This window comes from Miniopterus natalensis, chromosome 8 (assembly GCF_054644295.1).
Source record: "Miniopterus natalensis isolate mMinNat1 chromosome 8, mMinNat1.hap1, whole genome shotgun sequence".
Classification (NCBI taxonomy): Eukaryota; Metazoa; Chordata; class Mammalia; order Chiroptera; family Miniopteridae; genus Miniopterus; species Miniopterus natalensis.
Window position 1 is genome coordinate 3,925,686 of NC_142088.1, and position 56,149 is coordinate 3,981,834.

At 53.4% G+C, this 56,149-nt stretch overlaps 4 protein-coding genes across 8 annotated transcripts; all 4 read right to left on the reverse strand.

The window, feature by feature from the left end:
• Nucleotides 1–208: 208 nt before the first annotated feature.
• EIF4E2 (eukaryotic translation initiation factor 4E family member 2) lies at nt 209–26,447 on the reverse strand. Of its 5 annotated transcripts, none has more exons than XM_087819513.1 (8): nt 26,388–26,447; nt 21,317–21,431; nt 19,928–20,062; nt 14,836–14,940; nt 13,309–13,461; nt 13,076–13,212; nt 6,505–6,582; nt 209–711 (listed from the first exon to the last, which is right to left on the reverse strand). In XM_087819513.1, the coding sequence occupies exons 1-7, from the start codon at nt 26,405–26,407 to the stop codon at nt 6,537–6,539; spliced, it is 711 nt and encodes a 236-aa protein (XP_087675639.1). In that variant the 5' UTR covers nt 26,408–26,447; the 3' UTR covers nt 209–711; nt 6,505–6,536. The 5 variants fall into 5 exon arrangements, with proteins under 5 accessions (XP_087675639.1, XP_016060145.1, XP_016060146.1 ...); XM_016204659.2 differs by lacking the exon at nt 26,388–26,447 and adding an exon at nt 25,676–26,063; XM_016204660.2 differs by lacking the exons at nt 6,505–6,582; nt 26,388–26,447 and adding an exon at nt 25,676–26,063.
• Nucleotides 26,448–28,201: 1,754 nt separating this feature from the next.
• CHRNG (cholinergic receptor nicotinic gamma subunit) lies at nt 28,202–34,336 on the reverse strand. The gene is made up of 12 exons (XM_016204661.2): nt 34,174–34,336; nt 33,843–33,982; nt 33,561–33,605; nt 33,262–33,371; nt 32,553–32,708; nt 31,305–31,402; nt 30,808–31,008; nt 30,527–30,641; nt 30,228–30,342; nt 29,131–29,347; nt 28,809–28,942; nt 28,202–28,513 (listed from the first exon to the last, which is right to left on the reverse strand). Exons 1-12 carry the CDS (start codon nt 34,226–34,228, stop codon nt 28,340–28,342), a joined length of 1,560 nt encoding a protein of 519 aa, XP_016060147.1. The 5' UTR covers nt 34,229–34,336; the 3' UTR covers nt 28,202–28,339.
• A 3,185-nt stretch (nt 34,337–37,521) lies between these two features.
• Nucleotides 37,522–43,973, reverse strand: CHRND (cholinergic receptor nicotinic delta subunit). The gene is made up of 12 exons (XM_016204634.2): nt 43,922–43,973; nt 43,521–43,666; nt 43,084–43,128; nt 42,504–42,613; nt 42,163–42,318; nt 41,856–41,965; nt 40,872–41,072; nt 39,713–39,824; nt 39,474–39,588; nt 38,775–38,979; nt 38,570–38,688; nt 37,522–37,913 (listed from the first exon to the last, which is right to left on the reverse strand). Exons 1-12 carry the CDS (start codon nt 43,971–43,973, stop codon nt 37,731–37,733), a joined length of 1,554 nt encoding a protein of 517 aa, XP_016060120.2. The 3' UTR covers nt 37,522–37,730.
• A 691-nt stretch (nt 43,974–44,664) lies between these two features.
• Nucleotides 44,665–49,580, reverse strand: PRSS56 (serine protease 56). Its single transcript, XM_087819358.1, has 13 exons — nt 49,484–49,580; nt 48,715–48,852; nt 48,269–48,322; nt 47,965–48,154; nt 47,546–47,645; nt 47,298–47,457; nt 46,952–47,094; nt 46,562–46,724; nt 46,213–46,377; nt 45,961–46,125; nt 45,819–45,881; nt 45,366–45,472; nt 44,665–44,993 (listed from the first exon to the last, which is right to left on the reverse strand). Exons 1-13 carry the CDS (start codon nt 49,578–49,580, stop codon nt 44,703–44,705), a joined length of 1,836 nt encoding a protein of 611 aa, XP_087675484.1. The 3' UTR covers nt 44,665–44,702.
• Nucleotides 49,581–56,149: the final 6,569 nt, after the last annotated feature.

Sequence of the window (56,149 nt, forward strand, 5' to 3'; positions counted from 1 at the left end):
TGCCATGCCAGTTTAATTTAGAGTCACACGTTCTGAGCCGCCTCGGGGAAGCAGTGGCCGTCTGGATTACAGTTCTAAGTGCAGCAGTGCCTAAGAAGGGAAGAGCCCCACACAAGGGACGACTGGAGGGCATAGGCAGGAGACAATGCAAAATCAGTAACACATTTTCAGGTGGTGGGCTTGGGGGAAGAGGGGAGTGAAATAAACAAAATGTCCCAATAATTTAATGGCAAAGAACCCTTCAAACATTTACAGCTGTCCCGGGACCTCCAACAAAAAGTGTTTCCTGGATGCACAGACATTCGTAATACTGACAAGTCTCAGTGAACAGCTCTGGCTGGTACATGTGGTCGCGACGCCCTTCGTACAGCAGAGAGGAGCACAACAGAGGCCCAAGAGGCATCTGGACAGCACACAGCAGAACGAAAGGCTAGACTTCCCCCCACAGAAACCCATTTAAAAAAAGTGTGTCTATTACAAAGTCACGTTTGCCATCTTTCCACCTTATAAAGTCAGCGATGCTGGAGGGTGTCTAGCGGGATCCATCCTCCAGGAATGAGTGCAAAAGGGACGTCCCTTCAGTGAGCAGATGGAAGGACCAGCTGAAGACCTCCCATAATTTCGGACACACACACACATACAGAAAGGGATTATTGCCAGCTTGTGTACTTTCACAATGTGATTTTTGTATTTCGAAAGCTTGAATTGTCCCTGAAAGAAAAAATGGAGAAAATACAGCATTCAATACACAGGTCATCTATAGGCAACACACACACACAGGGGAGACTGAGCTAAGCACTCGGGGGCCCTCGTGACCGTGACACAGCCCAGGACCCTCCTTCCTTACTAATCTAATGCCAGCACAGCAACCAGCCTCCCAAGTCCCTTCAAACATCCAGCTTGACTGTTAGCAATAGCAAAGGATTAGAACCCACCAAATGCACATCCACCTGGCAATGACCAGTTCTTGACCTAGTTAATATTAATGTCATAGCACATTCATACAATGGACACTGTGTAGCTTAAAAACACAAGGAAGCTCAATACTAATATGGAAAGATCTCCAAGAGAAACGGCTAAGTCAGTGCAGAACAGTGTGTGCACACAGTATGCTATCTTTTGTGCAAGCAGGGCTGGGGGAACAAAGGCCATACATAATTCATGTTCATGTGTATACATGGAAAGAAACTGTAAGGCTCCACAAGGAACCAACAACAGTGGTGACCTGGGGCGGGGGAAGGGACACAGTGGAAACTGGGCAGACGGAGTCAGAGTGGGAGGGAAACCTCTCTTTCTTATACACACACATACTTAAAAAAACAAAAAAACAAAACAAAACTGAACCATGTGATTGTATTATGTATTTAAAAAAAAAAAATCAACCAACCCACCAACAAAACCCGCACAAGGCTCAAAACTTATAGCAGCTTAAAAGGGATATTCTAAGAGGTGAAATCTGGGTACCCTTCACTTTAGAAACTTAGCTATAATTCTTGAAAGAGAAGCCTGCGCGCGCGTGCGTGTGTGTGTGTGTGTGTGTGTTACTGACTGTAAGATGTGTCCTGTTAGTTGCCTTCTATTGGCTGCCAACCGGTTTAGCCACCCACTAGTACCATCCGTGTTCCCACTAGAAATCCAATGACGTCTCAGCAGTTCATGTCACCATTTGAATCCCAAAACCTAAGGGTTGGAAGGGGCCTTAAAGGTCACCTTACCTTACCTACTGCTGTGGCCAGTGCTTAAGATTTCAATTTGTCTGAAATCATGAAACATTAACCTGATTTTGAAGTCATCATTTCCCTTAAATTTTAATGGAACCTTCTAGAAACTTTGGCTTTAACGGGCCTATCTTTTTTTAAAATATATTTTTATTGATTTCAGAGAGAGGAACAGAGAGGAAGAGAGAGAGATAGAAGCATCAATGATGAGAGAATCATTGATCAGCTGCCTCCTGTATGCCCCCTGCTGGGGATCGAGCCTGCAACCGAGGCATGCACCCTGACCAGGAAATCGAACTGTGATCTCCCGGATCCTATGTTGATGCTCAACTGCTGAGCCACGTCCACCCGGGCTAATGGCCTATCTTAAAATGATTACAACTGATTGGGCATAGGGCAATGAGTGCAGATGAAAGAATATGCTCGGCCCAGCCAGAGAGCAGTTTCCTCCTGCTCTCCGCAAACAGGCTCCCCACAACGCATACCCACCCCCGTGCTGGAGGCAGGCAGGCTGACGGTGACCAACAGCCCTCACTACACAGAGAGCATGGCTGCAGACAAGTACACGGATGGACAGGAAACTGGAGCTGGGGTGGGCAAACTCTGCCTAGGAAGAAACTGGTATTATCTCAAAAGCCTGCTGGTGTTTTTGTAACTGACATGCGTGACCACGTGGCTCATTTATCAATGGCTACTGAGCATTTCAATGATTTCCGTCTAAAGGGTTGAAGGCTTAACACACAGAGAACTTAGTGGGGTGAGCATCTTTTTTAAAAGGCCTTTCAAAAGGACAGACCCCACTGAGGTGCCACAAGTAGGTAGCAAAGGGCAAGGAATGACCTGATCCTAAGACAGAAAAGCAAGCATAACTGACACGTGTGTGGCTACTTCTGAGCCCCCTTAGGGACGATGTACTGTGACACTGAGTCTACCAGACAGAGGACACCCATAACAAAGGAGTGGTCAGGAAGGGATGGTTTGTTCTGTTCCATCTCTTCCTTTTGATGCCACCTCTATTCCCACTGAGCAACTGGATGACAAAAGTCAATCAGCAGGGAGAAAGAAGATGAGTGACTAGAAAGGCGGAGGTGTGAGAGCAGAATCAGAGAATCTCCCAACTATGGGGGAACGATCTACCTTGGTGTAAGAGAGATGGCAGACGAAGGTCTGGACAAGCCCTTTCAGCTGGTTAGTGATGTAAAGAGCATTTTCAGGATGCCACCACCATAAGTAGGTTCTCATCTTTTGGAAGAATTCCTGTACTGTGCTGGGGTTGGGCCAGGAACAAATTCTTCTTTCTGTGGCAGGTGAACTGAAGGGCTCTATAACAATTTCCCACTTAGGTATTTAATATTTGTTCTAATTATTTCTATTGTCATACATCTCTTCAGAGTCAGGAGACCTAAGAAGTCACAATCATTCCAAGGTTTGTTTGTAAAATGGAAAAGGGGAGGAGGAGAGTAAAGGAGCCAAGAGAATCAGCTGTTTTTACAGAGTTTGATACAAAGAAACAGAAAGAGCAACAGGGTGGGTAACAGGCTCCTGACAATGACAGGCTGGTGGCAGATGGTGGCTTGGGTCCAGCCTTTCTAAAACAAGTAGGTGGAGAACAGCTTGGTGCCAAATTTAGTCTGAGGAATGTGTCCATCTTGAACTAGCTGGGAACTGATCTGTTCTGCCCCTCAACCCGGCTGCAGTGCAGAGATTAGGAGACAGGGAAGGGGAGAATGGAGACAGAAGTAGCAGAGGCCACAGGTGACTTTTGTTTTTTTATAAAAGGATGGGCTTCTGTTCTTTTAAAAGACAACTAAAATTTAGAAAATCTGGAGTGAGCTCCTGAAAGCCCCTTCATCCACCTAGCAATGCTGGGATGGTGCATAGGCCATCGTGAAGGTTTTATTGTTTTTCATACAAAAGATCTTTTAGAAAGAATTAAGAAAAATTTACAGTCTCATCTGTGAATTAATGTAAAAGTACTGATTTAAAGGAGCTTTCAGACACTGACTTCCACTCTATCTTAACTCATTCCCGAAGATTTTTACATACCAGGGCACAGGACACGGGAGCCAAAAGACCTACAATGCCAGACGGACTCTTTCTCTACTGGATGCCTCTCTATCCTGATGACAGGGCCTCAGAAATAGCAGAACTCCATCAAATTGGCTTCTAACTTCACATTCCCAGGCAACTTGGGGGAAACTGCGCCCAAACACTCCAAAACAGCTTTCCAACCTACTCCGCCTCAAAATGATCACTTTACTGTGCTTCTAGAAAAATGGACAAGTACAATTTCTGGAAAGAAGAGCTAAGGTAGTCTACTCCTGAGGGTGGGCCACGGGGGAGCAGGGTGGTCAGTTCCTCAGAAGAATGGCCCCTGCTCTTATAGAAGCCTGTCCTTGTGCTGGGGACCAGCAGGGGCATCAGAGTGATTCTGGTCCTCCAGGGAAAGCTGGGGGCCACAGAGGAGGAGCCCCACCTAAGTATCTGCTCCGACGGGGGCTCTGAGAATAGTTATAAACAGGCCCACAGGCTTAAGTATCCATGCTCTTCAGGGGAACATTCCCTGGCTATCAGCTGTCCATCCCAGGCCAGTTCTGGCCCTCTCCTCTCACCTTCCTGCATATTAAATAAAACTGCAAACCTCCTAGGTGCAGTGGGGCCAATTTCAATGTCTAATCTCCCACTGAGTAGCCACACCAACTTCATTCCCCCAAAATACAGATCACTGCTCTGTGCCTCTGACTCAGACACAGAAGTAACCAGAGCCCTCTCCTAGCAGCTACCTGGAACTTCTAGTGAAACCATGGTTGAGAGGGCAATACTTATCTCTAATGGGGGTCAAAAACAGTCCTGAAATATTAGCAGCCATATATAATGGCAAAAATATCAGATAAACAGGAGAAGTACTGCAGCTCAATAAGAGTTATTTAAATAACAGTTCCTATTCCTTCACAGAGCATGATCTACTCAGGGGGACGCACAGAGAAAACGCAAGGCTGAATGTCAGGGCATCTGAAATGTCAGCTCCGACAACATGAGCTGGGTGTGTGCATCTTCTGGGAGTACCTCCTTCAAGGTTAAATCAATAGAGATGAAATATGAAGATGACCTTTTTCAAGTCTGTTAAGACAATGGAGAGAGCTGGGTTTTTTGTTTAGACCAATACTCCTCTCAGATGCCCAAGTCTGTGCTTGGAGGAGCAGAAGTGCGCCCTTCATCTGCCCATAAAAAATGCCAGGGGTGGGGGGAAAAGGAGAACACAGAGTCTACAAAATAGCAATCATGCACAGACAGGACTTTTCGAAGCAATTCTGGTTTTTTTCTGGGGGATTTAGTGTTAGCTAAGGGGAGAGGAAACAATTTTAAGTTTTCTTTCATTCTGACTATTCTGATTTCATATTAAAGCTTTTTTTCATGGAACCCAAGATGCTACTGACTTTTAAAGGTATCATCATTTTATGTACTTTAAGAAGTAAACATTGCCAATTAAACTTTGACAAAAATCTTTCTTGTCACGTTCACTGTAAGTATTCTAATTTTAGGGATATTAAAAGCAAAAAAAAGGAAATCTCAGAAATAATTAAATATGATAGTATTATTAAAACAATTCCATTATAGCACCAGGCCTCTGGAAATTAAACTTAATTTACTTTAACCATCCGTTGTACAGCCTGCAAATCGATGCATGTAATCGTACAGCTGACATGTTTCCATCCCGCCTGTGTATCAGCAGCCACTTCAGAATTCTATGTTGACTACATTTTACAGAGCAGCCTTTTAAACTTCAATTTTAATAATCTAGCGTATCATCTAAAATTGAATTTATAATATGGGAATTAACGATTAAAAAAGAGCTATGAGTGGCATCATGCATGTGCTCAGGGAGTTGTGGGGCTCTTCCTCTACCCCCAGAGTCCTCAGACCCCTGGCCCCTGCTTCCGCCCCTCAGTGTCTCCTCTTCTAGCCCATCTGCAGGATGCAGTCTCCTCTTCTTGAAAAAGCCTCACTTCCCTCCTGGGAAGGTGGAGTTCTAAAGCAGCTACTACAAGTGGCGTGTTCTGTTCCACTCCTAGAAATCCTCTATTTCCTAGGAATAGTGGGGGGGTTGCGTTGGGGGGTCCTGGGAAACTGCTCAGGGTCCTGTCCTATCCAGTCCTCTCATCCTGAATGAAAGCACCCAACTTCCTCTGCTACAGCAGCAGATGTGAACCTGGCCCTCTCCTAACTGAAATACAGATGCTCTCCCAGTGGATGCTCAAGCTGGCCCAGCCTTTGACAGCCCAGGGCCTCCCCCTGCGGGGACATATGCAATGGTCCAGTTATGGAGCCCAGCATCTGCCCAGCCCTTTCACTGCAGAAACCTCAAGTTCTACCACTGGTTCCTCACAGCTGACAACCACCACCAGCAAGCAAGACATACCTCTTACCTACCCCATGGCAGCACAGGACACTGCCAGATGGCTTAAAATGGCCATGTCTGGGCAAAAGAAACAGGATAGTGGCACATTTATAATCATGACACACTGGCATCAGAAGAGATCTGAGACACCTCAGTCTGTGGAACCTCACTTTCCAAATGAGAAAACGGAGGTACAATGAGGTTAAGCAGCCCTCAGGGTCCACATGTCTGGACCCGGTGTTTTCTGAGACTGACAGAGAGGCTGGAGCTGACTCCATGCTGGCAGAACAAGGTTGGGCAGGTGGGGAGGGCACAGCCCCTGGGGAAGAGGGTCCTATGGCTGAGAGGTACATCACAAGGTTACAGAGAAGATAGACAAGGCCCTACCCTGAGTGTGAGAGACAGAGGGGAGCGTCCGATCAGCGGCCGCTGCTGTTCACCAGGCCATGAAACTCCTCCCAGGCCCTGGCAAACCAGAGACAAAAAACACAATAGCACATTCAGATCAAAAGCTTTTTAACAAAGAGAGAGCAGACACATAACCCCACATCCCATTTCAAATACCCTCAAGATCGAGGGCAGCCCATGGATACCTGAGAGCACAGCAGTGAGGTTTCCCACCTGGACTTGCCCTCAGATCCGCAGTGATGGCCAGCGCATTTAGGGACAGCTGGCACTTGTCCCGCCTGCTCCATGGCGAAGGCTGGCCCTCACTACTCCTGCGAGGCTTTGTATCCACTCCTTCAACAAGTCTACAAGAGGCCAATGAGGTCAGAGCCAAGCTCAACTATCACGGGAGACACCTTGTCCCCGGAGCACAGGGCACCAGTGGGAGGTGAGGACAGGTGGCAGAAACTATCTTTCTCATTGGGCCTCACCTTGAGGGTAACAGCAGGTACCCAACAGCATTATGATGTCTAAAGATACAATGGGGAAACTATATACCACTTTCCATTTTTGCATTTCCAACCTTCTGACCCATCTAACCTCAAACCCCAAATTTGTACCAGATTGTTTCTGCATATACCCACGTAACTATCTTAAAATTTAAGCTGTGTAGGTCACAGGTCAAAGTTTCCAGGACAACTCCCACGCTGATTAACTGAATTCGGAAATGGGGCTTATGAGGTAAGAATGTGGCTGAGGGCTAGGGCTCTCAGGGTGGTGCTCAGCAAAGAAGAGGCCCTTGGTGACTGCTGGCCCGAAACAGGAGGAACTCAGAGTCCCTACGCACCCAGAAGCCCTCCCACCTCAAGCTTTCTCAGAGGAACGGATGCCCTACCTTTTGCCTGGGCCACTTTTCAGCCCTACTAGGGACAAATGTTTGGTTCCCCTAGGAATGATATGAAACGGGTCATTTGGGGCTTCTAAATCCAAAATTCCTTTTGGTCAATTATTCCATTCTTGGTTTACAGGGGTGATAATACCCAGGGTGACAACATACTGTGTCGCTCACTACCGGTAATATGTCCAGTAAAATATACTTTTTACCAGGCCTTCTACAGGTAGCTTTTCTTCTGCTGCTGCTTTTTTAAATAGGGGGGGATGAAACACAGACCTGGCACAACAAATTCATTCTTCCAGGCACTATTTATACATGTTTCATCAGTATTCTCCCCTTTTGAAAAGGGGCATTAAGTTCATGATCTACTTCTTAGAATAAGAGGCTGATGTGCACTTACTTAATGGTTCTTCAGAAAATATTACCAAAGCTACAGACAAGTGCTAACTGAACTGAAGAAAAATGTGAGATGGCCAAACAAGTGTGCCAGGCTCTGTCGGTTCAAACAATTTCCACAGCGACACCTGCTCCACAGCCCATCCTGGTGACGGAAATGTGATGATGAACGTTGAGTCCATGAGTGACGTCAGAAGGCCATTTCACTCTTCACCCCAAATTAAGACAAGGGCAAAGCAAAACCTGGTGCCTGGGCAACAACCCAGGAAACCCCTCTCATTTTAACAGTGAGATTTAAATTTTATTTTAGGCAACTTAAATGCCCTCAAGAAATTACATGGTTGTACTGAAGCTTCATCTCATTTATCCTTTTGTTTCCAGAAAGGCCTACACTAGTCCAAACAGAGCGATTCCGTATCAAGAACCTAAGATGTATAGATTACACAGATCCCCTCTAACCCATTCCCATATTAAACTGCCCTCCCATTTTCTCCAGAAGTATCTTCCTCACATGTTAAACCTCAACATGAAGAATCTGGGCAAAGAAATTTCCTCACATGGACTCAGTGGAAATAACATAGTTGGTCGTGGTCACTGGTACAATGTAGGCCAGTGCTTGGCTAAGAGCAGATCACCTGCCTAAAGCCAGGTGCGAACATTCTAGCTCTTTTCCATCTGGCATCCCAGGCATATTAGGTAATATTAGAACTTGCTTCTTTTAAAGGTAAAAAAAGAACAAGTTAAATGTTTAAAGTGCCATATGAATGAAGCTTCTAAAAAAATTACGGAGATTAATATACCCTATAGGGAATTCTGAACAAATTCAAATGATAGTCAACAGAGTCCTTTAAAGACCACTCTTGTTTCAGCTCACTTACCAGAAAGCAAACTGAGAGCAGAAGTCCACTTCTGTGTAATTTGGAACTTGCCTCACCCCCACCTGAAGCCTGTTCACAGCCTTGCACTCAGCTGGCCCTCAATCCTCACGGACAAGCTCAGCCTCCTGCTAGCCTGGGCATTCTCTACTTTGAAGGTCAGTAGGGAGTACCTTTCATAAACCAGGCCAGCAGTTACGCTGGTGTGACCCAGTGCCACTGGGCTATGATTTAGTCACAACAGAAGGGAGGGTTGGTCCTTGCCTACAAAGTTCAATGGTTAAATAAAATGAAATCTAGACAAGGTTAAGGAAATTCCCCACAATTTAACCCATTTCTCCTTTAGAATAAAGAAATAAAGAGAAGTCACCTACCCTCAACTTTCTCTGCAGAGGGGTGTGGTCACTTCTCTGAACAACGTGGCCCAAAGTGAAGCTGGCCCTGTCTTCCCCTCTCCCATTGGGCCAGATGCACAAAGGGATTCAATGGGACTATTCCAAAGAGTTATTTCCTCACAAAAGACAGTGCTGCTTTATATGGCTGTGCCCAGTTTTATCCTGGGGGTCCCATGATTCTGGGTTTTAAATCTGTGTTAGATTTCTTCTCAAAACGGAAGGTACAGTGAGTCACCTGATGCCTACAAGGACCCAAAGCTATAAAACCTCAACTGGAATTGGCCTCATTAAAAGGAGCCATGAACCTGAACGAACACTCCATCTAATAAGCTTCTCATTTCTTAATGGGGCCTGCTGTTGGCAACACAAGGGTAGGAGGCAGCAGGCAGGCGTCCCCTCTGCAGCAAAGCAGCCCTGGCATTGTGTGCAGCAGTGTGTGCCTCTCAGCTCATCTAGGAGTGCAGCAGGAAAAGGCCATGAGCAGTGTGATTAGGGGAAGGCTGGAAAAACAAACAGCTGAAAAGGGGCATTGGAAACACAGCAAGGTGGAAGTACACTTGACTAAAAATCTAGGCCACTCCTAAAAAAGTCCCCAGAACACTTGGGAGCATTCTCCAGAATACTCTTTTCCTTCATTTCCTTGAATTCTCAAGTCCCAGCAGCTGCTGTTCCTTGGCTCAAAATGAGCCATCCCTGTGCAAGAGCCACAGGAAGGGAGCAAAGCAGACCAGTTCTGACTTCTGTTCACATGTGACAAGGATCAGGGGGCTCAAGGTCAGTTTGGTGCTTTCTGATCAACTCTTACTCAGAAAGGGGATGTCAAGCTCATCCCCTGGACCAGTTATATCAGCGGAAATTCAGGTCAATACAGGAACATAACAGTGGAAGGCAAGAGGGAAAAGACCATAAAAGGTAATTCTTTGACAAATGCTGAAAACAGAGAATAGGCATTTCCACATACCGACACATCTCTCATTTTCCAGGGACTTCAACCAATTTTGTATATGCAATAAACAAAGAAGCAATGATACAAACACCTCCAGAAGGCTGGGCCCAGGTGCTGTCCCAGTGTGTGTTCTGTGGGATCCCGGGCTACGTGGAGATGAGGGTCAGGATGGTACAAGGACAGGTGTGGCTGCCAGGATGGAAGAGCCACTTTGGAGGCCTCCACATTATGCCCACAGCCACCTTCACAGATGCCATCAGGCAACCTGACCCAGTGTCTGCAAAAATGTTTATTTTTGGTTTTGGTGGTAGCTCCCAAGAAAGCCTGAAGTAACATGAGGCTTGCTGCAATTGTACATGCAGGTTAGGGCCTGCAGGTCAAGCTGCAGGTCACACAAGCCAAGCCACAAAGCAGGTGAGGGGCTGGCACGTGCTGCGGTCAGATACCCTAAGGAGCAGACTCACGGGGGATGAAGATGCTTCCCCACCCCCAATCCTGAGGCACAGTGACCCTGGGAGAAAGGGAAGGGCTAGAACCCTGAGACCTTGCAAGCAGAGCGAGCTCAAAGAGGAGGACGACCTGGCTCTGAAGGGAAAGCGCAAGGGAGAGACTGGCAAAGAGTTTGTGGCTCGGGCAGCTCTAGCAGTGAGAAAACCCCATTAACATCAAGCAAGGAAGCTATATACGTACAGCCACACACAGACGGAAGCAGGACTTTACCTCCAAGCAAGAGATTTCTTTGAAGTAAAGGCAAATGAAGTCAGCGAAGCAAAGGCAAGGATCCCCCTTTCCAACCTTAAGGACTCTCAAGCTGAGTTCTACATGAGAAATCACTCTGTTCCTGTTACTCAGCGTGACTAGATGGAGACTAAAATTCAAGCACCAGAAATGGGGTCTCCTGTTGAAAGGTAGATGTCACCTCATTATGTCAGACTCAGCAGAAGTGGAACAAATACCACGTGACACTGTACAATGGCTTATGGAAATGAGGCTGCATTCATTCCCCCGATGGCCCTCCATGGAGAAGTCTGTGCCATTCCTTAACATGGTGACAGTCAGTCTGAAAGGCCACTTCTTTGATGCGCCATAAAGAGCAAGAGCATGAGACAAGCTAGTTTAGCACCATTTATTAAGTGATCTCAGCTGTTGTCGTAGCTGCTGCGTGTCAGCCTGTTCTTAGAACATAAAATGCTCTTCCAATTCCTCTTGTCCAGGACAGAAGGATCTTCCAGGTAGCACGCCAACAGAACAAGAGGCTCCGATGATGCCAGCTTCGATGATGGTGCCATCCAGAGAGGGAGAGGGTCATGGCACATTCAACCGCGGCTTCCAGAGGTTTTGAAAAAGGAGCCTTTGGGGGCCCAGCCTGCCTGGCATTCTAGTGGAAGTGCAAAAGGTTGGCACATTGGGAGAGGAAAGAGAGGGAGGCGCAGGGAAAGTAGCATCTGGGTGTCAAGGAGGGTTTTCTGGTCCCTGTGGTTCCAGGGCTGGAGTACTAGGCAGACCTCTGGATAAAGTAGCGAGCAGTAGACTAAGGCAGAAAGCCCGCAGGCTCTCCTAGACTAAGGACTGAACACATTTCTACAAAAGTCAGGAAGAACTGCCTCAGGGTATTAGAGGGAGAACAGTGGAGAGGGAGAGTTGAAAAATACCTCTTTCCCTTTCCTATCCAGGTGAAAAGCTTGCTTTTGGGGGTCTGGGGGGTGTTTTGGGAACCTTGAATGTAAGAGCCCAGAAAAAGCATATGTGGATCTCTCCAGCCTAGACTGAGTCTGGCTGGAGGGCAGAAACTACTCTACCCCAGAACAAAGAACAGAAAAAATGTACTTAGAGAAAACAATGCTAACATAGGGCTGCTAAGTCAAGCAACCAGGGCCAAGGCCATAGAACAACTCTTAGTGGCTGTGATGAGCCACACCCAGCCATTTGAATATGGACCAACTCCTACGGCAGTGTTCCCAGTTAAAAACTGGCCCTCAGCTGGTTTTAGCTAACTCCACCCACATTGTCTGTGGATGCATGGGAAAAAGACTCCCAGTCTGTCTCCTGGACACCATCATTGGGCTCATTACTGGTCTTTAATAAGAATAACATTATGATGATATCATTTCAAACGATGATGATGATTGCAATAATAGTACTTGGCCCTGTAAGAGCAGTCTCCATCTGAGGACCTCCCATTACAAAGATTCAATCAGCCTCCTGACAATCCCTTAGGTGCAGTATTGTCATCCCCATCTTACAGATGGGAAACTTGAAGCAGAGTGGCAGAGACTTGCCAAAGGCACACACGGATGCTGGAGTCAAAGGAGAGAACTGACCCTAAAAGTCCCTGCTCCTAGCTGGCTAGCTCTCCGTCCAGCTCTGAGAAAATCTAACAGCCACTCCCCACAACTTCTCCACAGTAACCTGAACTTATTTCTGACATTCAATCACTGAAGGAGCAGCCCTAACCAGTGATTCTGTGTGGATGTCCGGCTCCACTGCCCTAAGTCCTAGGGAGAGCGCAAAGAAAGCCTATTTCCTGTTGGCATTTGTGCTTCTCTTAGATTCTATTCTCATCAAAACTCTATGCTGCTGCTTCTAGGATTTCAGCTCTATACACAAGGAAATGGAGTCACATTCCTGATAAGAAGTTAATTTCCCAGGACAAAGAAACAGACTGAAGCTAATAGGTTAAAAAGACATGCAAAAGTGGGGAAGGAGCAGACAGGGAGGACCCTCTTGTTCAGTGAAATTAATTTTAAAAACGGCAAGAAGAGCACGTTGTCTTTCACTCTGAGACAGTGATTAGCCAATGAAAGACAAGATAGCCTGTGGAAATGAAGCAAGCCCCGGCACCGCCACCGGGATTCTGCAGAGGGCTCTCTTTTATTCAGCGAGGTGTGCAGGAGCCTCGCCAGCAAAGAGCTGCTGCAAGTGGCCAGAAGCACTAGAGGGGAGGACTGGTCTGTCCCTTCTCCACAAGTCAGCCTCCTGTATGACCATATCCCTCTGGACCCAACTAAGACCCTAGTTCCTCTAAGGTTAGGGAGATGCACCCCCCAGCCCCCCCAGCACGTACTTGATGCTGTCGGTGTGGGTTTTGTACTCCATAATGGTGTTGGGAGGTAGGTTAAGCACTCGCCGAAGCGTGTCCCGGATTCGGGCTGTGGTTGCCTGGTCGCTGGCAGTCTTATTCCATATTGAAATAATGTCCTCCTACAGGAGGAACAGAGCGACTCATCAAAGCAAACCGGAGGCAGTGAGGAGAGCAGAGACCACACACGAAACCAGACCTGCCCACGGGAGGCTTACCTGAAAACGGACAGAGACCACAGCCCCACAGATCTCCTCCCCAACCATGAACTGTTCCCCCAACATGGCCAGGATGAGATTCTCCCAGCAACGGGATGCCAAGCCCTTCCGCAGCCGAATAATCCACTTGCCACCATTTTTATTGGCATCATCCTATAAAAAGACAGAAAGCATTAAAGTTACAATATGGTTTCACAGCTCTTTTTTTCTTTTGCACAAACACTAAGAGGTCTTGCCACTTTCTAATTATTCAACTTTATAGGAAAAATGGTGGGAGAGAAGAGACAGAAAAGAAAGAAAAGCAAGGTACAGATCCTTATACAGGACATTACAAAAAGTGGCTAAATAGACCCTTTAAAAAGAATCCTGCCCTGGCTGGGTGGCTCACTTGGTTGGAGCGTCATCCCATACACCAAAAGGTTGTGGGTTCGATCCTCAGTTGGGGCATGTACGGGAGGTGACTGATGTTTCTCCCTCACACAGATGTTTCTCTCCCTCCCCCCTATTTCCTCTCTCTCTAAAATCAATAAAACCATATCCTCAGGTGAGAATTAAAAAAAAATCCTCTTTTTTGAAACTGCTTTAGGAATCAAAATGAAATGATGTCAGATTTTAAACACAGGTCATTCCTCACTTTGTTTGCTAAGAGGTTACCAGGTGTCACCATATCCCAAATACACAGACAGGAAGCCACAGTCTCTCCTAGGCCCAATCTAGTTGAGGAGACAGACACGAACATTAATTACAGCAGTATAATCTGTCAAGCACTGCTATATCAGAGATATGTATAGTAAGTTAAAGAATGAGACCTCCAGAAACACTCAAATAGAGGAAACATTTAAGCTGGGTCTTGAGGGACCCAGGAGTTAGCCAGGTAGGGCAGGTGAAAGGGCTGCAGGCACTGGGAAGAGCATGTCTGTGCACAGACTCTGAGTGTGAGACGGGAGAGGCAAAGAAAGATCCAGCAGCACCGAAGGGAAGGTTTAGAGATGAGGGGAGACAGGCCTGAGAGATCCTGTGCGTAATGGAAAGCTGCATAACATTTTTAATTTGGGGGGGGAAGGGGGTATGGTCACATTTGTCTTCCAGAAAAATACTGTTGCATCAGAACAAAAGATGGATTTCAGCAAAGCAAGATCATAAATAAAGCTCAGCTCTGGGTATCAGAGCATGTAAGCTTGTTTTTTACCCACTTTAATCATAAGTATACTATGGTAATATTCTACATACACAGCCAGTTCCATGGCAGTAGGGTAATTAAAAAACACACACAAAAAACACCCATCCTTTAATGTTGTTACAATACCATTTTAGTGCTGAAACAATCTTTCAAAACCACCCAGCACCACCCCACCTAGGCAAGCAATGTACCAGTGTCTTTTCCTGGAGGTCCCAGCTCTAAAGATGTACCAAACAGTGATGCAGTTTTAAGAGAAGGCTTTAAAGTACTTTTAACCTTGGCACGACTACTCCCCCACCCCAATACCAACTTGCTCAGAATAGCAGTCTGAGGCCCTCAGTCCTCACCTCCCACATGGGTTTAATTCCTTCTTTGAAGAGATGGAAGTCACTGTGGCCTGTCAGGTCCCCAGGACGTACCATGTGGCTGTAAAACCTCCAGAACTGCTCCACCTGTGAAGAGAGGGCCCCAGAGTAGAGAAGGTTTGACTTTTCTTTTTCTTTGATTGAATGCAAGGCTTATCTAAGAGAAAAGCATAAACATGGAAGACACACTGTTACAGGCTATACTTTGGAAGGATACATTTTCATCTGGAGGACTGTGTGGGAGGAAAGGCATATTAGATGAAAGCATATGGTATAGCTGAATAAAAGAAAAATGTAATATTGTTGATACAAGAACCAACTCTTTAGTGAGAAATGCCAGCCGCAGCCAGGGAGCCTGAGCTGGGAAATCAGGCGAATCAACATTCACCCTCCCACAGAGGCCCCAAGGTAACCATGACATGCTGTGAGGACCTCATTTCACACAATGGAAACCCTTCAGTCCTGACTTATAGTAAGTGCCCCATAACCGAAGTCTGAATGTATTTTTTTAGAATCAAATCACCTCTTGATCAAAGACTGTTTACTCAAATATAGCATTAGCTATAATGAAATACATTTTAGGTCTGTTTCATTACTGAGCACAGTGATAGAACCCCACACCATGGCGCCTTTCTAAGCCAGGACAGTCCAAAACCAAGCAGGATTAGCCTCTCCTACTTACGGTTTAAATCCCTCTTCTTCATATATGTGTGTGTGTGTGTGTGTGTGTGTATTTTTTATTGCATTTTACATTTGATATTATTTTGTATTAGTTTCAGGTGTACAGCATAGTGGTTAGGCAATCATGTACTTTACAAAGTGATCCCCCAGATATTTTCAGTACCCACCTGGCACCTTAGTTATTACAGTTTTACTGACTATATTCCCTATGCTGTACTTCACACCCCACAACTATTTTGTAACAACCAATTAGTACTTCATCCCTTCACCCTTTTCACCCAGCTCCCAACCCCCTCCCCTCTGACAGCCATCAGGCTGTTCTGTTAAGTCCCTCTTCTTAGCTGCAGCATTTGTTTCTGCTGGCCCCGTCACAGTGCCATCAGGAAAGCAGACACGCTTCTCTACCCACAGATGCTCGCTTACACTCAACGTGCTGGTCCTTGTCCACGCCCTGGCGCCCTGGCACTTACTTCCCTACTCCTCTGTGACTCACAGAGGACACCTGCAAAGCACTGGCCAGGGAAGAGGCACACTTCAGGAGGAAAGAGAAGATGTGGAATCGTCTGGAGAGAAACAGCTGGTATTTGCCAACACACTGCCCAGGAGGCTCTAAACAAACATACAGCAAGACACCAGCATTGTGTAGTTGAAAATGGGTATTGAGTACACAGAGATTCGGGTCAGATTTCTAGATCTGGAGAGCAACTGGGGAGAAAGAGACCTTACACTGTGTGAAACGGCTGTCCCATCAGTTCCTCTACAGAAAAGGAACAGAGGCAGTGTCTTATGTTACAAAGAAGTTAGGAATGAGTGTCATTTGTAGGACTTTAATGCAGTGTCTCATCTCAGTAACTGCTATGCTTAACTGTATAAGGGATAGTAAGTGCTCAATATGTATACAATGAACAATAATCTTTCTCCACCAGAACATGGCGGAAAGAAAGCACACTCAGTAGAAACTGTGGCTCACTGTGTATTAGGAATTAGAGAAGGGCTGTGGGGAAGAAAGGTACAAAAACCATCCTCAATTCCTCAATTAAGCATTGCTTTTTTTTTTTAATCCTTACCAGAGGATATTTTTCCCATTGCTTTTCAGAGAGAGTAGAAGGGAGAGAGAGAAACAGATGTGAAAGAGACACATCGATTGGTTGCCTCCCACACACACCCCAACCAGGGCTGGGGATCAAGCATGCTACCCAGGTACAAATCGAACCTGGACCCTTTAGTCCATGGGTCAATGCTCTAACCACTGAGCCAAACCAACTAGGGCAGCATTGCTTTTTTTAGAGTTGGTGAGTCTTTTTATTTTTATTAATTTTTTAGAGAGAGAGGGAGAGGGGGAGGGGGGAGAGGGAGAGAGGGAGAGAAAGAGAACATTGATGTAAGAGCAGAACATCGATTGGCTGCCTCCTGCACACTCCCTACCAGGGACTAAGCCCACAACTTGGGCATGTGCCCTGACCGGGAATCAAACCAGCAACCTTTCAGCACACAGGATGCCGCCCAACCAACTGAGCCACACCGGCCAGGGTGAGCATTGCTTTATTAATGGTTTGGTCTCCTCCAGTCTTATAGCCAGACTATACAATCTTACAGTCACAATCTTATATCTAACCCATGAGAGATGAAGCAAGCAGCTCAAGAAACAATATTAAACTTTGAAAGAGCTTTTCCTTCTCCTTAGGCAATTTTGGTTTCTGAAACTTTTGTTGTTGTTTTGTTCTTTCCATTGCTTTCCAGAGAGAGTGGAAGGGAGGGAGAGAGGGAGAAGGGGAAGAGAAAGAGACAAACATCAATGTGAGAGAGACACATCAACTGGTTGTCTCCCACAGGAGCCGGGATGGAGCCTGCAGCTGAGGTATGTGCCCTTGACCAGAAATCAAACCTGGGACCCTTTGGTCCATGAGCCGATGCTCTCACCACTGAGTCAAACTGGCCAGGGTGGTTTCTGAAATTTTAATTGAAACAAAAAAATAAAGAAGTGTTCCGATTCAGAATATGAGGTGCAGAAAAGACCTCAGAACTACTTTACTCCTTGTAGAGTTGAGAAAATGGCTTCAGAACTTGCCCTAGCCCAGAGTCAAGCACCAGACTGATGAGCCTTGTAACCCCCACATCCAATGCTCTTCCCATTTTAAAGCACTGTCTTCTTAATCACCGTGACTTCAAGAACCTTTACTTGTTGTTAAATACTAGGACTAAGGACAAATGGAAAGTACTACTTTGGGTTTAATAAAAGGTTTCACAATGTAATGATTTCTCTGTGAGGATTTAATATTGTGAGGCTTTTCTTAATGCCTTGAATTACATGACAGCAGACTTCAAACACTTTCACACATCCAGAGAATACTGAAGAAGCATGAACCCTAGATGACAAATGCTATTCCACTTAACGCATATGCTGAACGAGAAGAAAACAAAACCCTCCTTTCACAAGCTGGGTCACTCCACATATGCTTTCCTTAGAAGGGAAAGAAAAATGCTAGAAATATTCATAATTACCACAAAATAACTGAATAGAATCCTCTAAGTACTCAACCAGTTTTTCATAACATAAAGGCTGCCATTTTGCCTGTGAGGCCTGGCATTCCCACACAGCAGGTAATTAACAGAACTTTTGTGATACATTAAGAAATGCCAGGACTACAGTTGACCCTTGAACACAGGTTTGAACTGCCCAGGTCATCTAAAAAAATAGTGCGTATAACTGGACCCTCAGTTCTGCCCAATAGCACTTCTGTCTCCCTAGACTAGAAATTCCTAGCCATGACCTGTTTCCCTAAAGGCAAGGTCTTAATTCACTTTAGAACCCTACTAGTGCCTTAAATTCATTCAACAAACATTTCTTAAACCAAATATGCACCAGTGCACAAGCTATTTTTAGTATTTCAAAAGAGCCTAAATTTACCAATAAGGTAGCATACATCAACTCAGTAATCGGATGACCTATTATAAGTGTAGTATATCTGATTAATGAGAATCAGATAAATAAATATAGCTTGTCTAGTTAGCAAACACTTTAAAACTTGGAGCCTCATGTCATGCATTCTGGGGTACTGGAAGAGTGAAAGAACATGGGCTTTGGAATGGGGCTTTACAGCCTGCCCAACCAGAGTTTCAACACTGGTTCCTCCAGTTAGTAAAGTAAATTACAACTGACTTGAGACTTTAGATCAGATACTTAACCCAAGTCTCACTTTTCTCATTTGTGAAATATGGATAATATCGCTGACCTCATAGGGCTATCATGACGACTGATGGAAGTACACAAAGTGGCTACTACTGTGTCCTTCCTCCTCACTACTTTACTGTAACATTTACTGCCTATTAGAATTTCCTTTTCTGGTGTCTCCATTTTAAACAGGGAAGATACTACAATAATTTCAAGAAAATAACAAATCCTGCATTTGATTCTGCCCAGAGATGGACTGTATAGCACATAGGAAGTGCATAATAATCTTTGTTGAATAAGACTGGTTTTAGTTGCAGACAGCTTCTCAGGGAGATAAGCCTGGGCTCCCTATACTCACAGAAACAATTACTAGAGATTTCATTTTCTTTCTGAAGACAGGAAAAAGATGCTACTTTACATATAATCACTAACAGATCCAAAACCCCAAAGAAAAGATCTTAAATGCAAAAGAACTTTTGAACTTTATTATTATTTTTTAAAATATATGTTTTTTATTGACTTCAGAGAGAGGAAGGGAGAGGGAGAGACAGACAGAAACATCAGTGATGAGAGAGTCGTCATTGATCGGCTGCCTCCTGCACATCCCCTACTGGGGATTGAGCCCGCAACCCAAGTATGTGCCCTGACCGGGAATCAAACTGCAATCTCCTGTATCCTAGGTTGATGTTCAACTGCTGAGCCACGCTGGCCGGGCTTGAACTTTACTCTTGACTTAACCATCAAGCATCATAAGAACAGATACCATCTACTATAAAATTTTAGCCCTGGTAGGTGTGGCTCAGTCAGCTGGAGCATCCTCCCAGGTACCGAAGGGTTACAGGTTCAATCCTCAGCTGGGGCATGTATAGGAGGCAGCCGATCAATGTTCCTCTCTCACATCAATGTTTTTTTCCTCTCTAAAATCAATTAAAAGCAAAATTTATACCCCCCCCCTCTCCGAGACACTTTGCACATAGTAGGGACTCACTAAATATCTACTTAAATAATTTTTGTATTGTCCCCTTCTGGTCAATTCCACAACTCACATACTAGTTACCTACAGATGACTAAAGAGAAACCTAACAATGAACAAATCTGACCTCAGGGACTCAGGTCAGTTGAGTCAGGAAACCAGAATCCTAGAGGTTACCAGGGGGATAAAGAAACATACTGATATAAATACAGGCATGAATTTACTACTAAGGCTCACTAAGTACTCACGGAAGCAAAGGTGCCAATCTGTTTGATATTCTGCTCATAGCTCTGTGAGCTGGTGGGTCGGCCGGGGGTTCTCCTGGAGTACCAGAAAGTGTAGTTGTACTGCAGGGGATGCTCTGCCGGTCCAGGGACAACAGCCTGTGCATTGAAGAAGGTGTGTTAGTCCTGGCCATTTTTCACATGCTCTGAGACTAAGAAAACATTTTACAGCATCACCCTTTACTACCTCCCCAATTTCAAAAGGATACATGATCAATTGCCTGCAATGTGCCCAAGACTCTGCTTACACAGTAAGTTTCTGTAGTAGTTAATTGATTCTAAGTTCCTGTAACATTTTACCTCTGTTCTTGTGGTGTTTGTAACTTTCTACTTCATAACATAGGTATTTATGTTTGTATCTTATCTCAACATATTCCCAGGTCAGGAATCACCTCCTTTATGACACTCTATCACTTACCGGCTAGTAACCTAGGGCAAGTTGTTTAACCTGTTTGTGCTTCAGCTACTTATCTGGAAAATGGGATAAATAATGCTAATCATCTCACAGAGGCACTGAGCAGATGAAATAAATTAATGGATGTAAAATGCTTAGCACAGTGCCTGACACACAGGAAGTGCTCAATAAAGGTCAGCTCTATCGCTATCACCAGTATTAAATGTTAGCTCCTTGATCCACAGTTTCATTCACCTTTATATCCCCTTAGCATCTAAAATGTTGTATTTAGAGAGTACTCAATATTGCAGAATAAAGCAATTAATGATGACTCTGACTTTTTTAAGAAAGAAGTTGAGCCTGCCCGGGTGTGGCTTAGCGGTTGAGCATCAACCTAGGATCCAGGAGACTGCAGTTCGATTCCCGCTCAGGGGGCGTGCAGGAGGCAGCCGATCAATGACTCTCATCATTGATGTTTCTCTCTCTCTCTCCCTCTCCCTTCCTCTCTCTGAAATCAATAAAGATATATTTCTAAAAAAACATACAAAACAACAAAAAAGAAAAGTTGACCCACCTATTTCTCATTCTCTAATTTTTTCCTTTCCAAGTCACTTTTAGTTTAGACCACAGACTGTTACTGACTAAAGATGTGCAGGATTTGAAATACTGAGCAGCAGCCTGCGAAGCAAATGGTGCCTTGCTAACTCCGGGTATTCCCCCTACCTCAGGCTAGTGGGATGCTGGAAAGCAGGCAGCATATCAAGATCCTGTGGTAAGGGGAAGGTTCTGAGTCCCAAAATGAACTCCAGTGATTCAACAATCTTTTCTTGAGAACAAAATCAGGTATTTTAAAACAGTGTACCATCAAGTTAATATGGTATCTTCCAGATAAACAGATTCCACGAGATAACCAAGTCTCGAGTCCCAAGGCAACAACCCCTGTGCAGCACAAAACTCACCTTCCTCTTGTTGCTGCTCTGGCCTTTGTCTCGTTCCATTTTTTCCTTCTCACCATCTTTCTGTGTGCTGTTTTCTTCATTCTGATCATGGTCCCCACTGTCATCATCTTTTAATCTAAACAGAAAGGCAAAACAATGTTATCCCACGATTGAACTAATTCTTGCTTACCTAATAAAGCCAACAGGTCAAATAAACTACCATGTAACCAGCCTGAAGTCACTCAAAATACCAGCAATGAGACAAGAGAAGGGCAAGGGAATGTAGAAAGTCAATTAGGAGGATTAAACAAAACTGAAATGCTCATCAGCTAAGGTTTGAATTCCAGAACACACCGTCTTCCAGTTTCTAACAAGCTGCACAAAGAGGCAAGCGGTAAACAGTTCAAGGGATTGTTTTCTTGACCAAAAAATAGTCAATAATCAGAAGAGGTTCTGGAAAAAGTAACTGCTTTGGCATTTCAAATGAAGTTTAAAAACTTACCTATCCTTCTTGCCACTCTTCTGACCAGGCCCTCTTCCTGTCATCTCAATTACTACAATAAATTCCTACATGGTTGCCCAACACAAATCATCTCCACTCTATCCATCTTCCACATAGCCACCAGCCCATTTAACTTCCATGCTTAAAACTCTCAACTGTCCCTTGCCCTTTGATGACCACCCTGCAAGATAAAGTATAATGAAATATAAGATACTCTAGAATCTGACTCCTGCCTGCTAGCATCCACCCCCAACCCCCAAAGCAATCTATATACCCACATCTGTGCTATGTGCAAACACTACCCTCAGCCTAAGGTGCCATTCCCTCCACATCTGTTTTTCCTACTAGATGGAGAAATCCCTTAGGACAGTATCTTATTAATCTTTGTATCTCTAGCACCTAGAGCAGGAAGATGTGGAATCAATGATAAATGAAAAAATTCAGACAAAAAATAAACAGAAGGTGAATTCACAAAGATAATCAGAATGCTGTTTAGTTGAGAGCTGGACCACTAACTTACCAGGGACCTTCTCTGAAATCACCTTTCTGGTCCTAATGACTATCTAGTCAAATGGAATTAGGCAACTCTCAAGAAAGGTTCTAGAAATGCTCAAATTATACTACCCTACACAAATACATAAACCTTTTGTAAGGCATTTTACTTTTTTATTTTTCCCCCCAAGAATCTTCACTGCCTAGTGCATAAAAAGCATTCAATAAATATTAAAATTAAGCTAGCCATGTGTTGGGGTTCCTGCTCTGCCCATTTCACAGCCCTAGCTGTAGATATATTCAGGTGGTCATGCACTGTGCCATAAATTTCCCCATCCCGATCCTGAACAAGACATGACTATGAAGGGCACCTGACCAAAGGGCAGTCCAGCCAGGCCAATAACGTATGCCTCAGAGCCTTGCTCAAAATTATGAGCAGATTCCTTCCTCAGCTTTTCATCCAAAAGGTGAACGATCAGAGTCAGCTGGGGCAGGCGTATGGGTCCCACACAAAAAAGCCACAGGGAATAAAGGCAATGAGCAGAAGCAGAGAAAGGCAGTCGGGGAAAGGGAATGGAGCAGAGCAGCAGAGAGTAAAGGCTGGCTTGGTTTGTGACACTGTCATTTCACTGGCTTCGTTTGGCCTCCTTGGACTTTGGGGAGGCCATTATTTGTGCTATGATACCCCTTCCCCTTAAGAAATTTGAGTTGGTTTAGTTTCCTTTCCAAAAGGAGTGTGTCTGGCACATAAGTCCCACAATGTTTACTGAGTACCTACTATTGGTATCAGACACTACAGAGTGCCTGTCCCCACAGACCTGATGGAGGAGACACACACACGCTCAGGCCTTAGCATGACACAAAGTGCTCCTGCTCTACTTACGTGTGCCAATATCATCTCCTGACCGGTCCCAACAAACTCCCTTCACTGTAGTGATCAACCTATTTGCAGTTCCCTGACCTCACCCGTTATGCTCATTATGTGGTCTCTTCTCGGACAGCCCTCCTCTCCTACTTAAATTGTCCCTCAGGACTGAGAGTGAGGGCCACTTTCTCTTGGAAATATTTCCTGACCTCTCCCTAGGCTGAGCCTAGGCTCCCCTCTTCTGGCCCTCCCCTAATAAAGGTTGGTATTTGTCCCAGCTATACTGTAATGGCCAGTTTTTTGTCTCCTGATTAAAAACATTTCATGGGCTTTTTTCTATTGCTTAGGCCCAAGAAGAGCTCCTAACTCTCTTCCTTAGGGCGGGCCTACTCCAGACTCAAACCATTTCCCTCTCTTCTCAGCTCCCAAACCCTCATTATACCCTCTGGGTTCCCTTCCCTTAAGTCTTGGTTGAAGAGAGACATAGTCACCCAGCATCTCTCATTTTGCCTTCCAAGCAAAGCATGTAAGTTCCTTTCTTTTTAGTGGTTTTGCTGCTTATCACTAGTAGACAACAGAAAAATAACAAAAATAATTATGTTGAGAAGAAACAACACTACTGTGATCCCTGACCCACACTTTCTGACTCCCTTCTAAGATAGTCATTAGAAACCCTAATGGACCTTCATCTCGTGTAGTTATTTTGTGAGGGTGGAGTTAACCAACCAGCTACTCTCTGAGCCTACACTTAAGGCAAGTCATTTGCATTCCTATGTTCCAGTGTGAAGCTGGATCTGTGCCAAAATATAATCCAGACTGAAAAATCAGTGCTCCCTAGACTCTGGTGGGCAATTAGCATCTCTGAAGCTGTCCAGACAGAGTGGCACCTAATTAGCTCTCCAAGCTTCTGCTCAGGTATGTCCTCATATTTTCTGACTAGACAGAGTCCTTGTGGGTAAGAACTTGGTCTAATTCATCTTTATATGTCTAGCATCAGACAGTGGCAGAAAACAAACCTGTTCAGTGAATGGATTTCTAAAATCAAAGCAATACAAGGCAGAATAGGACGAGTGCCAAATAAGTGGTTCAGACAACAGTTAAGAATGGGCCAAACGCTAACAAAGACAGAGGAGGGGCAAAATCAACCTTGGCACCTAGATCTGAAAACCAAGCTTATCACAGTCGGCACTACAGAACAGTGAAAGCATCTTGGGGTTTTGCATATGAACAGGATCAATGGCAAAGGTAGCTAATGACTTGATAGATGTAGGGAGCTGGGAGAAATTACGGTCTTAGATTACATTCCCAGAAGTGGAGCCCACACTGTAAAGGAGGCTACAGTTCTTCATTAAGCCCACACTGTAAAGGAGGCATACAGTTCTTCATGAATCCATCAGATTAGACTACAGTACTCAACTCCAGGCACTGGACTTTTAGGGTTCTGGCAAACTGAACCAAGTCCTTAGGAACCACTCGTGAAAAGTACAAAAGCCAAGAATGAGACAAGGTGTACAAAAAGCAAAACTAGGGTCAGGAGTGTTGTTTTCAATTGCTAATTTCAAATGAAAGAGAGCTTTGGTTTTTTTCCTGCATAGCTAGAAGATGGACGTTAAAAAATCCTGGCTCAGTATAAGGAACAGTTAATAATCAGAACGAATTAATAATGAGCCAGGTTAAATTTTATCAAGAGGTGCTTGAACCAAGGTCAAACAACAAATCTGGGCTAGAATCCCACCGCGGGGCCTTTCCTGTTGTGGGCAAGTTCCTTAGCCTCAGAGCGCCTCACTTTCCTTACCTGTAAAAGGAGGTAACAAGATCCCCTCTGCAGGGTTGTCAGGAGTAGAAATAATATATGAAAAGTATCTAGCACGCTGCCCTTGGAAACCATTATTACTGTTCTTACATTAGATTACAGACCTCCAAATGATTTGGGTAGGGCTGGGCCAGATAACTCTTAAAACGTGCCTTAGGATACCGTTCCTATTTGTTCCGTTCGGTGCAGTAAGGGGTACAGGATTGGCAGGCAGCTCCCCGGAAGCGGGCCTTAGCTCTGCGCCAGGGGCTCCAGGGTTTGATGGGGAGGGGGCCAGGACAGGGATGGGCTCAGCTAAGCAGCAGGCTGCAGAAAGCGCTCTGCCCATAGGAAGGGCCCTCTCCGCAACCAAGAAACGTTTCTGAGCAGCTGCCCGGAGTGCTGGAGCCCAGGACCTCTGACTACGCGACCACCACCCGCTGGACTGGAAAGACCCACTGCCCCGTCATCGCCACCGAAACTAACAGCAGTCCCGCTTCACCTTTATACATCGCCAAGTGGCAATTTACAAAACACCACTGGGCCAAGCTGAACGTGACGTGACCCTTCCAACACCCCCGTGCGGCACGCACACGGCGCTAACCGCCAACGTGGCTCGGGTAACCCTGGCTCACAGGCCGGCTCACTTTTCTCCTGTCAAGTATCTAGGAACTGGTGGGTCGGGGACAGGAAATCCAGGTCTTCGGAAGAGCTAAGAACATAATCTACCTCAAGATACAATCGGCGGAGGGAAATGTGCAAAACTGCTTTGCGTTTCCTCTCTGCATCTCCACACTGCTGCCGGAACTAGGGGTCGGACGGGGAACCGGGGCCGGGACACCGAGCGGCTCCGGGAGGGTGTGGGAAGGGGAAGGAGGGGAGGAGAGAGGAAGCAGGAAGGAGTCTCAGGAAGACGCCGCGGCGCCGCTCCACTGAGCAGCCGCGGCGCCGGCCGCAGCGGCCACGTTCCCTCACCGCACCTTCACGGCCACACACGGGCTCGACCACCGTCCCCCTGCGCGGGTGGGGAAACTGAGGCCCAGAGAGGACAGGCGACCTGCCCACGCCAGAGTGGGTGTGAGGAAAGCGGGCTTCAGAAATTCAGAAGCGGCCGGGCTGAGGGAACACCCAACCGTCCACGCCGCCGGCAACCCGCAGCGCCGGGGCGGGGCGTCCGAAAACCTCCTTCCCGGCCGCCCAGCCACCCTCTCCGGCCCCCGCGCTTCGCCCCAGGTCGGCCCCGCCCCGGGGTCCCCGGGACCCTTGCACCCGCGTCCCCAGCTCCCGCCTCCCAGCCGGCCGCCGGGGTCGGTCCCGCCCGCAGCCCGAGCCCGGGAGCGAGGCCCGCGCCGTGGAGGTGGCGCCGCCGCCCGGCGAGGCGGGGACTGGCGCGGGGGACGGTTGGGGGCAGGGGCCCCGGAGGCGGCCAAACGCCACTCACGCGTCGAACTTGTTGTTCATCCTCTCGCCGTCGCCACTGCCTCACGGAGTGACTTCCGCTCCGCCGGGTCCCTCCGCCTACGGCCCGGCCACTTCCGGTTGCGCGGGGAGCGGCGGAACGGAGGCGCGCGGGCCGGCGGGGGGCCGATATCCCGGTGCGCGCCGCGGGCGGCTGCGCGGAGGAACCGGGCTCGGCTCGGGGGCGGCGGCGGCGGCTGCTGCGGGCTCGGGTCCGCCCAAGCGGCTCCCAGGAGTCGCTCCCGCCCACGGCCTAGCGTGCCGACCCCTCCCGCGGCGGCTCGGAGACAGAGGCAGCGCCGACGGCGCGGGCCCCGGACTCGGTAGCGCACAGGTGCCGGCTCCAGCCCCAGTGCGGGCTGAAGCCCGACTCTCAGCGTCCGCGGGCGGTTTCTTCCTCTTCGGTACTGGCGGTTCTGTACTATGGTACCTGCCTCTTCAGGTTGCCGTGTGGGTTGAACGACATAATCCGTACCCAGCAGCCCTAAGTAAGTGGTAGCTATTGTTAGTCATTGCTCGCTGGGCCCCGAGCTGCAGAGCTAGTCCCCGCCCTCTGAGCACTCAGGAGGGTGAGAGACTATTCCCAGGTGAGGGAGCTGGGGAGAGGCTTACAGGGACCAGGGCAGGTTCCTCCATCACCAGACTGCCTGCTGGGTTAAGCCTGCCCCAGACCCGCAGCTGGTGCATGAACCTGCTGGGGCCTGGGCCCCTCAGCGGCAACCCTGTCCTTGGGAGACGGGGTGATTTCCGGGATCCTCTTCCCTGCCCCCCACAATGCTCCATTGTCGGGTCTCAGTTTGGCACTTTCACATTTTTCAATCACCGTTACTCACACCTTTGGACCTGTGATGAGGGTAGACAGCAACTGATATCTGTGCCCATAGTTACAGATAAAGAAACAGAGGCTCAGGGAGCACAAGTGACTTGCTCAAGTTTACCCTCTTTGGTCACCAACGGACCTCAGGCCCCAGCTGTACTCTCAAAGCAGGGCCTTGCATCTTGGGAGACTTCAGCTGGTCATCTTGTTTGCTAAGCGGCGTGGAGGGAGGCTGGTCAGGGGCTCTGCAGTTCCCTGTTACCTCCCAGCCTCCCTACCTAGCTCTTAACCGTTTTTGTGAGACCAGTGCAAATTCCTTGGCCTTTGAGAAGAGAAGGAAGAGAGATCTGTTTTTCTGGGCTGTGGAATCTTTCTTAGAGTGTCTAAGATTGGGTCAGTTAGGAATTCTGGACTCCAAACCATAAGGCCACTAGTGTTCTGGGAAACCCCTCTTACTATGGGCCCCTATTTGCCTATCTGAAACATGGTGATGTAGTGACTTGCTTTGCATGGTGCTGTGAGGAGCTCTTAACAATGGAAAAAGATAATAAAACTCATGAAATATGTTGTGATCGATGGCAAAAAAAATGCATATGAGTAGAAAGATCACTGGTGCAGGTGAGTACTGGGTGCTTACTGCACCCAAAGGCAAGGGAGGGAGATGGCAGCTGGAGTGGGCTGCCATCTAATTTTGAGAAAGCATTGGCTGCTACTCTTCACATTTCTCTTGACTTCTTTCAGGAGCCTGCAGGGAGCTCATCAAAAGGAAGGGAGGCCCAGGCCTAGAAGGATAGGGCCTTACCTCGTTGGGGGCATTATGCAAAACCGGAGTTGTTAGGGCTTCAAAAATTATGGGAGTTGATAATGCTTTGCTGAAGTAAGTGGAGTCCAGAATAAGAGGGCCACTGTCACCTGGATGCTGACCCCACAGCACACTCTGCCCACAGCCCATCCCCAACCACTCCAGGACTCCAGCTCTGTTTCTTTATTTCTCCAGCTCTTCTCAGAGCGGTTTGGGTTCCATGACCCTGAAGGGTGCTTCCCAAAGAGCACACTCATGACCTTAGCAGAAGATCACAGCTGATGAGACTCCAAATGGCTAACAGCAATTGGTTGGTTCAGTCAGGTGAGGGTAGGTAGGGGCAAGGGTCTCCAGGGAATGGCAGGGCGGGCACTTGGTTGTAGTGCGCCATGAGGAAGATGCCAGCAGTGCCACAGACAAAGAGCGAGAGCGTGGCGAGAAAGCAGACACGGTCCAGCACACGGCCCACTAGGAACCACTCCTCCTTCCCCTGTGTGAGGGAGGCAAGGTATGGGATGACCAGCGGTAGCACCAAGCCAGCCCTGGACCCCTGAACCATCCTTGGCCTTCCAGCAGGCCTCCATTCTCCATTTCCTTGGACCCTTCTCACCTACTTCCAAGCCTCAACCTGGCTTCTCCATGGTCCTCTGGCCATGATGTCCCCCCTCCTCCCCACTCCCAACTCTACTTTTTCCATCCCATCGCCCTTCTATGGTCACCCCTTCATCCTGCCCCCAGGCCCTCACCAGGTACTCACAGGCCTTTCCCACCCAAGACCGGCTTACACTGTCATAGTGGCTCCGCTCGTGTCGGGCATGGGCAATGAAGTTGCAGGCTTCCACACAGGCTTGGATGGCTGGGGCGGCCTGTTTCAGGCTGCTGCACAGCTCCTGGCTCTGCCCTGGCTCTGGGCCTTTCTCTGATAGATGAGATGGTCAGGTTTGTGAGTAGAACGGAGAAGTAGGCAGAGAAGGTGGCCCTTCTCTCCCCAACCTGTACATTTGCCCAACACTCATCTGCAGTGCCTGGTGCTTTGGCCAACAGACAACCTTCCCTGTGTAGAGTCCACTGGGAGGAGTGTCCCCAATGTCACACCCTCTGCCTCACCTAGTTTCTCCAGCGCTGCCCTCACCAGTCCATTGCGCTGCCACTGCCGGAAAAGAAGTTCACTGCGAGGCAGGCAGAGGGCTGCCTCCTCCCCACCTGAGATCGACCACCCGGCAGAGGAGCCATTCTGCAGCCTGGGCTGGGCATCCTGCATGGCCGCTGGGGCCAGGGGGCGCACGTGCATCCGCAGCAGCTGGGGCAAGAGTCGCAGGAACACCTGCAGAGGAGGTGGGCAGCCAAGCTGGGCTTCAGAGCAGAAGGTGAAGGTCGGTACAAAGGGCTCATGCTGCCAGAGGTCGGGAGGCAGCACATCAGAGGCAGTGGCTTGGCCCTGATACAGCTCAGCTGCTCTCTTCCAGACAATGAAGCTGGATCCCCACACTTGTGCGTATTAGAATCGCCAGGGCAGTTGTTCCATACACAGGTTTCTGGGCCCCACCCCTGCTATTCTGGCCCAGGATATGGCAGGAGTCCTGGGAATCTGTGGCAAAGGCTCCACCTGATCATTGCAGGTGGGCTGCAGATCACACAGGCTCTGGTGCCAGACTGCCTGGTCAGAACCCTGCCTCCTCCACTTTCTTCTTGTGTGTCCTTAGGTAAGTTACTTAACCTCTCTGTGCCTCAGTTCCTCATCTGAAAAATGGAGAGGATACTAATACCCACTGCATAGGGGTTTTATGAAGATTAAATAAGTTACGCCGGGCCGGTGTTGCTCAGTGGTTGAGGGTTGACCCATGAACCAAAAGGTCACTGGTTTGATTCCTGGTCAGGGCACATGCCCAGGTTAAGGGCTTGGTCCCCACTAGGGGGCGAGCATAGGGCAGCAGATTGATGTTTTATCTCTCTCCCTTCTCTCTAAAAAATCAATTAAAAAATATTTAAAGAAAGATTAAACAAGTTAGTATGTGTAATATGCCTGCCACTTGGTAAGCATTCACTGTTATTGTTAACTCATTTGGTCACGTGCTTCAACATACACACAGGACAGATTAGCTGCTATGGTGTGTCAGGAATATGCACAGGGCCGGGGGTGCTGAGGAAGGTGCATGTCGAGGGACAGGGCGGGAAGGTGCTGGAACGGGCAGGGGGGTACTTGCCTTGCGAACCCTGCAGGCCATGGAGTGTGTGTGGGGGGACCGCAAGGACACGTTGAGCACCACCACAGCATTCACGACAATGAGGATGGTCACCACCAGGAGGAAACTCAGGTACCTGTCGGGTGGGGTGGGCAGCAGGCAGGGCTGGCCCTTGGGCACTGCATCCCCAGGTGCCAACCCCACCCTTAGCGGCTGCTCCCCTAGCTCCCTTGGGCGAGGGGCTGGCATTGGGAGGGTGGCAGTAGGGCAGTGCCCAAGAAGGCGGGGAGGAGGTGGGCGGCAGGGAGGCCGGGCCTTACTTGCTGATGAGTGGCACTGCCTGGGAGGTCTCGGGCACCTTCTTAGCCACAAGGAAGAGGAAGACAGTCTGGGCCAGGAGCACGTTGATGGCCACGGTACACTTCTGGCCACCCGCTGCGAGTGACCAAGAGGCTCTCAGAGCAGGTCTCAATCTCCCTGCTGTGGGCACCTCCCCCTCCCCACAAGGAGCCCACTACCCCTGGTCCCAGCTGGTGGGGCTGCTCCACCAGCTGTCCCCTGTGGCGGGGCCAGTGGCTCCCGTCCCACAAGCTCTGGGTACCCTTGGCAGGAAGGAAGTAGATGAGAATGGCGACGGAGGAGATGAGCACACAGGGCGCGATGATGTTGATGACGTAGAAGAGGGGCTTGCGCTGGATGAGCAGGTAGAAGACCACCTTCTGGTGGCCCGCCTCCTCCGCCGGGGCCGCAGCGTCCAGCAGCATCTTGGCCGGCCGGTGCCGGATGGCCCACTCCCCGTTCTCTGTGGGTGGCAGCCAGGTGGGCGCGGGCAGTGGGCTGGGCAGGCCCCTGCACCCACATGTGCCCGAAGGATTGCCCTCGAGGGGCAGAAACAGCGAGGAAATTCGGATACTTGATCTCTCTCCCTCTAAAATGGGAGCCATTATCTGAGGAAAATCAAAACTTTGTAGGGCCTTTAAAAAACCATTTTATGTTTTGCTTAGTTTCCATCTTGAGTTACGTGGGGGTGGGGGGGAGCATGACCTTGGCCTAGCCCTGTCCCCACAGCCAGGACCATCGGGGGCCCTGGGTGGTTACCTGTGAAGGCCTCAGGGTCAATAAAAATCCACTGAATGGTCTGACCATCTTCCTGGCTCAGCTGCAAATTGATCTCATTGGTGCTGTAGGTCTGGGACCTGGGGCGGGAGGGAAAGAGAGGAAGCTGAGTGTGTGTAGACCCACCTGTGAGGTGTACGGTATAGTCATCTCTGGGCAGTTTTGCCTCAAAAAGTACAGCCAGTCCGGCCGGGGTGGCTCAGTGGACTCAGCACCATCTCATGCTCCAAGAGGTCACGAGTTCGATTCCCGGTCAGGTCACATGCCTGGGTTGTGGGCTCGACCCCCAGTAGGGGGCGTGCAGGAGGCAGCTGACCAGTGACTCTCTTATCATTGATGTTTCCATCTCTGTCTCCCTCTCCCTTCCTCTATCTCTAAAAAATCAATAAAAACATTTTTTTTTTTAAAAAGTGCAGCCAGCCCGGGCTGGTGTGGCCCAGTTGGTTGGAGCACCTTCCCCATAGACCGTAAGGTTGTGGGTTCCGTCCCTGTTTAGGGCACTTAAGGAGGGCAACTGATCAATGTTCTCTCTCACATTGATGTCTCTCCCCCTCCCTCCCCTTTCTCTAAAGGGCAATAGGCAGATCAGCTGGAGAGGGTTAAAAAAAAGTGCAGCCAATAATTTCTGAGTTCTTCACAAAACCCTGGCAGCAAGATGAGGGGGGACTCGGGCTCTTTGGGGCCCCAGGGAAGCTTGAGCTGAAGGGGTAGAGGCTGCGGCTCAGTGCAGTCGCCCGGGGCTACTGTGTCCTGCCCTTCTGCAGCCCCCCGGGCAGGAGGGGCCAATGGTCAGAACAGGGACCCGTCCGTGCCCCCGGCCTGTTTACTGAGGAGGGCCTCCCTGCGAGGCCTTCCCGGGAAGACTGCTCCTCTGAACTGGAGGCCGCCCTCCCCCGGAACCCCTCCCGCGGGGGGCTGCAGGGTGTGGTGGTCTTGTGTGTGCGTCACACGCTATGGCATGTGTGTGCCCTCTCACCCACCCACTTCAGGCGTTCATTTCTCCCCTTGGGGCACAGGCAGGGGAACCGAGGGAGTGAGAGACGTTGAGTGAGGGGCCTGGGGCTTAGCAGGGAGGGACGTGGTGTCTGCAGGTGTCTGGATCTGAGATGTGCGCAGGGGCCCCAGAGAACGGAGCCAGGACCCTGGCCGGAAGCCTTGTGTCCCTGCCTGGCCACGGCCCCTCTTAGGGCAGCTCCCTAAGTCCCCCCTCGCTCCAGTAAATGGACTCACTGGAAGATAAGGGAGCAGTTCTGCCAGTCGAAGGGGAAGTAGGTGACAGAGATGGGGCAGGAGGAGCGGAAGATGGCAGGTGGCAGCCAATAGACGCAGCCGTCGGGAGACACGAGCACGTTGCAGTAGAGGGCCACCTCGAACACGCCGTCCACACTGCGGCAGGCCAGGCCACGAGGCTGCTGAGACCCACACCCCGCACCTGCCCTCTGCCCCGCAGGGTGGGGCCTCCGGACACCACCCCCTCCCAGGAGCCACGCCCCTGCCTGACCCCACCTGGCTGCAGGAACCAGCACCTTCCCCAGCGCCCCAGCCGGCCAGGCTCCCCAGGCCCCATCCCATCACCTCCTCCCGCTCTCCGCAGCAGAGGTCATGGCACTTAACTTCCTGCAAAGTGCCAGGGCTCAGTGCAGCGCTTTTCCTGTATTGCTGGCTCTCCACAGCTTCAATGGGCGCTGTCCCCAAGAGGGAGGGAGGGGAGTGGCCCACGAAGGCAGCCAGCCCAGGATGGCAGAGCTGAGTCTACAAGCAGCTCTGGCCCGGGCCCAGCCCTCCTCACCTGCTCTGTCCAGTAGTCTGTCCTGGTCTGTACCTCTCCCCAACCCCCCCGCCCCGCCCACCGTCACCTCGTTTTCCCAGGCCCCCCTCGTCCTGCCGGGCCCTGCCCTCATGCCCTTTACCCCCCACCCCGCCCCGTGCCCCTCCTCACTTGTTCTCTAGCACGATGTCCGGCCGCCACACCATGGTGGACGGCACCCTCAGCACCCACAGGCCTGCGTAGTCCTGTGGGTCCCAGCGAAGGCGATAGTCACACCACTGCTGCAGGGAGAGGGCGGTTGCCAGGCCCCTGCTCTCCATGTGCCACACCCTCAGGAACAGGAGCCCAGCCCAGGGGGCCCAGAAGAGGCAAGGGGGGGACACTATGGGACAACAGGCAGCTCTGAGGGCCTTGGGGCCCCGTGGTAGGGAGCCCTGATAAAGGGAAAGGGGCACAGGGTGATCTCTTACCATCTCTATCCAAACATTGGTGGTGAGGGCCTCCTCTCGCTCATTCTGGGGGTACAGGCCAACGTATCACCCCCCATCACTTGCCCTCCCCAGACGTTAGTCTCCAAGTCCATTGTTGAGTCCCACAGGACCCCAGCCTCTCTGGCAGCCTCCATGGGAGAGTTCTGGCCTCTCCCCCGTGGGGCTCTCCCCACTCCTGAGCCAACCCCTTCCTCTCCCCAGCAGGTTCCGGACCCGGTGCCCTGGCCCCTCTTCCCCAGCAGCCTACAGGCTGCAGCTCACCAGGGAGATGAGGTTGGTGAGGGTGAGCTTCAGGCTGACGTTGACCACGTCCGTGTCCCGCTCGGCAGGCCGCAGGTGGGGGTCGTAGCTCCGCATCAGGTCGGCCAGCAGACGCTCCTCCTGGTTCCGGCCCTGGGCTCCTGCAAAGACAGCGGTGAGCCTGGGCGCAGGGACTTGGGGGCAGAAAAGGGGAGGCCAGGGGAGCATGTGACATGGAAAGGCCGGGAGCCGGGGTGCGGGGTAGGCTCCAATAGCCCTCCATCCCTCCATCTCCTGAGGCCTTGCACCCCTGGCCGGCCTTCCCCAGGGCCCCAAGCCCCTGTGTCCGCACCCAGGCAGAGAGCCAGCAGTGGCAGGAGGAACAGCTTCCCCTGGCCCCCGTGCATGGTGTCACAGCTCTCCACGGTGATGGGTGGGACGGCAGCTCCCCAGGTCTGAGGACTAGAGATGTAGACTCTGGGTCTCGTGTAACAGCCCACACTCCCACCCCAGCCAGCCCTGCCAGGCCGCCCGGCCCCACCAGCTGTCTGACCACAGCGCTGTCAGCTGTTCTCTGATGGACAGAATGCCAGGCTCAGGTTACCTGGGCTGGGAGGGGCAGAGGGGCCCCGTCTACCCCAACGGAGGTGGTCTAGCCTCCATCCCCGCTCAGATTAGTTGTCCCAGATTCAGGGTCCAACTGGGGAGCTGAAGATGCAGCCAGGCCTCGTGGGGTGTGGGAGAGAAGGCAGAGTGTGTAGGGAGGCTTCCTCCTCCTGCTCCCTCCAGCACATCAGGATTTGGGGAGATGTGAAGGCTTTTGGTTAGGTATGTTCTGTTCCTGAGTTTCTCTATAGCATGGCTGAGGACCCCAAACCTCTCCCATCAGCCTGACATCTTAATGGGTCACTCCACTGGGCTAAGACACTGGAAGGCAAAATGCCTACAAGAAAGATGCATGATATCCCCCAGGCTTTGGCATCTTAACACAAATTAGGGTGTCAGGTCAGGGTCCGCCCATTCTCAGAGGCATGAGTCCCAGCCTAGTAAGCTTTGTGGGAAGGAGGGCTGAGAAAGATCTGAAACTTGGGGCTCTTGTGAGTAGTACAGCTCCTGGGTAGGGGCTCCCCTGTGGGGCCTCAGTATTTATTAAATCATCCATAGACTTAGTGTCCCTAGCCTATGGCAGGCACAGCTCTAAGCTGGGAGGACCCAGGATGCACCTGAGTGCTCGCAGAACTCAGTTCATGGGGCAGATGGACAAGATCGAAGTCATGGCCCCCTGAGAGTCAGATGAGGGAACCTGGAAGGGCCAGAGAACAAGCTCCATCCACTGTATGGTTTGTGGTCAAGGGAAGGGTCGGGCTAAGGCTGATCTGGGAGCCGACGGCTATGACCAGGCTCAGGCCACCTGTCTTCTGACCATCTATTCCAAGCAGACAGGTCTGCATGCCTCCGTTCATGGGCAAGACAGAAAATGCAGGTTCCCAGAAAGCCATCCTGGGGACAGGGTGGCAGATGCCTGTGAGGTCTGGAGGAAGCACCGGTTGAGAACACATCCCCCACCCCAGAAATGAATGATATCTGTGGCATTTCAATGTGCGTCAGGAAACCGGAAGTCAGCTGACACGCCCTGTCCTTGGAGATCCAAATGAGAGGTTGGCCCATACCCCAGCGGTTTCAGTTGGGTGTGGCAATTGGGGGTTGTCTTTTCTGGAAGGCTCACAGCTGCAGAGCCAGGCCTGGCACAGGGAGGATTCCCCCGGCTGCCGGGGGAAGTGTAAAACCCGCGGCCAACACCACCACCGTGTGGCAGAGAGAGGCAACGACAGCGGTCCAGGGCTCCAATCCAGGCCCCCTTCTCTGTGCACCAGACAGGGACCCTCTGGGAGTTGGTGGAGGGAGTTGGTGGCCCAATCCAGGGAAGGCTGGACTTCCCGCTCATCTGACAGATGTAAGTCCAAGCCAGTTTTCCTATTCATAGGGGAAAATGTGTACCTTGAATTTGTGGATGACTTACATTGGAAAGAAGTAAGTAGGGTAGTTTTAGGCTATTCCTCATTTCCGTGGAAAGACTAAACACATCACCTCCTGTATAGATGAGCTCTTGGGGCCACGGACTCCCTCCGAGGAAAAGAAGTTGAGCTGTGGAGCCCTTAGGCCGAGACCTCAGGAGGTGAGTGATTGGGCCCTCTGGGCCTGCTCCAGCCCTCTCAGTCACTACACCAGGCTCGGGTGTAGGAGACCCTCACGAGAGACCCTGGGCTCCCAATCTCTGCGACCGAGGCCCTCAAATGGGGAACGAGATAAATAACCATGTCTTAATTTGCAGGACATGTGTCAGTATGTCACACAGACTAGCAAATTTGATTTTCACAACACCCCGTGAGCGGGACTTATTTTACACACGTTTTGCAAATGAGAAAACTGAAGCTGAGAGCTGAGGAATGGCTTGTCTAAGGTCACACTGCTCCAAAGTACTCAAAACTTTTTCTCTTAAAGCAACAAACGTTTATTGTCTCCCACAGTTTCTGGGGGCCAGGAATCCAGGAGCATTTCAGCTGGGTGGTTCTGGTGCAGGGGCTGTGATCTCATCTGAAGGTCCCACTGGGGCTGGAGCATTCACTTCCAAGTTCACTCCCCTGGCTGTTGGCAGGGGGCCTCAGTTGCTTGCCTTGTGGGCCTCTCCATAGGGTGTCCCTCATGCCTCCTGGCTTCCCCAAGTGAGGGTGAGAGTGAAGGGGTGAGAGCAAGAGCAGGGTGGGGGGAAGAGGGGCACTGCAATGTCCTCTACAACCTAACTTGGAAGTGACATACCCTCACTCCTGCCTCATCCTGCTGGTGACACAGACCAGTCCTGGTATGGTGTGGAGGATACTACACGAGGGAATGCGTACAGGAGGTGGGATTACTGGGGCCATCCTGGAGGTGGGGGTACCTCACAGAACCTCATCTCCAAGCTCCTCCAGCCTCAGGCTTTAGCCCTTAAGATAAAATTGGTGGGAGCTCCCTTTGGGGTAGAGTGGCTAGATTTAACAAATACATATATAAAATGCCCAGTTAAATTTGGATTTAAGATAAATATGAATAGTTTTTTAGTGTAAATAGGTCCCAAATCTTTCCTGGAAATCCTACTTTGGAGAAGAGAAATAGGTGACAGGGAGGAGACACTCCTGGGGGAGGGCTGAGTTCTGGGGCTCTGGGTGGCCCATGTGAGCTCAGGTTGATGGGCTGACCTCTGGCCTCTGTGGCTGCTGGGCCCAACCCTCCCACCTCAGTCCTCAGCTTTCCACAGGGACCCAGGCAGAGTGGCCAAAGCAGAAAGGACCGGGGTGGATATTCTGCAACCTAGGTGCCCCCACCCCTGCCCCAAACCTCCTTCCCTGAAGGGTCTGAAGAGGGAGGTTCCAGGTGGTGCCTCAGGAGCCCAAGGCTGAGGGTTGACAGGAAGTGAGGGCATGGAAGCCCACCTGCTCTACTCCCACCTGGGGGGGGGGAGGCAAGAAGAGGCCTCTGTAGTTCTCACAGAGGGGTCCCAAAAGGCCAGCATGAGTGGTGGCATTCTCCTGGCCCTTGAGCCAGGCCCCTGTCTCCCCCCGAAATTGCCCTGCCCCACCCACCAGCTGGTGTCCACTCAGACCTTTTGGGTGGCTCTTGTCTTTATTTACTGAAGAGGGGGCTTCTTTCCTTGGTCTCAGGAGGCCCAGCTCATCTCCACCCCAGCCATGCAGGACCAACTGGGCTCAAGTTAGGGCCAGGAGTTGCCTCCCCAGGAAGAGGTTATCCTTCCTCAGGCATCCCTGTCCACACAGCTACCTGCCACCCCCCCGAAGGCCTATCCCTTTCAGGCCAAAAGCCCCACTGAAACTGCCCTGGGAGCTGGGCCAGGCTGGGCAGGGCAGGCCCAGTCTAGATGAAGCGCTTGTCCTGCTCCAGGTAGGAGAAGGGGTCCCCAGGAAAAGGCTGGGATGGGGGTTGGTTGTAGGCGCCCTGCAGGAAGATCCAAGCCGTGCCCACCACCATGACAGGCGTCACCACAAACAGGCAGAGCCGGTCCACTGTGCGGGCCATCCGGTTCCAGCAGTCCTTCTCCTGGGGACAGGGTAGGGGGCAGAGACAGTGGCTGAAGAGGGCCCTCCTACCACAGACCCATGCCCTAAGCTGGGGCCCAGTAACAGGCGTGGCCTTGGTGTGTCTGTGGGGGCTGCCTTGAGCTTACAGCAGACGGGACATGCTGCATGGACCCCGCAAGGGTCCAGGCCCTACTCCAGCCACAGGCAGGGCTGACCACTCTGTCTGTCCCGGAGACCAAGAGTGGGGCCACAGCCTGAGTCCTGGCTGCTCAGTGCTGCCACTGGCCTGTGTGAGCTGGAAGAAGGCACCCTCTCCTCAAGAGAAATGTTAGAAAGCTGTGTTACATTGAACAGCCACGGAAGGCTGCCTGTTAAGGGTCTGGCTGTGTCTGCAGTATCAGGCTTGAAGCTGAGAATGACTGGCAGCTGGGAGAAAGAAGGGACCCAAAGGGATGCCCAGAATGTGAAGCCATGTGTGTGCCTGGCCTGGTGTGCTGCTATGGGGTTCTAGGCAGGGGCCCCCGTTCCTGGGGGGCCTGCATTCTGCACCCACTGTCAACTGCTTCACCTAAGTTGGTGTGTGTGTCTCTGAGGGGAACTGTGTCCCCCTAGGTAGGACACACTTGCTCAGTGTACCACTTGAACCCCTGCACATGGCAACCCTGTGGCACTCACCTCATTGTAGTTGTTCTGGTCCCTCATGTGGTTGACGATGAAATTGGTCCCGTCCACAGCGGGCTTCAGCTCACTGAAGAGCTCCTGCTGGGTCTGCTCAGAGCCTGCCGGGGGCCGGCCTGCGGGTACAGGCCAGAGGTGGGCATGAGGCCTGCCCCCACCCCACCTCCCAGGCCTGCCCAACCCCAAGCCACCAGGCACCCACGCGCTGTGGTGAGGCGCCGGGCCAGCCCGTGCCGCTCTGACTGCTTCTCGAACATGAGGTCACTGCGGGACTTGAGCGAGAAGTACTCCTCGGCCTTGGAGATGTAGCCCAGGGAGCTGCTCCTCCGGACCAGGGCCCCGGGGCTGGGACCGTCCTCCTCAGGGAGGGACATGTGGAGGAGCCTGGGCAGGGTCTCTAGGAAAAGCTGTGGCAGGTCAGGGGGACACAGGAAGGCCATTTAACCAACGTGAGTTACCTTCACGCATCCAAACGTCTCTGACTCCCCTTTCAGGCTGCCATAAAGCGCCAGATGGAATTTTACAGATGCCTTCAACCGTGTAAACACCACTCAGATAAGCCATCAAGCATTATCCCCAGAAGGTTCCCTCCTGCCTCCCCACATCAATTCCCTCTCGCCCCCAGAGGCAACCACCAGCCTGACTTCTAGCACTAACGCCTGCCCTTGAACTTCACACAGAGGAACCGGCACGGCCTGTGCTCCCTGCCTGCTGCTTTCATGTAACGTTACACCCGGGAGGGCGGCCCACGTGCGGGAGAGCGGGCGGGCGGGCCTAGCAGCAGCTGCTGCCCTTTGCTGCTGCGGGCGCTCCCCTGCGCCATTCCCCGCACTGTTTCTACCTAGGCTCCCGCAGGGGACCTGAGGGCAATTTCCAGCTTTGGGCTATGGGCAGCCCTCACCTTCTTGACGCTCTCGGACAGCACGTGGGTGCTGGGTGTGCGGAAGTGAATGTTGAGGACGATGACACAGATCACCACGACCATGCTCACCAGTATCATCCCAAAGAGCAGGAACCTGTGGGCACACACAGCCCGGGGCCTCTGGGACGTGGCAGGACACGGCAGGACATGTCAGGGTGACTTGGGGCACGGTGTGGCGCGGCGAGGTGGGTGTGGTGGGGAGGAAGGGGGTCACTCACTTGCCGATGAGGGGGATGGCTATGGAGGTGGCAGGCAGCCGCTTGGAGATGAGCAGCAGGAAGACAGACTGTGCCAGCAGCACTGAGATTGCCATTGACGTCTTCTCACCACCTGCGGAAGCCTGGACTTAGCCGTGACCTCGGGTCCCAGAGGGTCCCGAGGACCCTGCACCATTGTGGACCCTGCACCATTGTCCGCAATGCCATGGTGCCCTAATCAACACAATAGGCTTTGGAGCTAAAGTGACTGGGGTCGAATCCCAGCTCTGACACTTACTGGCTGGGTGGCCCTGGGCTTGTAGCCTAACTTCTCTGTGCCTCAGTTTTCTCAAGTGTTAGATGTTGTGAGGACCAAGTCAGAGTGCGTGTTAAACGCTGGTCATTCTTCTTGGCACTGGGTAAGACCTCAAACAATACCGGCTGTCACCATTAGCCAATACCCTGCCGCTCAGCCATTCTGAATCACAGATCTGACGGGTCCCTCCCTCACGGACAGCCCGGCCCTGCCGTGTTCCTCCCACCTGAGCTCCTGAGCAAACCATGTGGTGGCCACTGTGGTCACAGGTCCAGGGCCCTGCCCCAGCACCCTTTTTCTATGTGCAATGCACCTCTCACCCTGTCTCAAGCAGGGGCAGGGCTGGGTGGCATTTGTCGCTGGGATTCGCTGTGCCTGCTCTTAGTAAATATTCTGGGGCCAAGTGAGCACAGGTGACACTTGCTCTTCTCAAACCAGGTGAGCGGGGGTGCACTCTCCACACCCTGGTTCCCTAGAGCTCTCGTGTCCCCCCACTGACTCAGTAGCTGATGGCTCCATGTGCCAGGCCCATGGCCACATGTGGTGACCACAGCAGACCTGACTTTTGCTCTGGCAGAGACAGTCTAGGGCCCTTGGAAAGCTTGTCATGGGAGGGAGAAGTAGGGTCCAGGAAGGACAGAACTCCCCGGGGCCTTGTCCATTTGGGGGATGTGGGACAGGGTCAAAGAGCCCTCCCCCTGGCTGGCAACATGCCCCTCATGCCTGGACCCTGGGCAATGGTGACCCCCAGGTGGCTCCGTGAGGAACTGAGAGGCTGGGCTGGATGGCCATTGCTCTGGTGACCTAGGGGGCGGGGAGAGGCTGCCCAGGAGGCCCGGGAGCCGGGCTGGGTGCTGAGCTCACAGTCGGCCGGCAGGTAGAAGACCAGGTTGATCATGAAGGAGATGAGCACACAGGGCACCAGGATGTTGATGATGTAGAAGAGGGGCTTGCGGCGGATGACAAGGTAGAAGGTGATGTCCTGGCGGCTGGGGCTGTCCAGCGGGGCGCTGGGGTCCACATTGACCCTGGCCGGCCGGTGTACTATCTCCCACTCTCCATTCTCTGAGGGCGGCACACAGGCGCCTGGGGGTCAGGCTGGGTGAGGGGGCCAAGGGGGCTCAGGGGCGGGATGAGGGACTGGTGGGGTGCAGCCAGGCCTGTCTGTAGGGCCCTGGGGACCGGGAGGCACTCAGAGGAGGGCTCAGGTTCTGTTTGTGGGTCTTTCCCTGGGGATCGGGATGGAGGTTTCAATCCTGCAAGGGGCACATTTTCCTCTGGGATTGATTTTTTTCCCCTCTCTTTGGAAAAAATAAGCGCTGAGGCCACAGGTGGTTCAAATGAGTCTTGGGGATAACAAAGCAGAGAGAGTGCGAGCCCCTCCCCCAACGTCTGAGAAATCAGCAGGACGGGGTCAACTCTGATGGGTGGGGGGTGGGGGGACTGATGGGGGACCCATAAAAGATCTGAGTCCGGTCACAAGTAGGGGGCGGGAGCACTGGGAGGGGGTGATGTACACCCTATTGGGATGACAGCGGAAGCCCCAACCACACCCCAGGCTGCTCTGGGACAGAAGACTAATCCCCCCCACCTGTCAGCCACACCCAGCCCCAGGGACCCTGTTCAGACCCAGAGGGTCTTCTGTCCTGGCAGAGGTGGGGTGGGCACTGGTGCCCATTTGTCTCTGCCTCTCCGACACAGTCCCCCCAACTGGTCTCCTTTTCCTTTCAACATGCTGGATTTGTGCCGGTAACTCCGAGGGGTGTCAGGTGTGGGTGCGCAGGCATGTACTGGGGGGGAGGTCAGTGTGCCCGTGTGACTCCGCGGAAGGCCCCAGAGCCTGCCCACCTGTGAAGCCCTCGGGGTCAATGATGATCCACTCCACAGGGTATGAGCGGCCCTCCTCCTCCTCTTGCTTCAGGCTCAGGGTGATCTCCTTGGCCGTGTACTTGAGCGAGCTGGGAGGGTGGTGGGCAGAGGGTGGTCCTCAGCCACCGGCTAGGGCCACTGATGGGGAAGTGTCCCACTGCCTTTGAGGGCAGAGGGGGCATTGTGGGGGAGGGGAGCTCCAATCTGGACAGAGCAGGACCTCTGCCTGGAGGTGGCCCCTGGTGGGGTGCCCTGGGGGGAGGGGTGGCTGGAGTGGTGGGTGCACCTGAACTTGAGGGAGCAGTTCTGCCAGTCGAAGGGGAAGTAAGTGACAGAGATGGGACAGGAAGAGCGAAAGATGGCAGGTGGTAGCCAGTACACACGGCCTGAGTGATAGAGCAGCACGTTGCAGGAGTAGGAGATCTTGAAGGAGCCGTCATTGCTGGGGGCAGGGACAAAGGCCACAGTGAGCATGGGCCAGCTTCAAACCGGCAGGGTTGAGGGAAGCAGAGGCGGGAGGACAGTCAGAAGGTTGAGCTGCAGGGGGAAGCTAGGGGCGCTTAGGGAAAGGGGGTCAGGGGTGAGGGGGCCAGGGCTGAGGGGGGCCAGGGAGGGCTGTGGCTCAACTTGTTCTCCAGCACGATCTCTGGGAGCCACAGCATGTCAGGGGGCAGGCGCAGGATACTGATGTTCCCAAAGTCGTTGGTATTCCACTGTAGCCGGCTGTCCGTCCAGCCCTGGAGGCCAACAGGAAGTCAGCAGTGGGTCCTGGCCCCTCACTCCCCCCAGCTTCCCTGAGAGAAGACAGGACAGGGTCTAGGGCTGTGACAAAAGAGCTTTGGGGGAGGTGGGGACCCAGGTGTGCTGTGCACAGCTGTGGAAGGTGCGTTATTTCCCTTGTGGACGCAGACTTATGTCAGTTATGAACTTCTGACAGGCCACAGCGGTCGTCTCCTAATAAAGTCAGGATACTGTGACACTGTCCCATAGGTGAAGACTCCCAATGCACCCAGAGGCTCTGTCTGGGCTAGTGGCAGCACTAGGTGGGGAGGGGCAGCTGGGGGGTTCTCTGTAGGCAGGAGCCAGTGCCTCCAGCAGGTCAATGTCTGAGGCAGGCTGGGGATCCCCAAGCAGAAACGGGCCCAGGGGAGTCCAGCCCTGCACCCTTACTGACCCCCTCCCGCTCTGAGTGGGGTGTTCTCCTTACGTGCTCGATCCACACGTTAGTGGTGAGGGTCTCCTCAACTTCTTTCTGTGATTGAACAGGAGGGCTGTCCCCCAGGGTCCTACATCGCCCTTTCACCTGCTGGCATTCATCAGGCACCTCCTCCCGGCCGCCCCCCGGGAAACCATGGCATTGGCCTGAGCAGACACCTACCCCAAGCACTCAGGAGCAGGTGGGTAGACCAGGGGCTGAAGTGTATCATGGGTGTGATATGGGGGGCACCCCAGAGTGGCAGCCGGCGGGGAGGGGCATCAGCCCAGGGCCCAGGGGGCAGCACAGGGCATGGAGAGAGGAGCTGCCACAGGCTGCCTGGGGCCTTGAGCTTCCTCCATGGCCATCCCAGCCCAGGAGAGAGCCAGGCCTCAAGGAAGCTGTCCCTGCCGTCCAGTCCCCGGCTCAGCCATGGAGGGGCCACTCACCAGGGAGATGAGGTTGGAGAGGGTGAGGGCCAGTGAGATGTCCACGCTGTCCTCTTGGTGAGCCACGGGCCGGAGCTCCTTGTTGTAGCCCTTCTCCTTGAAGAGGTACTGGATCAGCCGTTCCTCCTCATTTAGACCCCAGCTGCCTGGGGACAGATGGGGACAGGGTCAGGATGCTGGGCAGGGGCTCAGAAAGGAAGCTGCCCTGAGGTCCTGCAGGGGCATCCAGCCACTCTATGGAGTGGGGCCCTGGTGGTCGGCCCTCCAGGGAGAAGTGGCAGTGGGAGTGGGAGTGGGAGTGGGGAGGGGGCTGGAGGCCGGGGGCGGAAGCACCATGTAGGATGGCCAGGAGGGTACCATACTGTGGGGAGCCGGGGGAGCCCGATGATGTTCGATCTTACCACACACCACCAGGGTGGCCAGCAGCCCCAGTGTTAACACAGGCCCCTCCATCCTGTCTCTCCAACGAGGTCCTGTGTCTGCTCCTCCTGTGCACTGGGCTGGGGAATGTGGGTGAGTGGCAGAGGGGACAGGTGCAGAGTGGGGGTGGAGGAGCCAAGGGAAGAGGCAGCCGGAAACGAAATTGGATATCTCTAGGCTCTGCTGCAGGGTAGGGGCAGGTGGCGAGGGGGTGGGGACAGGGACTGGCTAGCTGGACAGAGGCCCAAGGACATGAGGCGAAGATCCCAGGCTAGGAGTCCCACCGCTAGCCGTGGGGGTGAGGCTGGGTGGAGGCACTGGACGCTAGGGGCAGTGCTAGTCAGCCATGGCTTGGGGAGCGGTGACAGGCAGATCAGCTGCCATTTCTTGGGAGGCAGACAGGTCTGCTCAGATGGGGGTTTGGCAGCCCTGTCCTGTGTCTTTGTGACCTCTGCCCACTGCTTCTGGAGGCTGGGCCTGCCGTGCAGGGGCCCCACTCCCAGAGAGGTGATACCCCCTCCCCCCCCAGTTCCCATCCCAAGAAAGCTCCAGAGTTGTCTCTGTACATCATAAATAACATTTATTAAAGCAACTGTGATTTTCTGATGACACATCTGGGGATGTGTCCCAGGGCCCAGGACCCCTGCCCCACCTCACACATATGGCCAGCTGTAGCAGTGACAGCTTGTCATCATGCTCTCTGACCCTCTTAGCCCCTGGGAGCAGCAGGTCCTGACGAGGGGCTGGGGGCCCAGACGTGGCTCATGGCTGCCTGGCTGGGAGAACCTGAGGGCCAAGTGGGCGGTGTCCCTGCCCCCCCAACCCTCGGATCTGCCTTGCACCCTTCTGGGCTCCCTGGGGCTCTGCCCTGGCCTGAGCAGCCACGCGGAAGGCCTGCAGGGCCTGCACCAGCAACCGGGGGAGGCTTCGAGCCAGTGTGGCTGGCTCCAGGCCCACCAGGCCACCAAAGACCACATGTTGGTCCCCCAAGCTAACCCGAACCCAGGCTCGAAAGAGCCCTGTTATTGTCTTGGAGCTCAGATCCGCCAGAACCTGCAGAGGGAGGAGGTGCTCAGGGGCCCACTACCCTACCCTTGGTCCCCTCCTCCTGGCCCCTCAAACTCTCACCCAAACCCAACCCCCTTCCTTACAACCCACAACCTTGCAGACTTCCTGCTCACTTGGACACCCCCATGAGTCCCTCTACTCACACCTTCCCCCTCCCAGCACCCCTTCACACCCACCCAGCACCCTAGCTTACACACAGCTGCCCTCCCCACCCCCTTCCCCTTGCACCCCTCCCCCAAGGCTACAGCCGGGCAGGTCCTCACTCCTGCTGAGGAGGGTGTCCCCTACCAATCAGGGCTGACCCAAGTCTGCATTCAGAGGCCACTGTGAAGGAGTCTGGGAAGCCAGGGGACCTACCTCCTGGAAGTCCATGGCCAGGCGCTCTGGGGGGACCTGCAGGATCCAGGCATGGGTGGCCTGGAGGGTGGACAACTTCTGCTGCAGGGGCTCCAGGCCAGGGCAGTCTGCAGGAAGAGAGAGGCACCAGCCCGGAGCTGGGGTGCATTCCCACCAGTACCTCAGGACCACCTCCCAGGGGGCAGCTTCTCACGCTACAGATGGGGAAACTGAGGCTCAGAGAGGTTAAGTGATAACACAAAGCTGAGCATTTTCTGACACTGATGAGGGCCCAAAGCCATAAGTAGCCCAGTCATCTCCCTGCTTCGGGGGAGGGGGAGAGCGGGTCTGCGGGTTGCCCCAGGGATAACTGCTTCCCAGGGTAGATCCCGGGAGACGCCCCCACCCCCACCCCGGCCCTAGGCCCGCTCTTGGCCCACTCCCCTGGCGATGGCCGGCAGGGGGCGTAATTACCGCGCGCGTCTCGGCTCTGCCGTAGCCTCGGCTTCGGGAACCCGGCGCCAGCAGCGGGCGATCCTGGGGAGACACGCGGTTAGGGCAAAGCCCCTGCCGCGCAGGGCTGGGGCGAGGGCCGGGCTGCGAGGGCTCGGGGTACCTGGGCGCAGCCGCTGCTCGCGGGCCGGGTGCCTCGGAGGCTCCCAGAGCGACGGAGAGGGGCGAGCCCGGGCCGGGGCCAGGCGCCGCGTCCCGGGGCGCGGGCCGAAGAGCTCCTGGGCGCCCCGCAGCAGCCCCAGCAGCGTGTGCGCCAGCGAGCGCAGCTCTGCGGGCGGGACAAGGGCGCGGCTGGCGGCCGGTCAGGCGCGGGCGAGGCCCCCTGCTCCCCGCACGGCCCGGGAACCCGGCTGACCGCATCGCCGTCGGCGCTGCAGGCACCGCTGAAGCGCGAGGGGCGCACAGGCGTCCTCGGGCCCGGGGCACAGGCGCGCGTGGAAGGCGCAGGGCGGGGCGTCGTCGGCCTGCGGCTCCCAGGCCAGCAGCTCCCTGCAGCTGGGCTCGCGGCTGGAAGGGGCCGCTGCCGAGAGCCCGGGGGCCAGTGCACCGCCCGTTTGGGGCCCTGGCCCCCGAACTCCTGCCCCGGGGGGAGGCTTTCCCGATGCAGAAGGGGCTGGGGGCGGGCAGGATGGACACGAGGTCGGGCTCGTCCCAGAGCTATCGGCGGGACGCTGCGGGGCGGGCAATAGGAGCCCAGCACTCACCTCGCATCTGCTTCCAGAGCCAGTCCCTGAACACGGCCACACGGGTGTAGACCCCAGGCTTCCCGGGCTCCCCGCATCCGTCCCCCCAGGAGGTGATCCCATACAGGACCTCCCTGGGGCGGGGGTCAGGCTCAGAGCAGGTGAGGGGCCCGCCAGAGTCGCCCTGCGGGGACCCGAGCGAAGAGAGAGGGCGCTGCATGGACCCCTCGCCCCACCCCATTGGCCAGCCTTAACCCTGGCTGGGTAAGGCAGCTCTGCGCTCCGCTGGGGTTACCACCCTTGGGCCCATTCTAGCCATCAGGACACAGAGGCTCTGGGAAGGTGAGCGCCGGCCCGACTGCAGAAGGACAGCGGCCCACCCAGCGCCCTCCGACCGGCTGGGGCTCATACCTGGCACGAGTCGATGCCCCCGGCCAGATAACCCGCACAGAGCATGGTGCTGGGGCGCAGCCCGGCGCCCAGGGCCCTTCGGCAGGTGTCTGCGCTGAGCAGGGGCACGCGGGCCTCCCGCACCGCCTCGGCCCCGGGCCCGTCTGCAGGGAAACCGTGGGCGGGCTCAGGCCCGGGTCGGGGGCTCCGCTTGGAGGGCGCCGCGTCCCACTGGCCCCCTTCATTTTCTCCCCTTTGCAAGATGAGGGCTGCATTTTGCGAAGACGGCTAGGCGCAGGCCCGAGTCCTTAGGTGTCGGCCTCCCCCACCTCCGTCACCCCGGCCCCAGGTCTGGCCCAGCGGGTACCTTCGAAGAGAGCCCCCCAGCCGGCGATGGCGCAGGCGGTGCCGGCGGGCGGCTCCCGGGGTCCCTGGGGCAGACACACGGGGCGCGCCGCCCCTGCCCGGCTCACCGGCGTCCACAGTTGCACCAGGGCAAGGTCGTTGTGGAAGGTCCGAGGGTCAAACTGGGAGGGGGGGGGGGGGCGTCGTGTCAGCGAGGTGTGGGGTGCAGATGCTGTTCCCGGCCCTGAGGGCCCGGGGCTGCCCTCTCACCTTGGGGTGGGGCAAGATGCGGTTCACCGGCACCTCCTCCGCTTGCTCCCCGCGGGGCCCCTGGGCCAGGGTCACCGTCCACAGGAGCTCGTTCGGGGCGCTGCGGGGCGAGCGGCGGGTTCCCTGGAGACCCTGCCCTCCGCCCACGGGCACCGCGCGGCGAGCCCGCTCCCGGGGCCGCTTCCCCGCCCGGCCGGGGGCAGGGCGGGCGGGAGGAGCAGAGGCTCCGGCCGCCAGGGGGCTGGACGCGCGCCCCGTCGGCGCCGCCCGGCGCCTGGAGGCGGAGCAGCCGGGAGCCGGGGAGGAGGGCTGCGGCCGCCAGGGGGCGGCAGAGGCCGGCCCTCGCGCGCCGCCCACCCAGCATCTGGAGTTGGGGTCCTGGCCAGGGCAGGGCAGGGCAGGGCCGGGGCCGGACGTACCCCGCGAAGCAGTGCGCCGCCGTGAGCACCCAGGACGCCGCCACCAGGACGCCGCCGCACAGGGGCTGCCCGCTGAGCTGCAGCCGCACCAGCCAGGGCCAGGCCCCCGGCTGCGCTGCGCTGCCCCCCACGATGCGGCCGTGAGCCCGCGTCACATTGACGGTCCCGGGGCGCCTCTCCCCGCACAGCTCTAGAAAGGTGGGAGCGACGTCAGGAGGGACAAGTCCTGGCGTTCTCACCGTCGAGGCCCCTCCAGGGCCCACCTGCTCTCAGCCCTGCCCCCTCGAAACTTTTTCAGCCTCACCTGGCTCAGGTGGCTCTTGGAGCAGGGGGCCTTGAGGCCTGGGGCGCCCAGGTCCTGCTGAGAAACACACCTTCTGAGCTTCACTGCCACCCTCCCACCGTCCCTCCACCCCAAGCTGTGCTCAGCCCCCTCTCTCCCCTGGTTCCCCTGCTCTTGCCCCGCCCCCCAGCGGTCAGGGTCGGTCTCAGTCTCAGCAGCCATGAACTTCTTACTGTTCACTCAATGAGCCCCACTGTGCCTGTCCTCCTGCCAGGACAATGCTTATGCACAATGCACAGGCTGTGCCCCAAGCCTGGCATGCATGCCCTTTCCACTCAGAGAAACCTTCATAAGCATTGTCCTGGTTGCAGCCCCACCCAGTCTCTGTCTCCAAGGCGGAGTCAAGTCTGAAGGCAAGGGATGGGGTGGACAGGAGAAAGGGATCCAGGTAGTGGGTGCAAGCACACCCGTGCAGGGGGTGGTGTGGTTGGCACAACCTTGGCACTCGTGCAGTCTATGCTGGATCTCCATCGCCACTAGGTTTACCGCCCACTGGGCGCTCCTCTGGGCAGCCTGCAATGCCTTCGTCCCCTGGGCCGACAGAACTGCTGGGACATGGGGCACAGTCATGCATGGCTGGGGAAGAGCTGCAGGCTTGTCCTCCTTGCCCCTGTCCTGGGAGACCCACAGGGGAACGGGCCGGGCTCTAGGGCGCTGGGGTGGAATGGGAGGAGACAGAGCCCCAGGGCCCCAGGGCCCCAGGGTCCAGCACTCAGAGCCAATGGTTCTGGATTCTCAGCCCAGGATGTCTCTGTAATTCAACTGAGCTGGGCTGGAATCCTTGAAAATGGCCCTTCATTAAAAACCTTGAAGGAAAAAGAACACCCTCAAGAGACAGACATCAGAGAGCTCAGACTTATTGATACAGAATGACTGGGGTTGAATTGCCCACCTTTGGGCCCAGAGAGCCCAGGGGATGCTCCGGCCCTGCCCTCCCTGCTAACCTGGGAACTCCCCTAAGGCGCACCCTCGCTGGCTCCCCTCCCTTTCCAGCCTCATCTCCCCTCCTCTCCTGCCCTCCCTCTCCTGCCCTCGCCCCTGGCCCTTCTCCGGGCAGGGTGGGCGGAAGCCAAAGGTCCTTGTGAATGCTGGTGGCAAGCTGATGTCCCTCTGCCTGGACCCCCTTCCTCTCTGCTCCTCCCTCCTTGGCTGCCCCCTCGACCAGCCCGGGCTCACCTTGCAGGGTGCTGGGGGGCAGGCGCATGTACGGTGGGTGCCCGCGGGCAGGCCGTGGGTCTAGGAGGGGCAGCAGCAGCAGCACAGCCAGCAGCATGGCGACCAGGAGCCGGGCACCAACCCTGTCCTATTTCCCCTCGGGTCCGCCGTCCAGGGGCTTGCCCTGTGGTACTTGCACTGAATTCCTGTCCCTCAAACCATCTGGCCCTAGTCTCTTACATCAAAGTCTCCACTGCCCTGGGTCACCCCTCACCTGGCCCTTAGCTGTCGGCGCCCACAGGGGAATAGGGCTTGGGGGACTATATAGAGGACAGACAGACTGGGGGGGTACAGGGGAGGGGGCCAGGGTTGAGGGAGGGCACTGGGTAGTCCGCTTGACCCTCACCTTTGAAGTCTCGTCATCGGGCTCTGAGGCCCCCCTTCCGTCAAAGGAGCCCTTGTTTCTGCGGCTCCATCAAAGGGGCCTGGACAGCCGAGAAGAGCTGACGGTTGGGCTGGGGCCAGGCAGAGGGGGGCTGGGGGGCAGGGGCTGGCCCTGTCTCCAGGGCTCAGATCAGGGGTTCCCATCTGCTTAGTTCCCTGAGGAAGTCACAGCTATGCTGGGGGCAGACACTCACGGGGGGAGGAAGGCAGGGGGTGTCTGAGGGTCCCTGTGGAGGTGCCCGAGCTCCCAGCTCCTCTGTCCCTAATGGCTTGGCAGTGCCCTCCACAGCGTGGCCATTTCTAAAGATGATCACAGTGCCCTAATTAGTGCCCTGACCGCCCTCCTGGGGTAGTGGGGTGGGAGAAGGCAGAGGCAGGGGCACTGGAGTGGCCTGGCCAGGAAGGCGGGAGATGAAAGGCCCCATCAGTGGCCCAGTTCGGGGACAGGCCCCGCAGCTCCTGACGCTCTCCCAGAGCCCACCCCGTGCAGGGCTGGGCCTGGCCCGCATTGTTCTCAGTGGCTGTGACCCTGATATGGCAGAAAGAGTCTCACGGGAAGGGCCACAGATGGGCAGCTCTCCTGGGACAGAGCCCCCACGTGGGGCAGAGAAGAGGTGCCCTTCTGCCCCACAAAATATCCTGGGGCCAAACAAAGAACCCTATCACCCCAGTTCATGCTGGTGACCTCACAGTGGCTCTGGCAGGCCTGGTGCTTCTCCAGAGTGGATTCTGTCCTGACACCTCCTCTCCAACCCTTGTTCCTCCTGCGCAGGGAAAGGAGCCTCTAACGGGAACCTGGCCACTCTTCGTAAGACAGCCCCAGGCCCGCAGAGGTGATGGGCGAGGTGCGGGTGCAGCAGCCACGAGCAGCTTCCCAGCCTCCACCTCCCGGGCCTGCGGGCAGCAGACAGCCCACCGCCCAGGGGCATCCATCACCCTCCAGGGGGCGAAGCGGCTGAGGCCTGAGCGCCCCCATCACCAATAATAAAATAATCTCGTGAAGTGTGGATCCAGGCTCGGTCTCAAGAGGTGACCTGGGAAGCGGGTGAACTTGACCGGACACGGAGAGGGCTGCGACAGTCCCAGGAACAGGAAGTGCCAAAGAGCCAGAGAAGGGGGAGCTGGGTTTCGAGCTGAATCACAATCCATGCTGTGAGGCCCCTCATTTTGGGGGGCTGGGGTGGGGTTTTTACCTGAGACAAGTTGGGGCAGAAGGGACAGTAAAGAGAAGCAGCTGGGGGTCTTCTTTCTCCTGGCTGGTTGCAGGCTGTCCTGCGGGGTTCCTGCCCGTCTAAGGGGCACAGTCTCTCACAGTCTAGGTGCGTGGGCAGCTCCAGACCTTCTCCCCCACGGTTAGTGAGACCTGCAGCCCCTGAGTTCTCCGCCTCCCCTCCAGGCTCCAGGCTCCTGCCTGGGAGGGGAGCCACCTTGCCTGCCACATGCTGACCCTTCTGGCCTGGCCCTCCAAGGCCACCACTGCCCCACCTTGACCCCTCCTGCAGGTCGAGGCAAAGTCTCGGCCCCAACCTCCCACTTCAAGAAGAGGGAGGGAAAGGCCGTTGGACATTTTTGCTGATATCTCTGGAAAACCCTGTGAGTGAGCCAGCCCCGCAGCCTCCCCCTGGCACAGAGCCCTCTCTCGTACTCAGAGAACCATGGTGGGGGCACCCTGAGCCTCTGGAAATGGGGAGGAGACCCAGGCACTTGTCACCTTGAGGAAGTCTCTACACTTGTCCTCTGGGCGAGGACCTTCCTCTTCCTCCCTCCTCAGAATGCTCCAGGTCACGGCCATGTTCACCCCTCCCTCCATCCCAAATCACCCTGACCTCCAGCCCCACGGGGAGCGTGGGCAGAGGCCAGTGGGAGGGAGACTGACCCGAGAGCTGCCAGGGTGGGCACCCACTGCGGGGCTGGCTCCAGGCTGGGTGTTTTGTTTCTTAGGTTGAACCATATGAATTACCATTCTTTCCATCAAACGATCCGATACACTCAAAAGAGCAGTGAAACAGCTCAATTTAAACATGTCAGTGTTTACAATAGGCCAGAAATTACGTCTTTCTTCCCATTTACACACGATGGAAACCTTTAGATAAGGAGGGCATGTCTGGGCAAAATTCTTTCAAGGTGAGTATGTACAGAATTTTGAATATCACGGTTCGACCTCGTGACTAAAAGGCTGCAAACCAGTGCGCACTTCTGCCTGTCGCTTCTTTCCGCGTGCGTCCTTTGTCTTTCTTTCCGGTGATCTCTCTCCTTCGGTTTTCTTTCCCTTTTCTCAATCTTGCTGTCAGCTGTGTTTCTCTGAAACTTGCTAACTTAACATTCAATGTCTCTCATAATGTTCTAATTTCTCCTCCTACATGATAGATTCTCCCTAATCAATATTTCAGACCTTTCTGTTAACATGAGATGATCTTTTAAGGAAACACTGCCTCTCTGATGAAGAGACATTCACTGGAGTCATGGTTTCCTTCGGTGTTATGTCCTTTAATTTTCTTTTGTTAAAATAAAATTAGATTTAATGAATTATAGTTAAAATATTAAATAAGACCCCCTCTTATAGTACTATTTCTACCCATGCATCTCTCTGAACTTCTATCTCCATCAATGCAAACAAGGTTTCTGGAAATCGTTATTCATTAATCATGGCTCTTTCTGGTAGGGAGATTTATTTTTATGTTGTTTCACTTTTTACTATCTTCTTTGTGCTTTCCCACAAAGAATTCTTTAAAACCAGCAGGCAACACTTGTACAAATGCAAAACCAACCTGAAGATTGTGAAAGAAACATATAGACTCAAGTGGAAACCTTATCAATGATACAAAGCCTGTTGAGGCAATACTTCACCCCAAAAATATTGATGTCAAAAACTGGTGAAATGTAGGCAATTTCATGTGGTCCCATGTATTACAATTCCATATATTATAAACCTTTATAATAACTGTTTGAGGCAGGTGTTAGCAGACCCATTTTATAGGTCAGGCCACTGAGGCTCAGGGAAGTTGAGTGATATGGCCAAGGCCACATCACTAGAAACTAGAGGAGTGAAAACAATTCTGCCTGTGGCTGAAGGCCAGAGCCTTGACCTCTGCCCAGCCCTGCCTCCTGAGTCCACAGATGCTCTTAGGCTGTGCCCGCTTGTGGGGGTTTTTGAGGGCTCGACACAAAGGTCAAAGGTTCTTCTTGAAAGAGTGAAGGGTTTGCCTTGCCCTGGGGGAGAATGGCTGTGCCAAGGCAGGAGGGGGCGAGGTGGAGTGGCTGTGATGGCACCTGGGGCTGGAGATGGGGGTCTTCAAATGTCAGACAGAGCAGATGGTGGGAGACCAGGGGCCCGGAGGGGTTGGAGTGAGGAGGAAGAGGGGAACCAGGACCGTGGGTGCCACCAAAGTTTCTTCAGCACCCATGTTGCACCTCAGGTCAGTTCTACTTCCCAAGACCCCTGGGGTCTGGGGGTGATGTGGGATGAGCCTCAGCCACTCTTTCTGAGTCCAGCTGCCAGGCATGGAGTAGAAGGGGGAGTGGACACACACCAGAGACTGCTAGGCAAGACCTCGACACCCTCCACTGGGCGTATCAGACCCCTGCCTAGAGCTCCGGGGGCCAGCAGAGGCCAGGGGCCCGGGCAGTGGGGACCAGAGGCAAGGGAGTGGAGGAAGGAGCCAATATATTCCCTGAGGCAGTTATGGCCATGAGAGGCTTAAACAAGGTGCTTTGCCTGCCTGCAGCCACCCCCTCCCCTACACACGTACACACGTACACACCACGCACAAGCACAGCCCATTTGCAGGGTAATGGCTTTGCGACAGCAGGAATTATCTGCAGCATTAGAGGCAGCCAGGCTGGGTGGGGAGGGGCAGGCTGGGGGCAGGGGCATAGGCTGGGTCTAGAGGGGGCCGAAAGAGGAAGCAGGTGCCCCTGCTAGGACCTGGGCCCCTGGGGGTGCTGTACGGGTGAGAGGCGTGGTCGGGACTGCAAAGGGCTTGGTGAGTGCCAGGGCCAGATGGACAGGCCCTGCCCTCTGGTGCCCGTAGCCCCTCCTTCCTGCTTCCAGGGCCCGGAGTGGACAGATAACCAGGAGCACTGACTCAGGACCTGAAACCATGGCCTGGCCTCGGGCCCGTATCCTGCCAACAGCCTAGAGGGGGGCCTGGATGACAAAGGGACCAAAGGGAACCCCAGGGAGGGGGACACGTGTTGTGGGTTTGGTGATGGGGGCGGTAGAGTGGGAATTAGTTGGTTATTTCCCTCTGTGACTGCCACAGGAATAAGGGCCGGGTTGCCCAGCAGTGCCAGGGAGGAGGGGGTTTGGGAGGGAGCACCTCCTCTTTCCCCAGATCAGGTCACTGAAAAGAGCCACCACCTGGTGTTCAGAAAAGGCCTCTGAATGCCTGTTTCAGGCTGAGGACCTCCCCTGTCCTCCCTCAGTCAGCTAGCCGTGGTAGGAGCAGCGAAGCCCCAGTAAAGAAAGGGGGCAAACTGGATCTTCCAGGCTGCTGGGGACCCTGAGGTTGAGATGATGTGGGAATGGGGGTGATCCCTGGGATCCCTCGTGTCCCAGCCCAGGGCTCAGCCAGGCCTGGTGCCTGTCGTGGGGGTGCTGGCAAGTCATGCCTGTCAGACTGACAATAAAGCCAGGCTCCGTGACTCCACAGCAGCAGAGCATCCTGCCCACCTGCAGGCACACCCAGATTGCATTCGCTGAAATAAATTGCTGGAGAAAATAAATCCTGCACACATGATTAATGGGAGACAGGGAGGCAGGCAGCCACCACAAAGAGCCGCTGGGGAACCGAGTGACAGTTGGGCACAAAGCCAGCACAGCCCTGGGGCTTCTGGGAATTGGCTCTGGTCACTGCATAGCTGCTGGGGTCACTATGGTCCTGGCATTGCCACCAAACAGGGGGCCTGAGCCTACAAGCCGACAAGGCCCCCAGGGGCTCAGGCCGGCCCCCAGCTTGGCTCCCCCTTATGGAAGGTGGTGTGGAAGGGACCAATCTTGAGCCTGGAGTGCTCCTGACCTGGGGTCCCCATTGGCCAGATAGGGAAGTAAAGCCAGGATCTCAGGAGGAGTGACAAGAGCTAAGGAGCAATGACTTCCCTACTGGCCGGCTGTGAGTCCTTGAGCAAATCACTTCCCATCCCTGAGCCTCAGTCTCCTCATCTGTTCAATCCTCATGAGGAGATTGAGAAGCACAGCTGGGCCACCCAGGCAAAGCGCCTGCAAGGGCTCAGGGCACATAGGGGGCTGTCCTGGCCAACAAAGGGGTGTTCATTCTCTCTGATGTGCCCGTGCTGTGCTGGGAACTAGGGTGCAGTCCCTGCCTGCATGGAGCTTATAGGCTGGAGCAGGCAAATACTGAAGAAATAATAATGACATAATATATAAATCATTATTTCTGGGGTGATACAGGCAGTGGGGTACAGTCTGGAGGCCAAGGCAGGCCTCCTGGGAGCAATGAATACAATGGGATTTGTGGAAAATCCAAAAGTTGGGCAGTACACTGAGTTGGCAAGGTGCTAAAAAATGCTCTCATCGCTGCTGGGGAGTGCCCGGTGCTTCAGGCCCCTGCAGGCAACTGGCCACACCTGCCGAACACCGGTCTGAGTTACAGACTCGGATTCCGTAACCGGTGCTCCCCCGAGGGCAGTTCACCCTTCAGAGCTGCGCAAAGCCTGCTCATGAATGACAGATGCACGAAGATATTCACTGCACCACTGCCAGTGAGCGAAAAAGGAGCAGCACCCAGTTATTCAAGAAAGAACTGAGCCCTGGCGGGTAGCTCAGCTGGTTAGGGCATCATCCCGGTACCCCAAGCTTTCGGGTTTGATTCCCCCACCAGGGCACATACGACAATAAACCAATGACACCTAAATAAGCGGAACAACAAACCAATGCCCACACCCTCCTCTCTCTGTAAAATCAATAAAAATAAATAAATAAAAAGAAAGGAGTTAAAGAAACGATACAGCCACACAGTGGAATACTATGCAGCTGTAAAAAAGGAACACAGGGCTTCGCTTATGAAACAACTGTCAAAGTAGATTTAGTGAAAACAAAATGCAGGGCAGTGTATACAGTATACTACTTTTGTATAAGAAAGGAGGAAAAGTAGAAGCATAGATTTTAATTTTCTTTAGAAAACTACAAAAGAAATCAATGAAAGAGGTCTCTTGGAGATATGTGGGAGGATGGGGGGAGGAAATCCAGTGAATAGGGACATGGTGGCAGGAAGGCTTTTTATT

Coding starts and splice junctions, on each gene's coding strand:
- EIF4E2 (XM_016204658.2), bottom strand. CDS start 25,734: ATGCAGAGAGGAAACGCAAAGCAGTTTTGCACATTTCCCTCCGCCGAT. Junction 13,213..13,308: donor TGGTCTCTGTCCGTTTTCAG/GTAAGCCTCCCG, acceptor TTCCTCCTGTAG/GAGGACATTATTTCAATATG. Junction 11,390..13,075: donor ACCCACACCGACAGCATCAA/GTACGTGCTGGG, acceptor CACTTCCACTAG/AATGCCAGGCAGGCTGGGCC.
- CHRNG (XM_016204661.2), bottom strand. CDS start 34,228: ATGCACGGGGGCCAGGGGAAGCTGTTCCTCCTGCCACTGCTGGCTCTC. Junction 30,642..30,807: donor CTACTTCCTTCCTGCCAAGG/GTACCCAGAGCT, acceptor GGTCACTCGCAG/CGGGTGGCCAGAAGTGTACC. Junction 28,514..28,808: donor AGCGGAGCCACTATGACAGT/GTAAGCCGGTCT, acceptor TCCCTCACACAG/GGGAAGGAGGAGTGGTTCCT.
- CHRND (XM_016204634.2), bottom strand. CDS start 43,973: ATGGAGGGGCCTGTGTTAACACTGGGGCTGCTGGCCACCCTGGTGGTG. Junction 43,667..43,921: donor GGCCACCCTGGTGGTGTGTG/GTAAGATCGAAC, acceptor ATCTGTCCCCAG/GCAGCTGGGGTCTAAATGAG. Junction 41,966..42,162: donor AACTGCTCCCTCAAGTTCAG/GTGCACCCACCA, acceptor CCACCCTCCCAG/CTCGCTCAAGTACACGGCCA.
- PRSS56 (XM_087819358.1), bottom strand. CDS start 49,580: ATGCTGCTGGCTGTGCTGCTGCTGCTGCCCCTCCTAGACCCACGGCCT. Junction 46,126..46,212: donor GCAGCGCCGACGGCGATGCG/GTCAGCCGGGTT, acceptor TCCCGCCCGCAG/AGCTGCGCTCGCTGGCGCAC. Junction 45,473..45,818: donor GCAGAGCCGAGACGCGCGCG/GTAATTACGCCC, acceptor CTCTTCCTGCAG/ACTGCCCTGGCCTGGAGCCC.